The sequence below is a fragment of the Oryx dammah genome, unplaced genomic scaffold (genome assembly GCF_014754425.2).
Source record: "Oryx dammah isolate SB20612 unplaced genomic scaffold, SCBI_Odam_1.1 HiC_scaffold_15, whole genome shotgun sequence".
NCBI lineage: Eukaryota > Metazoa > Chordata > Mammalia > Artiodactyla > Bovidae > Oryx > Oryx dammah.
The window spans coordinates 36,756,204-36,828,292 of NW_024070199.1; the positions used below are offsets into that span (position 1 = coordinate 36,756,204).

Consider the following 72,089-nt stretch of genomic DNA (forward strand, 5'->3'; position numbering starts at 1 on the left):
TTCAAAATTCAGGCAGAAATAAATGCAAAAGAAACAAAAGTGACCATAGCAAAATCAACAAAGCCAAAACTGGTTCTTTGAGAGTATAAATAAAATTGACAGACCATTAGCCAGATTCATCAAGAAACATAGGGACAAAAATCAAATCAATAAAATTAGAAATGAAAATGAAGAGATCACAACAGACAACACAGAAATAACAACAGACAACACAGAAATACAAAGGATCATAAGAGACTACTATCAGCAATTATACGCCAATAAAACGGACAACGTGGAAGAAATGGACAAATTCTTAGAAAAATACAACTTTCCAAAACTGATCCAGGAAGAAATAGAAAATCTTAACAGACCCATCACAAGCATGGAAATTGAAACTATAATCAGAAATCTTCCAGCAAAGAAAAGCTCAGGACCAGATGGCTTCATAGCTGAATTCTACCAAAAATTTAGAGAAGAGCTAACACTTAGTATGCTACTCAAACTCTTCCAGAAAATTTCAGACAAAGGTAAACTTACACACTCATTCTATGAGGTCACCATTACCTTAACACCAACTCCTGACTAAGATGCCACAAGAAAAAGGAAACTACAGGCCACTATCACTGATGAACATAGATAGAATAATCCTTAACAAAATTCTAGCAATCAGAATTCAAAAAGACGTTAAAAAGATCATACATCATGACCAAGTGGGCTTATTCCAGGGATGCAAAGATTCTTCAATATCTGCAAATCAATCAATGTAATACACCACATTAACAAATTGAAAAACAAGAACCATATGATTATCTCGATAGATGCAAAGAAAGCCTTTGACAAAATTCAACTTCCATTTGATAAAAACTCTCCAGAAAGCAGTACTAGAAGGAACATGCCTCAACATAATAAAAGCTACATATGACAAACCCATAGCAAACATTATCCTCAGTGGTGAAAAATTGAAAGCATTTCCCCTAAAGTCATGAATAAGACAAGGGTGCTCACTCTCACCACTACTATTTAACATAGTTTGGGAAGTATTGGCCACAGCAATCAGAACAGAAAAAGAAATAAAAGGAATCCAAATTGGAAAAGAAGAAGTAAAACTCTCACTGTTTGCAGAGGACATGATCCTCTACAGAGAAAACCCTAAAGACTCCACCAGAAAATTATTAGGGCTAAACAATGAATATGGTAAAGTTTCAGGATATAAAATCAACACACAGAAATTTCTTGCATTCTTATACACTAATAATGAGGAAATAAAAAGAGAAATTAAGGAAAAAATTCCTTTCCCCATTGCAACAAAAGATTAAAATACTTAGGACTATATCTACCTAAAGAAACTAAAGACCTGTATATAGAAAATTATAAAACACTGGTGAAAGAAATCAAAGAGGACACTAATAGATGGAGAATATACCGTGTTCATGGATCAGAAAAATAAATATAAAGAAAATGAGTATACTACCCAAAAACAATCTATAGATTCAATGGAAACCTTACCAAGCTACCAATGGTATTTTTCACAGAGCTAGAACTAATAATTTCACAATTTGTATAGAAATACAAAAAACCTCAAATAGCCAAAGCAATCTTGAGAAAGAAGAATGGAACTGGAGGAATCAACCTGCCTGACTTCAGGCTCTACTACAAAGCCACAGTCATCAAGACAGTATGGTACTGGCACAAAGACAGAAATATAGATCAATGGAACAAAATAGAAAGCCCAGAGATAAATCCATGCACCTATGGACAGCTTATCTTTGACAAAAGAGGCAAGAATATACAATGGAGAAAAGACAATCTCTTTAACAAGTGGTGCTGGGAAAACTGGCCAACCACTTGTAAAAGAATGAAACTAGAACACTTTCTAACACCATACACAAAAGTAAACTCAAAATGGATTAAATATCTGAATGTAGAACCAGAAACTATAAAACTGCTAGAGGAAAACATAAGCAAAACACTCTTGGACATAAATCACAGCAGGATCCTCTATGACCCACCTCACAGAATATTGGAAATAAAAGCAAAAAGAAAACAAATGAAACCTAATTAAAATTGAAAGCTCCTCCACAACCAAGGAAACTATAAGCAAGGTGAAAAGACACCCTTCAGAATGGGAGAAAATAATAACAAATGAAGCAAATGACAAATAATTAATCTCAAAAATATAGAAGCAACTCCAGCAGCTCAATCCCAGGGGAAAAAAAAAAAAAGACCCAAAAAAGGGCCAAAAAACTAAACAGACATTTCTCCAAAGAAGACATACAGATGGCTAACAAACACATGAAAAGGTGCTCAACATCACTCATTATCAGAGAAATGCAAATCAAACCACAATAAGGTACCATTTCACGCTATTCAGAATGGCTGCTATCCAAATGTCTACAAGCAATAAATGCTGGAGAGGGTGTGGAAAAAAGGAAAATCTCTTACACTGTTAGTGGGAATGCAAACTAGTACAGCCACTGTGGAGAACAGTGTGAAGATTCCTTTAAAAAGTGGAAATAGAACTGCCTTATGATCCAGCAATCCCACTACTGGGCATAATCACTCAGGAAACCAAATTGAAAGATACAGGTGCACCCCAATGTTCATTGCACCACTGTTTAAAATAGGTAGGAGATGGAAGCAACCTACATGTCCATCAGCAGATGAATGGATTAGAAAGCTGTGGTACATATACACAATGGATTATTACTCAGCCATTAAAAAGAATACCTTTGAATCAGTTCTAATGAGGTGGATGAAACTGGAGCCTATTTTACAGAGTGAAGTAAGCCAGAAAGAAAAACACCAATACAGTATACAACACATATATATGAAAATTAGAAAGATGGTAATGATAACCCTGTATGCGAGACAGCAAAAGAGACACAGAGGTATAGAATAGTCTTTTGGACTCTGTGGGAGAGGGAGAAGGTGGGATGATTTTGAAGAATGGCATTGAAACATGTATATTATCATATGTGAAACAAATCGACAGTCCAGGTTTGATGCATGACAGGATGCTTGGGGCTGGTGCACTGGGATGCCCAGAGGGATGGAATAGGGATGGAGGTGGGAGAGGGGTTCAGGATGAGAAACACGTGTACACCTGTGGTGGATTCATGTCAATGTATGGCAAACCAATACTGTAAAGTAATTAGCCTCCAATTAAAATAAATAAATTTATATTTAAAAATGAGTAATTTACACACTGGTGGGTGAAGACACAATTAGACTTGGTGCAATTTGAGACTCAAGGATTGTTCCCTAAAATTCAGACCAGTACTATCAACTCTCTGCAGAAGACTGGAGGGGTATCACCTGTACCTTAGTACAGTTCTCTGTATGTATCTCTCTCTTGTGAACTCTAACTATATAGAGTCATAAATCTCTCTTCTTGGGGAGACTGTTTGTCTCTGCCTAGGTACAACTTCCATGTATGTGTTGGAAACTATTTCTAGAGTTGGGGCAATTGTAGAACTCTCCTTGCTTGCTCCCCACCTCAGGAATCCATTCTCTGCTGACAGATGTTTAATGTAAACAATGTTCTTTCATTTGTCTTTTCTACTTTGGAGTTATTAGAGACAGGAGGATAAATGTGTCCTTTACTCCTTTATGTCAATTAAAATGGAGGTCCCCCTGCAATCAGAACTCACTGAATGCTTTGTGAATACTAGGCACTGACTTCTGTGCATGGGTGCAAACTTGATAGAGGATATGTCTTGGGACCTTAGGGAGCCCCAGCCTTGCTGGAGAAACATGCCCATTAGAAATAGTATTTGCTATGTGGTATGTTCAGTTCAGTTCAGTTCAGTCTTTCAGTCATGTCTGACTCTTTGCAACACCGTGGACTGCAGCACGCCAGGGCTCACTGTTCTTCACCAACTCCTGGAGATTGGACAAAGTCATGTCCATCGAGTTGGTGATTCCATCCAACCATCTCATCCTCTGTCATCCTCTCTCCTGCCTTGAATCTTTCCCAGTAACAGGGTCTTTTCTAATGAGTCAGTTCTTCACATCAGTTGGCCCAAAGTATTGGAAGTTCAATTTCAGCATTGGTCCTTCCAATGAATATTCAGGATTGGTTTCCTTTAGGATAACCTGGTGTATCTCCTTGCACTCCAAGGGACTCCCAAGTGTCTTGTCCAACACCAGAGTTCAAAACCATCAATTCTTCTTCGCTCACCATTCTTTATGGTGCAACTGTCACATCCATACATGACAACTGGAAAAATCACAGATTTTATTATACTGAACTTTTTCAGCAAAGTAATGTCTCTACTTTTAAAACATTTGTTAGGGTTTGTCATAGTTTTTCTTCAAGGGAGCAAGCATCTTTTAATTTCATGACTGCAGTCATCATCTACAGTGGTTTTGGAGCCCCTGAAAATAAAGTCTGTCACTGTTTCCAAAGTTTCCCCATCTATTTGCCATGAAGTGATGGGACCAAATGCCATGATCTTCATTTTCTGATTGTGAAGTTTAGATGAGATGTTTCACTCTCCTAGTTCACCTTCATCAAGAGGCTCTTTAGTTCCTCTTTAATTTCTGCTCTGAAAGTGGTGTCATCTGCATATCTGAGGCTATTGATATTTCTCCCAGCAATCTTGATTCCAGCTTGTGCTTCATGCAGTTGGGCATTTCACATGATGTACTCTGCATATAAGTTAAATAAGCAAGGTGACAATATACAGCCTTTATGTACTCCATCCCAAATTGGAACCAGTCTGTTGTTCCATGTTTATTTCTAACTGTTGCTTCTTGACCTGCATACAGATTTCTCAGAAGGCAGGTAAGGTGGTCTGGTATTCCCATCTTTGTAAGTTTTCCACAGTTTGTTGTGATCCACATAGTCAAAGGCTTTTGCATGGTGAATAAAGCAGAAGCAAGTGTTTTTCTAGAATCCTCTTGCTTTTTCTATCATCCAAGGAATGTTGGCAATTTGATCTCTGGTTCCTCTGTCTTTTCTAAATCCAGCTTGAACATATGGAATTTCACAGTTCATGTTTTGTTGAAAACTTCCTTGGAGAAATTACTTTGGTAGCATGTGAGAAGAGTGCAACTGTGTGGTAGCTGAACAGTCTTTCACCTCTTATGAGGATTGCAAGGAAAACGGCCTTTCCAGTCCTGTGGAGTTTTCCACATTTGCTGGCATATTCAGTGAAGCACTTGAACAGCATTGTCTTTTAAGATCTGATATAGCTCTACTGCAATGCCATCACACCCACTAGATTTGCTCTTAGTGATGCTTCTGAAGACCCATTTGACTTCGCATTTCAGGATTGTCTAGCTCTAGGTGAGTGATCATACCATGGTGGTTATCTGGGTCATTAATATAATTTTTGTGCAGTTCTTCTATGTATTCTTTCAATCTCTTCTTAATATATTCTCCTTCTGTTTAGTCCATCCCCTGTCTCTCTTTTATTTTGCCCATCTTTGCATGAAATCTTCCCTCCTTATCTCTAATTTTCTTGAAGAGATCTCTAATATTTACCATTCAAATGTTTTCCTCTATCTCTTTGCACTGATCACTTAGGAAGGCTTTTTAAAAATCTCTTATTGCTATTCTTTGGAACTCTGCATTCAGATGGGTATGTCTTTCTTTTCTTCTTTGTCTTTTGCTTCTCTTCTTTTCTAAGTTATTTTTAAGGCCTCCTCAGACAACCATTTTGCCTTTTTGCATTTCTTTTTGTTTGGGATGATCTTGATGCGGTATGTACAGATCAAAAAATGAAGACCATGGCATCCAGTTCCATCACTTCATGGCAAATACCTGGAAAAACAATGAAAACAGTGACAGGCTTTTTTTTCCTGGGCTCCAAAACCACTGTACATAGTGACCACAGTTGTGAAAAAAAAGATGCTAGCTCCTTGAAAGAAAGGCTATGAAAAACCAAACAGCATACTAAAAAGCAGAGACATTAGTTTACCAGTAAAGTTCTGTATAGTCAAGCATATGGTTTTTACCAGAAATCGTGAGTGGATGTGAGAGTTGGACCATAAAGAAAGCCGAGTACCAAAGAATTGATGATTTTAAACTGTGCCGTTGAATAAGACTCTTGAGAGTCCCATGGACTGCAAGGAGATTCAACCAGTCCATGCTAAAGGAAATAAGTCCTGAATATTCACTGAAAGGACCAATACTGAAGCTGAACCTCCAATACTTTGGCCAATTGATGTGAAGAACTGACTCATGAGAAAAGGCCCTGATGCAGGGAAAGAGATTAAAGACAGAAGGCAAAGGGGAAGACAGAAGATGAAATTCTTGGGTGGCATCACTGACCTGATGAACATGAGTCTGAGCAAGCTCTGGGAGTTGATGTTGGACAGGGAAACCTGTCCATCGCCTGCACCCCATGATATAGCAAAGAGTTGGACATGACTGAGAGACTGAACTAAACTAATGTATAGAGGACATCAGGGAGCAGGCAGAAGTCTTTGGGGTCCAGTCAAGCCTGTGGCCCTGGTGGGAATGGTGAAATATTTAGGTGGAAGGGGAGGCTTCCCATCCTCTGGTGCACGTGCTTGAATCGAAGGCAAGGAGCACAAGGTTTTGAAAGTGTTACCAAATATTGTTTTGTAAAAAACAAACAAACAAACAAACAAACAAAAAAAAAACTGCTTTCTGCAGGAGTGAGAACTTTGACTGAGTCTGTTCTCTAGATTTTACTGGTTGATGTGGAAGAAATCTGGAGTGGGCTGAGTCTGCAAAAATTAAGTGACCAGCTGCTGGAGGGCAAGGCTGATGGTAGACATTCTGCACTAGATGGAAAACAAATCCAGAGAAAAAGTGTCCCTTCTGGAGTGTACATGCCAATGTATCATATTATTTAAGCAGATCAGTTCAATGGTATTTTGGGGCAAGCAAGAAATACATGATGGGTGGTTTGCTTTTGTCAATTCCTGTCAGTAGTTAGATGACTAAATGTTTAGTTACTTAATTGCATAGTTGGAATTATGCTTGGGAAACAAAACTACATCAGGTCTACACATATTTCTACATTAAACAGCAAGCATAGGATGGTTACTAAGGCAAATATAGATAATTTAAACATGAGGGGCCAAATGGGGAAATATTCATTTAACAGGCTGAGAGTGGACTGTACAGTTTGCCATAGTTGTTGCTATGAAAAGTAGCCATAACAGTTACTTGTTGCTAAGCTGGAGATGTGGGAAACTGACAAGAGACCAAGAGTCTCCTTGCAGTGTGATTTTAGGGGAGAAGCATTGACAAGGAAAGGCTGAGTGGTAGGGCTGACGAAGGGAGTAATCTGAGACAGTAATCATTAGCTCTTGTGTGAGCCCAGAAAACAGAAACATTGGCTCAGAGTTCTGGGTCAGGGTTCAGAAATAGATATCATTTGACTTGAATCAATGTTTAGACTTGGGATGGCAGCCATAACCTCTAAACAGAAGATTTCCTTCTCCCCAGGTGCAGAATAATTCATATTTGTTCCAGACTCAGGAACCCAGAAAGTCCTCTCAGGGCCAGTTCCTCTTTGCAGGCACACATACAATCTAGAATGTGGAATTATCATCATGGTGCCCATTTTCCAGATGAGAAAACTGAGGTTAAGAGACTTGATCAAGCTCACACAGCTAAGCATGTGAAAAGACGAGCACAAACCCAGGGTAACAGTCCTCAAATTGTGTGTTTTTGCTCCACACCCACTGGGAGTGGTGGGTGGTGATCTGGAAGCAATGCTTAGGCAGAAGCAAACATTGTTCATGTTTAAATTGAAGAAAGTAAGGAAAACCACTAGAACATTCAGCTATGACCTAAATCAAATCCCTTATGATTATATAGTGGAGATGAAAAATAGATTCAAAGAATTAGGTCTGTTAGCCTGAAGAACTATGGATGGAGGCTTGTAACATTGTATAGGAGGTGGTCATCAAAACCATCCTCAAGAAAAACAAACGTGAGAAGGCAAAGTGGTTGCCTAAGGAGGCCTTAAAAATAGCTGAGAAAATAAGAGAAGTGAAAGGCAAAGGAGAAAGGGAAAGATATACCCAATGGAATGCAGACTTCCAGAGAAGAACAAGGAGAGATAAGAAAGTCTTCATAAGTGAACAGTGCAAGAATTAGAGGAAAACAATAGAATTGTTAAGAGTATAGATATCTTCTAGCAAAGTGGAGATACCAGAGGAACACTTCATGCAAAGATGGGCACAATAAAGGACTGAAAATTCAAAGACCTAACAGAAGCAGATGAGATTATAAGAGGTGGCAAGAATGCACAGAAGAACTGTACAAAAACGGTCATAAAGACTGGGATAGGGATCGTGCTTGGGTCTCTCATGTAAAACCAGATATACTGGAGTATGAAGTCAAGTGGGCCTTAGGAAGCATCACTATAAACAATGATAGGAGAGGTGATGGAATTCCAGTTGAGCTATTTAAAAATCCTAAAGAATGAGCCTGTAAAAGTGCTGCATTCAATATGTCAGCAAAATTGGAAAACTCAGCAGTGGCCACAGTGCTGGAAAAGGTCAATTTTCATTCCAATCCAAAAGAAAGGCAATTCCAAAGAATGTTCAACCTATCATGCAATTTTGCTCATCTCATTTGCTAGGAAAGTAATGCTCAAAATCCTTCAAGCTAAGCTTCAACACTACATGAACTGAGGACTTCCAGATGTACAAACTGGTTTGAAGAACCAGAGATCAAATTGACAATATCCATTGGATCATAGAGTAAGCAAGGGAATCCCAGAAAACATTTTCGTCTGCTTCACTGATTATGCTAGAGCCTTTCACATAAAGGACCACAACAAACTGTGGGAAATTCTTAAGGAAATGGGAGTACCAGATCACCTTACCTGTCTCCTGAAAAGTCTGTATGTAGGTCAAAAAGTGGCAGTTAGAATCATACACGGAACAACTGAAAGATTTAAAACTGGGAAAGAAGCGTGACAAGGTGTACATTCTCACTCTGGTTATTTAACTTCTATATAGGATACATAAATCCCAAGCTGGAATAAAGATTGCTGGGAGAAATATCAACATCCACAGATATGAAGATGACACTGCCCTAATGTCAGAAAACAAAGAAGAACTAAAGTGCCTCTTGATGAGGAGAGGAGATGCAAAAACTGGCTTAAAACTCAACATTCAAAAAACTCTTCAGAAAAATATACTCAACATTCATGGCATCCGGTCCCACCACATCATGGCATATAGATGAGGGAAACGTGGAAACAGTGACAAATATTATTTTCTTGGGCTCCAAAACCATATTGGACCTTGACTGCAGCCCAAAATTAAAAGACACTTGCTTCTTGGAAGGAAGAAAGGCTATGAAAAACCTATTAAAATCCTGTACAGTGTATTAAAAAGCAGAGCCTCACTTTGCTACAGAGGTCTGTAGTGTCAAAGCTATGATATTTCCAGTAATCATGTACAGATGACTGATCTGGACCATAAGAAAGGGTGAATGTCAAAGAATTAAGCTTTTGAACTGTGGTGCTTGAGAAGATTCTTGAGAGTCCCTTATACAACAAGGAGATCAAACCAGTCAATCTGAAAAGACATCAACCTGTGACCCCTGCTGACTCAGCTGAGGCATCTACTGAGGGCCTCCAGGTGGAAAGAATGGATTCTTCCACCGCAAAAGAGCCTAACCACGGCAGCTCCAAGCAAATACTTTGTAGCTCCACCCCTGGAGGAAGCTCAGAAAAGCTGAAGGGCTCTATGTACCTTGGGTTCCCTGATACATGCATTGCATTCTCCCCAGCAGCATTGGAGGCCAAGGAAGGGGCATTCTGGGCCCTGGAGGAGGAGGATGGCTCAGGGATCCACTGGGGCCACCACTTACCATGTAGGACTGGAAAGGACAGAGCAGGCATATGTGGCAGAGAGATGGTGACTGGGGTGTGGGAAAAAGAGGGAGCCAGCTTTGCATGAAGCACCTCAGCCAACATCCCCTGGAGGAGAAGCCCAGTGATAAGTTCGTCTGAGATGGGACAAAGGGAGTCTATTTCATTACCCCTTATAATTCCTCCGAATGAGCAGATGGTGGAGTTTGTGTGTCATCACAAACTCTTCCATGGCCTAGACCATCTGCCAGTTGCTATCCTTGGGGCTGCCTCTCCCCAGTTTCAGTCATGTAGTTCTGGAGGAAATTAACAATCATGTGTGCTGCTGAGTCAGGGCCAAAGACCATGTCAAGCCAGTCATAAGACACCTTGTCCCTGCTAGGATGGTTGATCTGGGGCTGTACATGTGAACTGAGGTGGATGATTCAGAGAACACCGTTGAACTCTGATGTCTGCAATCCTTTTTCCTTACTAGGTGATGCCTTCAGGATTTAAAACCCTAGGGCAGGTAGCTTGAACTCCCTCACTAGGTGTAGAAGCCTTAAGTAAAATAGTTGCCAGGCTAAGAGCATCAAAGCAGACAGAAGGGAAATAGCGAGGGTGAAAGAGAATTGATGACTTCTGAATTCTTGGTTCCAGTCACTGAGATCTTTGCATTTGCTCCGATACTTGTATCCTTGATTCGCAGAATCATTTCAATGAGTCTCCCCTTTCCTTGAAGCCAGCTGGAGTAGGGCTTCTCTCAATTTTGATTCAAACTTGGTTCTAGATCCTTCACACCGAGACACAAACAGAGGCGACATTTGTTTCAGCACCATTAAGAGGAAAACACTTTATTCTTTACTGAGAATAGGGTGTACAGAACACCAAATCCTGGGCAGAAGTGCCCAAACTGTGAGTGAGTGTGTGTTAGGAGCATCCTTACTGATTCCTGAACCACTCCAAGAATTTACACTGCCGGTGCCAGGCCAATCCTGTCATTTCCTCGATCAAAGACCGAGAAATACAGCCTCAGGAAGACGTCACCCAGGATCCAGGACTCTGTAGATGTCTTCACTCTTTTCTCTTTAAAGGCGGTATAACAGCGGCCTGTAGAATCCTGGGGGAGTCAGAGACACACACCAGTCAGCATGAGCCCTTACTAGTGACTCCCCCCAAGTATCCAGACACAGCAAAATTATTTGTTTTATTTCCCTTTTTAGTAAGTATCAAGGGGTTTTCTCAGCAGCGGGGGATATGAGAGTTCATCCAAAACCAAAGAGGGCCAAAACATCAGGTTGTCATGAGGAAGGGTGTGGTGAGTGGAGGACTGGGAGGTGGGGAAACAGAGGAATTTAAAACAACAAAGTCCTATTGTAGAGCATCAGGGACTATATTCAATATTCAGTGATAAATCACATGAAAAAGAATAAGAAGAACATATTTTTATATGTATAACTGAGTCACATTTTTGTGTAGCAGAACTTAATGCAACACAGATCAGCCACACTTCACTATAATTATTTAGAAAAGAACAAGTGTGTCCATAGTTCCCCTCACTCCCTGTTTCTTTCCTTCTGACTCCTGATCCTTGTTTTCTCTGCAGAGAATGCTGGTTCTCCTCCTGAATCCCCACAATCTGTACTTTATTTAAAAAAAAAGCTTTATTTTGTATTGGAGTATAGCTGATTAACAATATTCTGAGTTTAAGGTGGACAGTAAAGGGACTGAACTGTATGTATCTGGGTATCCTGGTCCCAAAGACACCTCTCCCATCCAGGTTGTCATATAACTGAGTGGAGTTCCCTGTGCTACAAAGTAACTCAATGTAGGTTAATCATCTTAAATAGAGCAGTGCCTACAACACGTTCTTGAAGACTTAATTCAGGAACTCTGAGAAGCCTCCTTCGGCCCACACTCACCCTCTTTGGCCACCCCAGGCTTGGGTGGGTAACGTAGTCTCATTCCCCATCCCCACTGGTCAGTCCGCAGCCCTCATCAGCCCTAGTAAGTCCCCAGTGCCTTAGTGCAGACCACCTTGAGATGCCATTTGCATAGAATCCAGTACACATTTGCCTAGAACCAAGCAACCCTCCATATGGTTCAATGAGTTTGTCATTTTAGAATTCTTGAAATTCCCTCTCTTCCTCAAAGCCTTCTTTGAGTCCATCAGCCTGCTCTGAACTCTTGTAGGGAGCTGACATGAAGCCTCTCCCCTGTACCAGGGCTGAGCAGTCACTGTGCACCCTTTATACACCTTATTATCCAACCTCCCGACTGAAGGGTTGAGTACCCCAACTGACAAAGGAGGCACCTGTCCAGAGCAAGGGGAAGATGCAGGTGAGGATTAGGCTGACCATGTACTTTATCATTCAAAGCAGAAAAATCTTGAGAAGGTAAGGCAGACTGTTAACTTATGCTGGGACATCACACTGGGACTGTCCCCAGCCATTCTCCTGATAACATGGCCTATTTCAAGGACTGCTAGAGTTGAATTTCATGTTCATGCATCCAAGGGTTCAGAGTGAATTAAAGCTCTTTGAGGACTAAGGACCTTAGTGTTCCCCACTCCTTGACTCCCACCATGCCGTATGGTGTGGTATCTCCACATTTATTTCAGGAAAATCAGTGTCCCACACAGCCCTTTACTCTCAAGTGGTTGGTTTTGTGGGAGGCACTGGTCCAGCCACAGGGCTCAACTGCATCTGCAATGGTGTGGCATGGCCTCTAGAGGGCGTGCTCCTCCCAGCAGCAGCCCAAGGTTTCCTGCAAGCTCCAGTTTGAGAACCAACCCTCAGTATTGTCCCCTCACCTTGAGGATGTAGGCTCGACCTGGCACTGGGTAGTTGATGCCATTGATGGTGAAGATAATAGAGGGCAGAGTATTGACCGCAAAACATGAAACGTAGTGCTGTTAGAGAGAGAGGGTGAGAGGTTGACTATGGAGATCCTTGTCGTGTGTGTAGACTGGGAGTGACCCTGGGCCATGACCCTTCACCTTGAAACCCCATCGCTTGGCACCAATGAGCTTTTGTATGTTATCGACCAGTCTTCCTGGGCCTTGGATATGTGATGACCCGGTGTCCACCATGGCCACACAGCCGTCAGAACAAGCAATAACCTCTCTTTTCATGGTGATGCTGAGAGACAATGGAAGAAAGCAGGCATCAAGGTCACTCTGAGTCTCCCCAGAGTTGTCCCCTTCCCGACTGTCTCCTAAAAAGCCCTTCATCTCTTGCCCTCTTTTCCTTTGCTCTCGACACAGCACCTTTCCTAACATCATCAAATGCAGGACTTGAATACACCAGGATCTTTTGTACCTTGACACAAGCTGATCTTCCTTCCTAGAAGACTCCACTCCCCTTTGACTAGCAAATTTCTTCTCATCTCCCAGATTCCAGCTTAATCATATATTTTTCGGGAAGTCTTTCCCCTGGTGGTTATCAGTCTCCTGTCTTGGTCATTCTCTGTAGACCCTTCTTCATGTCTGCTGCTGCTGTGGCTGCTAATTCACTTCAGTCGTGTCTGACTCTGTGTGACCTCATATAGAGCAGCCCACCAGGCTCTGCCGTCCCTGGGATTTTCCAGCCAAAGTACTTAAATGGGTTGCCATTGCCTTCTCCTCCTCATGTCTAGCATGTACCAAAGTCACAATTCACTATGTGGGCGAGTCACTTTATGTACATCTGCCTTCTTAGAGTGAGGGTGAGTTTTATTCTCATTTCCTCCCTAAAGTGCCTGACACACCATGGATGCCCAATGCTTCTCTGTTCAATGAGTGAATGAAGACTGAGAAAACAATGGGAAACCTCCAGAGAGCTAAATCTGGTGGGGAACAAATAACAGGTTGCACACAGAGTGAAGACGGAGATTATTAGGGGCAGCAGATGCTCATAGTAGGGGGATTGAGGGGCTTCTCTGGGAGAGGGTATCTCCCAGCACTAGTCCTACAACCAGCTCAGACCCTGAGACCCTGGCCAGGAAATACATGACTAGCCCACAAAATCTCCAAAGGATAAGTCAGCTTTTGTCTGAGCGTATTACACAGAACTGTATCAGTTATGCCTCTTGTCCTCAGGTCACTCCTGGATCCCACCTTCCTGATTCTCTGTTATAGGCACTGCCTTACTGTGTGCCCATGAACATGGGATGCCTTTTTTATTAGTTGCTTTCACATCTTAAGACTGCAGCCAACCTCTCTCCACTGCTGGGTAGCTGCTCCCTAAGGAGACCAGTTTCCCCATTTTCTCAGGAGTGTCCCTGTTTTTAAAATGACATTTATCTGTACTGAGAACTTCATATGTCCTAGGTAGCCCTGGACAGTTGGTCATCTTATCATAAATCTGTTCAGGCTGATGAAATTCTCCCTGATCCTCTGTTCACCACATTATAGAGTCCTCTAACTATGCTTCCCACCTCAAAGGGTAGTGGGTGCAGCCCTCTCCCAGCAGCACAGATCTCTCTGGACCCTTTAAGATCCTGGTCAGAGTCTTGCTCAGAAGGCCTGGGGATTATGAACCCATGGGTTGTTTGTGTATCTATGTGCTTGTGTGTTTGTTTGTATGTGTGTTTGTATGTGTCTCTGTGAGTGCTTGTGTCTCTCTGACTAGCTATGCATGTTTTCATATGTCTCTGTGTAGGTTATATTTGTCTACTTGTATGTTTCCAAGTGTCTGTGTGTCTGTGTCGTTGTGGGTGGTATATATGTCTGTGTGACTGTGTGTCTGAGAATGCATTTGTGTGTGTCTGCCTCTGTCCATGTACATTAGCAGGAGCATCATTTGGGATGACCCTCAGAGGGAGAGGCTTACCGGTCTACGTGTAGAGTCCAGTCACCCGCTTGGACCAATGGTACCCAGTTGAGCTCTCCCTTGTAGTAGTGGTGGTCCACCCCACCAAACATCACCACACTGCCCTCCTGCTCGTCTCTGTAGAGAGAAGTGTGGGGGGGTATCCTTGGAGGACAGTAACGACAGCAGTGTCTGAGAGCTGTGCTGGTCCAAACTTCAAGGCCCTAATCAGGTCCCCATGTACAGATGCAGAAATCGAGTCCAAGAGAGATAGAGAGCCAGACTGAGGTATATTACTGTCTCGTGAGTAGCAGAGAGGTGCATAGAAGGTGAATCACTTGTCTGAGCTCCACCCACGAGGTCTTCTGAAGACGCCCTGGACCTTCAGCAACCTGAGTGCTCAGACACCCTCAGAGGACAGGGTGCTGAAGTGTTTTGGCTTTCCCAGTGTCCACCTTGTCATTTTTCAGGAAAATCAAGGCCTGGGAGTTCTAAGGGTGTGGGTTCAGGTCACCCAGAGTTGGCTCCACTGGCCTGTAACCTACAATGTCCAAAGGGCCCCACACTCAGATGGGACCCACCTCTGCTCTCCCTGTCTTGAAATGCCTAATATTTCTTGAACGAGGGGTCCCACACTTTTGTGTCCCACAATTTCATTTCTCACTGACTCCACAAATTGGGTAGCTATTCCTGGGCTCTGTTTTAAATGTTAATGAGGAAGGAAAGATATCCACCATCCTTTTCCTTCCTTCCTTATCAAATTCATAAGCAAGTCGTAATGCTTTTTCCTCCAACTTGTTTCCTGTTGCCTTCCTTTTGCCTCCTTCATGACTCACCCCCTAGACCAAGTTACTTGTCTGGAGCCCAGGAGTAGGGTTGTGTTCCAATAAAATTTTAATTATAAAAGCCAGTGGTGAAGCCAGGTAGGGCCCTCGGGCCATACTTATCCTTGGTTATATTACTCTCTGGGTACTTCTTTATCAAGTATTCTATAATTTTTTGCAACTGAAAGCATCTTACAGCTAATTTGGAGAAAGGAATTGTCCATCTCAGACTTACTTGCTCAAGTAGAAGGCAAAAACAGGCTCAGAAATGGCACGTTCATTCTTCAGCTTGTCAAAGACTGGGATGACTCTAGAGAAGGATTTGTTGGGGTAGTTCAAGCCTAAGACTCCATCAAATCTTCTGTCCTGAAACCTGTATTCTTCCACGCTTAGACCAAATGGCTGGTCAGTACTTACAAGGTCCCCAATCTGTGAGAGAGAAGAGTGTTTCCACTTACAGAAACGTGAAGTGGGGCTAGGACTGGGCTGGGGTGCATTGCCATTAGACCCTTAGAGAAGAATTGAGGCTGGGCTCTGTCTTTGGTTGCCCACAGATGGTTAGAGCAAGGTAGAAGGGGAACTGGGATTTCATTTGAGAGAGGCTATGACTTTTAAAACATCTGCCCCGCTGAAAAACACCACCCAAGTGAGTCAAATTGGCCTCATGGCTTCTGTCCAGGTGGGGCAACCAGGAGTCAGGCCAGGTCACATTGGTGCCATCTTATTGTCAAAAGAATTGAGAGCAAGATAGCCTTCTCTTTGGCATCACTGTGACCTAATGACAGGAATGGACTGAATTCTCTGTAAGGTACTGTGGATTCTACATCTGTCAGGAAGACAAAAGCCAAAAACACAATCTTGCTTACAGGGTTCTATGAAATTACTGCCTTGGGAATTCACTCTTGGGGATATGTGTATATTTCTGTGAGTGTGTATGAGAGAGAAAGAGAGAGAGGGGAAATACCCAAGTATTTTGGGAGAGGCAAGCCATAGGTTTATTAGACTCTCAAGGGTCCTCTTGAGTGAGAACTCATTTATCAGGCCCCTTGACTTCTCAGGCCTCCAGTTTCGCACTCAGGATACCTGAAACCCTTGACTGTCCCCAGGGTCCCCAGAACAGTTTTATCCTCTCCCCAAACACCCCACAGCAACTTAAGTCCTGAAAAACCAGCCTAACTCCACATTTTACCACATGTGTGCCCTCAGCAAGGCCCTTGCTGTCTGGACCTCAGTTTCCTCTTATGTCTCATGAGCTAATCAGAGTAACTGCTTTGTGGGGTTGTTGCAGAATTAAACCAGTTATCACCTGAAAGTGGCTGGAACAGTCTGTTAATAGAAAAGTGGGTGCTTTTGTTCCTTCTCGCTCTGAGCGAAATGAACCTTGAACTGCTCATGGGCAGAGGAGCTGCAAGTCCACACCTCAAGCCACACTCTGGGTTAATCTGTTTGCTCATGTGTCACCATGGGCACTACCACCCCAGAGACGTGATCCTGTGGATAAGTTGGCCAATATCTATGGGAGTTAGGCTAGGAAGGGTCCTGCCAGATGGTCCTGCATCTGTTTTGCAAGCAGTGGTCGCCTTATATCCAGTCCTGACTCAGCATTTGTTACACTGTTACCCGAACTGTGTCATGAGCAACAACTCCTTTCATTCTCCCAGATCCATAGATGATCCTGAACGTCTTATTGGTAGGCACGAAGGTGGAAGACTGACGATATCTGAACTTAACGTGTGTAGCTGCAGACACAAGAGATGAGTGTCATCAGGTGCCAAGGGTGGAAAGAGGGTGGCAGGGCAAGTGAAAGATGGCCCAGGTAGGGGTGTCTGTACTCACAACAGGCTGAGCTATTGCAATCGATGGAGGGCACCCACAAGTCAGATGAGCCTGTGTCAAAGATAACCTGGAATTCCTGAGGGGGTGTTCCAATGGTGATGTTTCCCACATAGAATATCTATATGGAGAAGGAGGAAGTGGGTTAGTGCAGAACTGGCTGCCCTCTATTCCCACACTGATGACTCCCTCTGGTGTCACATATCTTTTGATACTACTTTCTAACCACCGTTCATTTCACAGACTTTCTTCACAGAGGTATCTGCATTTGATATATTTTTCCTGTGATACATTGTATGCAAGATATTGACTCTATAAAGAGGCATTGAAGTGGTACCTCCTCCATGGGAAGAACAGAGGCATAACCACTGGGCCTCCAGTACTGCTGGACACCCAGAGAAGCCCTGGTGCCTTCATTTGGGAAGCTCTGTAGTCTCTTCAAACCAAGCCTTAGCACCACCTTCTCCAGGAGGTCCTTCTTGACCAACCCCAGCCACTGCCTCTAAACTCAGACCACATCCAATCAATACCACACAGGTGACCCTTTCATTTGACATGTATTTACTCTTTGCCTATCACTCAGGCTGGAATGGACATTTTTGAAGACAAAATAAGCCCTTTTCTAATCAAAAAACAGTAAGCACTGTGTTAGATTCTTATGGACATACACGGAATACAGGTTCAGTAACTTTTTCCTGCTGTTGTTCTTGCATCTGTGGAAACTGAATTCCTCTGCCTGGGGATTCACAATTGCTTTGCAGTTGGTTGTGCCTTTTGATCACTGATGCCTCACTCTTCATCTGTAACAGTGGCTCACCTAGTTCCTAAGGAACAATCACCCTCAAACTAATGACATGTTTGACATAGAAATGGATATTTATTTACCTGCCACCTGGTAATGGCCAGGCCCAGTCACAAAGACCAACAGTTGAGGATGAGAGTGCCTTCTCCTCTGGGTGGGGTCCCTGTTTTCCAGTGTCTAAGCCTCCTGCAGGAACTCCAATCCCAACATCCCACCTGGCACCTCCAGATGAGCCCCATGCTAAACTAGAGCATCAGGAGGCTCCTATGGAGCACCATCCTCCCCAAATACTCACATCTCTGATGTTTCTCAGTGGGTGAATAGTTAGATTTGAGCCACGAAAAGAAATCTGGGACAGTCTATAAGGATGCTCCTTCCAGACATTGTTCAGCATGTTTTTACCACTGAGGGTTTTTCTCATGGTCTTCACTCTCCTTAGAGGTATTCTTTCACCAAGCATTTGACAAACAAAACAAAGAAGATGCTACCATTAGCAGTCAGTGTTAATGTATAACTGTCATTGTAATGGCCCTGTGTGTTTTCTAATCATTTTTATGAGGCACATTATTATCAGAATTCTATGCATATACCATGGCAAAGACATAGATTTGAATACAGGTTCTTTTCTGCCATCTTGGTTAAGCCATATGACCATGTGGTGTCTCAGTGTCTCCTGCGGCAAAATGGTGGAATGTAACAATACAAACACTCCAAATAGAATATCTTGGGGATAAGCAAAGTGATGGATATAAGGTACCTGATAAATAGGAGGTCTCAACAATGACAGCCATTAGCATTGCTGTTGCCATCCCACTGTTTCCTTCTCAAAGAACCTCAAAGAAGGAGGTAAAAGGAGGACTCTTATTCTATTTTACAAGAGAGAAAATTGAAATGCAAGAGGTTTCTGAGTTGGCTGTGGTCACACTGCTTGTCAGATATAAGACAGTTTATCTTTCTCCATTCTGAAAGAGAACAGAGAGTTGAAAGAAGAATCCAAGATATAGGGAACAAGGAAGGGAAATTCAGAGACTTGAGAAGGAAAGATGAGTAAAATTAAAAATTAAAAGCAAACAACACAAAGAGAAATACACTCCCAGTGACTTCCAAAGAGATGGAGAGATAAATGACAGTGATACAGAGATGCAGACATAGGCATATACACACTGAAATAGACAGGAAAAAAAGAGGACATGTTGAACAAAATGTAGAAGAGTGCTATTCCATACTACCACATCAAGATCTGCATAGACTGTGCAATGAACAGTTGCAAGGAGTTGCATCTTCAACAGGTCATGACATGACTGGACCCCAAGTGTTGTGCAACCCAAATCTACACCAAGACCCTGGGATCCGCAGTTCCTATATCAAGTTACTTATAAATAAGTCAGAGTTGAACTTTAAGACTCTTACACTAATATTCCTTTCCATTCTAAATTTGATGGTTGGAAGAATAATCAGATGGAAAGAAAAATCTGAGAAAGGAATATTATGTGACATACAGTCCCCATACTTACTTGACTATGCACTCTGTGAAGGCCGCCAGCCCGAGGAGCACAAGCCACTTCATGCTTCGTTTCTGGCTCCAAGTACTCAGGGAAGTTTAGGTTCTTAGTGTGTAGTAGTGACCGGGAGCCCATAGTTATATATGCTCTGACCTACCCTAGTTTTCCCCTTCAGGCCACTAAAAGATCTGATAAAAACACAAAGGTCTCGATAAAAACTTTACCTTCATCAGTGTTCTTGGCAAGTGGACTTTGAAGCTTTTCAGAATACAGAGAATTGAGCTGTAATCTCTTCCTTGAATCTTGGCTGGAAAATCAAGCTGATCTGCATGGACATCTAAGAAGATGGAAAACCTTGCCTACTTGGAGAAAAAACTGTTAACAACATCATGAAAAATGGATATTACGGGCTATGCTTGACAGGTGTGGTTTCATGTCATCTTCCTAGCTACTTTGTGAGATATGCATTGCTGACTGTGAGATATGCATTGCCCTCTTCATGCCGAGGACATTGCTAGGATAATAACTTGTCAAATGGCAAAGTGAAGACTTCAGAGACAGCCCAGGGACATACAACTGGTTTAGGTATGGGGTCTATTGGCAGACATAGGGGCACCTATGATGCCATTCTACATCAAAGATTTAGGGCAGAGCAGTACTTCAGTTGCATGGTTTCTGTATTGGAAGAAATGTCAGATGCATCCACAAGCTATTTTCTATCATCCAACAACTGTACAAGGAAGAACTGTGTGCTAGGTTCTGGGTTAAAGGCTTCAAAGTCAAAGTTGATCAAGACAAAAGTAGTCTTTATCTTAAGAGAGCTAGAAGTCTAGTTCTCACAAAGTCATGGCCCCAGGAGGCAGGAGATATGATACTAGGACTAGGTGGCCATGTTGGAATCTGGGCAGCACAGGCCTTACCTCTGTTAACAGCCTTTCCTCCACTTCACCCATGCTCGAAAAGCATGCCAGTTGGCCATGTTTTCTAAGAAAATCAGAAGTTTGGATATTTATGTACAATCTACTGATTTTAATGTTAGCAACTAATTTTATTTTCCCGAAAAAATAGTGGGAACAATATCTCCACAGCAATGTGCTGGAATCAGCCTTCAGTCTGCAGCGTTTGTTTCTGGCCTAGAATTCGGAGTGCAGTGGGGATAGAGAGGAATTTAATTGATGTTGGTTGATTTTAATGGAAACTGAATGCATACTAAACATGCTGACTCATTGGAAAAGACCCTGATATTAGGAAAAATTGAATCAAGAGATGTCGAAGACAGATGATATGGTTGGATAGCATCACCAAGTCGATGGACATGAGCCTGAGAAAGCTCCGGGAGTTGGTGATGGATAGGGAAGCCTTGCCTGTTGCAGTCTATGGCGTTGCAATGAGACGGACACAACTGAATTCCTGAACTGAACTGAACAAATTGAGAACAAAGACTAATAAATCTAATTGCATCAAGTTGTTGACTAGCTACCTACAACAACACATTACTTAAGTGGCTTTAAAATTCAGACTTATGACTCTACATTCAGAGTGGAATATCTTCTAAGGAAAAACAAAAATCCTGTCCATCAAAACAAAACCAAAGAAAACCAAAAGAAAAAAAGGAAAGAAATCTGACACTATATTCAACAACTTCAGTTCAGTTAAGTTGCTCAGTCATATTCAACTCTTGTGAGCCCATGAACGGCAGCACAAAAGGCCTCCTTGTCCATCACCAACCCGGACTCCACACATATTCATGTCTCTTGAGTCGGTGATGCCATCCAACCATCTCATCCTCTGTCATCCCCTTCTCCTCCTGCCCTCAAACTTTCCCAACATCAGGTCCTTTTCAAATGAGTCAGCTCTTTGCATCAGGTCGCCAAGTATTGGAGTTTCAGCTTCAGCATCAGTCCTTCCAGTGAACATTCAGGACTGATTTCCTTTAGGATGGACTGGTTACATCCTCTTGCAGTCCAAGGGACACTCAAGATTCTTCTCCAACACCACCGTTCAAAGTCAGTTCTAACTGCTGTTTCCTGACCTGCATACAGGTTTCTCAAGAGGCAATTCAGGTGGTCTTGTATTCCCATCTCTTTCAGAATTTTCCACATTTTATTGTGATCCACAGAGTCAAAGGCTTTGGCATAGTCAGTAGAGCAGAAGTGGGTTTTTTTTTCTGGAATTTCTAGCTTTTTTAATAATCCATCAGATGTTGGCAATACGATCTCTGGTTCCTCTGCCTTTTCTACAACCAGCTTGATCATCTGGAAGTTCATGATTCACGTATTGCTGAAGCCTGGCTTGGAGAATTTTTAGCATTACTTTACTAGTGTGTGAGATGAGTGCAATTGTGTGGTAGTTAGAGCAATCATTAGCACTGCCTTTCTTTGGGATTGCAATGAAAACTGACGTTGTCCAGTTCTGTGGCCACTGCTGAGTTTTCCAAATTTGCTAGCTTATTGAGTGCAGCATTTTCACAGCATCATCTTTCAGGATTTGAAATAGTTCAACTGGAATTCCATCATCTCCACTTGCTTTGTTCATAGTGATGCTTCCTAAGGCCCATTGACTTCACATTCTAGGATGTCTGGCTCTAGGTGAGTGATCACACCATCGTGATTGTCTGGGTCATGAAGATCTTTTCTGTACAGTTACTCTGTGTATACTTGCTACCTCTTCTTAATATCTTCTGCTTCTGTTAGGTCCATACCACTTCTGTCCTTTATTGAGCTCATCTTTGAAGGACATATTTCCTTGGTATCTCTACTTTTCTTGAAGTGGTCTCTAGTCTTTCCCATTCTGTTGTTTTCCTCTATTTCTTTGCATTGATCACTGAGGAAATCTTTATTGTATCTCCTTGCTATTCTTCAGAACTCTGCATTCGAATGTGTAAATCTTTGCTTTCCTCCTTTGCTTTTTGCTTCCCTTCTTTTCATAGCTATCTGTAAGGCCTCCTCAGACAGCCATTTGGCTTCTTTTGGCTTCTTTTCCTTGGCGATGGTCTTGATTCCTGTCTCCTGTACAATGTCATGAACCTCTATCCATCATTCATCAGGCACTCTGTCTATTAGATCTAGTCCCTTAAATCTATTTCTCACTTCCACTGTATAGTCCTAAGGGATTTGATTTACGTCATACCTGAATGGTCTAGTGCTTTTCTCCACTTTCTTCAATTTCAGTCTGAATTTGACATAAGGAGTTCATGATCTGAGCCACCATCAACTCCCAGTCTTGTTTTTCCTGACTATATAGAGCTTCTCCATCTTTGGCTGCAAAGAATATAATCAATCTGATTTTGGTCCCAACCATCTGGTGATGTCCATGGGTAGAGTCTTCTCTTGTGTTGTTGGAAGAGGGTGTTTGCTGTGACCAGTGCGTTCTCTTGGCATAATGCCTTTGCACTACTTCATTTTGTACCCCAAGGCCAAATTTGCGTGTTATTCCTGATGTTTCTTGACTCCTACTTTTGCATTCAAGTCCCCTGCAATGAAATTGACGTATTTTTTGGCTGTTAATTCTAGAAGGTCTTGTAGGTCTTCATAGAACTCTTGAGCTTCAGTTTCTTCAGCCTTATTGATGGGGGGATAGACTTGGATTACCATGGTATTCAATGGCTTGCCTTGGAAACGAACAGAGATCATACTCTCATTTTTGAGACTGTATCCAAGTACTGCATTTCAGACTCTTTTGTTGACCATGATGTCTACTCCATTTCTTCTAAGGGATTCCTGCCCACAGTAGTAGATATAATGGCCATCTGAGTTAAATTCACCCATTCCAGTCCATCTAAGTTCGTTGATTCCTAGAATGTCTGTGTTCACTCTTGTCATCTCCTGTTTGATCACTTTCAATTTGCCTTGATTCATGGACTTAACAATCTAGGTTCCTATGCAATATTACTCTCTACAGCATCAAATCTTGCTTCTATCACCAGTCCCACCAACAGCTCTGTGTTGTCTTTTTTTTTTTTTTTTGTTCGTTTGATCCCTTTATTATTTCTGGAGTAATTTCTCCACTGATCTTCAGTAGCGTATTGGGCACCTACTGACCTGGGGAGATCATCTTTTAGTGTTCTATCTTTTTGCTTATCATACTGTTCATGGTGTTCTCAAGGCAAGAGTACTGAAATGGTTTGCCATTCCCTTCCCCAGTGGACCACATTCTGTCAGACCTCTCCACCATGACCCATCCATCTAGGGTGGCCCCACATGGCATGGTTTAGTTTCATTGAGATAGACAAGACTTTGGTCCGTGTGCCAGATTGGCTGGTTGTCTGTGCATGTGATCTCACTCTGTCTGCCCTCTGATGCCCTCTCTCAGTGCCTACCGTCTTACTTGGATTTTTCTTACCTTGGATGTGGGGTATCGCTTCACTGCTCTCCAAAAATCACAGCCGCTGCTCTTTACCTTGGAAGTAGGGTAGCTCCTCTTTGTTGGTGCCCTTGATTTGGACTTGAGGTAGTTCCTCTCTGCCACACTTCTGTGCTGCCGTTGTAGCCGCCATGCATCTGCACTGCCATTGCAGCTGAGGTGAGCAAAAATTCAACCACTTATTGTTCCTCATATTGTTTCTGTTATTGTGATAGAATCGTATGTATGTTAACAGGTAAAAGCAAGATGATAGTTAAAACTAATGTTTTAAAGTAAGCCTTTCAGTGGCTAGGAAAAAAGGTTCACACATAACAAAGAAGTTTAATTCAAAGCCTGCTGTCTTAAATCTTGAACTGAAAGCATAAGTTTGTACCAACTAATTATATTCCTTTTTATTTTAATTTTTAAGGAAAATGGGTACTTCCTCCTCCAACCACTGTAAAGCCTGGAAGTACTAACAAGTTGATGACAGTGCCTATTCTGAAGTCTAACATGTAGCTTCTAAATAGATTTCCCATCAGAAGATCTTAAAAAGATGGCTAATTTCAGGACTGGGTAGAGAAATGCACAAAATAATCTTGGGAATCATGAAGGACCAGAAAACAGAGGGACTTCAAAGACCAGTGGGGGCTGGGCAGAATATTTAGGAATCCAAACAAAAAGGCCAGACATCTACCAGTCTGTTGGGCAGAATGATGCTTCTGCTTCTCAACACACTGTTTATGTTTCTCATAGCTTTTCTGCCAAGAAATTAATGTCTTCTGATTTCATGGCTGCAGGCACCATCCACAGTGGTTTTAGAAGCTAAAATGAAGAAATCTGTCAGTGCTTCCAACTTTTATCCTTCTATTTGCTGTGAAGAATGCGGCTGCATCCCATGATCTTAGTTTTTTAATATTGAATTTCAAGCGGGCCGAATGTGTCCAAATGTTAATAGGAAACATCTAATTTGTCACTGTGATAGACTGCTAGGACACCAACTCACCATTCTGAGCACTGAGAAAGGAAAATAATCATCAATATTTAAGCTATTTTTGTTTCTATTAAGCATAGGTTATGTAACTACAAACAGTTCCAGGAAAACAAGGTGGACTCCCCCTTCTGGGGGTGATGAGAAAGTGATGGGGAGCAGCTATAATAGAGATGAAGCCTCACTCACTGGCCTGCAGCTCACCTCCTTCTGTGGTCGTCTGCTTCCAAGTAGACCAAGGACTGGTACTGGTCCTGACCCACTGTGCTGGTATTGTGGACTCCTGCTCTAAAACCAATAGTGGGACATTCTGTAAGACAAACCACCCTGCTTCCACCCAGCTTCTGAACAAATGAATGACATTAAAATTGGGAGAGAAACAGTTATTTAGTCTTAAATGAGAACAACCAAGTGCAACATGTGACTACATTCTTTCAATGAACTGTGAAAAGACATCAGCTTTTTGAGCATCATGGGAATTTGTACATGGACTGGATATAAAATGTTCATTTTTTGGGGGAAAAAAAGAGCATTTTTTTCATATCCTATCATTCTACCACAGATACTCATTATGTAGATTTGGTGAAATATTCATCTTGTCCCTAAAATACTTCAGGGAAAAGCTGCTATGGATTGTATTGTGTCTACACTTGACTGCCAACGTGATGGTATTAGGAAGTAGGGCATTTGGGAGGTAGAGAGGTTGACATGGAGTTTTGATGGTGGTCCCTCATGATGGGATTATCCTCTCCTTCTTTTTCTCTTATTCTCTCTCTTCTTTCCCTTCTGCAACCACATGTGAGAAGATAGCAATAAGAAAAAGACTGATGCAAGTCAAGAATGTCTTCTCTGGGACCTCAGTTGGCCACCACCTTGATGTTGCATAGTTTCCAGTCTATGACAGCCTGTGGGACTAAGAGGATAGTTTTGTAGTTACTGATGCCAAATGATGAAATATAGGGTTCATGATACTCTTCTTTCTTATATTTGTTATGTTTGAAATTTGTTGCATAAGAGGTTTATGGAAAGTCCATTTTGAAGGTTCTATCTTAGTGATACCCTGAGGAGTTCAAGAATACAGATTTAGGCAGGTCCCCAATGAATGACTGGTTGGAGGACCACATGCTCCTTACTCCAATTCATCTCTTGTCATCTGAAAACTGTTCCCCACAACTGAAAACCTTACCATCCACTTCCCCAATCTGCATCTCCATTCCTCTCCTAAGCTCAGTCATCTAGCTGAAGATGTTGATGACTCAGGACAGGGTCTGGAAGAAGAAGGAATGTGGACATTTTTAGGAAGAATGGACTGGGAAGACCCGTCTTGGTTTTCCTTCCTTTAGTGTGATCTGCAGGTAAGGGATTGGGCCTGGGTATGGAGGGAGCCACAAGTGGGACTGCCTAGATATCTACAAGTGAAGGGCAGAAAAATTCAGAACCCAGTAACCAGGAGGTGGGCAGTGTGCACAGGACCGAGGAGGGAAGGAAGAAACACTGGGAAAAGAATAGCGCCTACCAGAAGGCCAGACTTTCCTGAGTCTTCCGGTTAAACTTGAAAGTCACATCCTTCCTGCTGGAATTCCTGCTCCAGATGTGGAGGGGAGAGAGCTCTACTCACTCCTAATGAGTCAAAGGGAGAGGGACAGTGTTCCCCAGAGGTCCTTTGATTCCACTCTAACTGTGGGTATCATCCCAAGCCATAGACCAAATGGCAGGTCATCCAAAAGATGACCTGCTTTAAAAAATATTTAAAATACTACAAAATTTGTCTAAGAGTGCTGGCATATCTAGTTCCCAGAATTTTTTTCGAGAGATGATTCATCACCCAAATTTGGGTCTCTGCTGAGGAATCTCCATGCTTCCCCATTGGTAACTTCTGAATTATAACTACCTGATCTCATCCCACAGAACCCAAATGATGGTAAGTTCCAGGGGGCAAGGCCTCTAAGGTCCTCAATGTATATGAACAAGTTACATTTTAAATTTGGGTTCAAAAATCCCAATTTCTTCATAAATCCAGCGAAGTTACTTAGGTAGCCAACTAAGAAAATTGGCTATATATTACTCTAGCTTAATAGCTTTATGATACTTTTCACACAAATAATACATAAAAAACAACACAAACAATAAAAGAAACATTTTAAATCTTGTGTACCTGGATAGGGCATGGCAACCCACTCCAATATTCTTGTCTGGAGAATCCCCATGGCAAGATGAGCCTGGCAGACTGCAGTCCATATGTTGAAAATTCAGACACAGCTGAGCAATTAAGCACACCTTTAAAAATAGAATAGTAGTAGCATCTCCATTACGACTGCATTTATGCTTCCTTTCAAACAGTATAGGCTTGAAATAAAAGTCCTGCACTATCGTACTCCCTACTGTTCTGTACAGTAAAGTACACAAATGCACACCAACTTGTCTTGGATGTGCCCACGACAATGGGTGTCAGATCTGTGAATTAACTGATGTGATTGCACATGCAAATGCACTTTTAACATGTTTGAAAGTTTTCAACTTGAACGTTTGTATGTAACAAACTTGCTCCACAGGTTTTCAGTGAATGTATGTAGTGAAGGAACAAGAGAGGAGAGTAAGGAGCTGCCTGTTCTATTCCTTTTCATGTGTATTATGGCCACTCTGAATAGGAATTTCATTGGGTGAGATTGAGGTCTGCTGTATGGGAACATGGCTGCAAGTAACAGAGGACCAGAATCCCAGGAGGTAGGACAAGAGCCATGGTTGGGCGAAAAGAGCCAAGAGTGCGAAATATGGGAAACATGTTTTCACTAGTTTATGTGAAAGACTCGGCAAATATCATCCGGTTTTGTGTGTAGTGATTGAGCTGAGGTTTAAAGGAGCAGTCCCTGTTGCCCAGGATGAGCAAGAGAGGAGACTGAACAGTGAAAATCAAACATGTATGTCTAATATTGTCTATGTATGTCAAGTATGTCTAGTATTGAAGAGATGTAAGTCCTGTCAATTTATCTGCTTCTTCCTGGACAGAATTAGTGTTGTAAAAGTGGGAAGGTCTGCACTATGGTAGCACCTTCTTCTGTCCAGTGAACATTGATTTCTAATGCCATTTTCTTTATAAACAGAAGACATACTTTGTATGATTGAAGTCTTCTAAATTACTGTTCCTTATAAACTTTTGGTGCTGTTCTGTGCCCAGGCATATGGGGCCTTGGAGCCTGGCAGGCTCTGATTCAGCTGCAGAGTTCAGTGTATGGGTATCTCTGTCATCTGGGGCCTGGGGTATATCTTCAGTCTGGGTTCACATTTGAGGGGTTAACTCTAGTTGGTTTAACTCTATTATCTTGCTCTTTATCTTCAGTTTGTCTCATGTTCTTTCTTTTTGTGTCTCTTTTTTATCCCTGACTTTTCTGTGACCTAGTAGGTTTTCAGATTCCCTTTTTTGTCTTCTGTCACTTTATTCAATGTAACTGTTTTTTTAAGTAGTTTAAGATCCATGTTATGCATCTTTAACTTGCCAGTCTATCATTATTAATTATGATAATTATTAAATTATTTATTCATTTATCATTTCTTTGTCTGTACTGGGTCTTAGTGTGGCCTGCAGGATCTTCCTTGTGGTAGGGACTCTCTATTTGAGGAGGGCAAGATCAGTACTTGCAGCGTGTAAACTCTATTTGAGACATGCAGGCTTAGTTGCTCAGTGGCATGTGGGATCTTAGTTCTCTGGCAAAGGAACAAACCTTTGCCATTTGCAAATTCATTGCATTGCAAAGCATATTCATAACAACTGGATCACCAAGGAAGTCCCTATATTTACCTTTTAATACATATTACATGTTTATCATTTTGGGTACAGTTCATTCCTCCTGTAGTTCCCAATTTTCACTTTGTTTTAAATTCCTACTGACTTGAGACCTGTTAAAAAACATTTATTACATTGGTCTGTTGGTGGCGATGCAGTCTTGCACTAGTTGTCTGTCTGAGAAAGTATTCTATTTTGTTTTATATGTATTTTTCTTGGGTATAGAATTCTGAGTCAATTGTGTTTCTCTCAGCAATTAAGATGTGGCACCAGTGTACCCTGGCTAACATTGTTTCATTTGCCTAATCTGCTGTCATCCCCATTTTTTTGTACTACTGTGTCTGTGTTTCCTTCTGGTTATATTTCTTTGGTTGATTGTCTTAATCCATGAATTATGATGTGCCTTTATACGTTGTCATATTTTTTGTCCTCGAGTTAAATGAGCTTCTGTGTTAATGGCCTTAAAGCTTTCATCATATCTGGAAAATTTTCAACCAGTAATTATGAAGTTCTTTCCTTTATTCTCCTGTCTTTAATTCCTGTGTGATTTCATTTACATATATTTTAGCACTCTTAAAGTCACTTCAAAAGTCTCTGATGCACAATTAATTTTTTTCCCATAGGCTTTGCATTTCTATTTTACATGTCTCTATTTAACATACTCAATATTCTTCAGCTTCATGAATATAAGGATTATTGATGTAGTAAGCACTTAATGTCCTTCCCTGATAATTATGTAACATATATATTACTTGTGTTTTTACTAATTGATTGTGCCCTCATTATGGATATTTTCTTGCTTCATTATGCATCTGGATTTTTTTCTTTTTAAATTTATTTATTTATATTAATCAGAGAATAAATAACTTACAATATTGAGATGAAACTAGGACAAACACATTCACAATGTATATGGAAATTTTAAATTGGATTGTGGATGTGGTCACTTTACATTTGGATGCTGGATATTTTTTTAATTTTTATAAATTATTCCTTTCACTGTTTGCAAACACAGTTAATTTCTTGGAAACAATTGCATTTTTTGAAGGCTTGCTATAAAGTTTTTTAAGCTGAGATGAAACCAGCCTGTAGAACAGGTTTATTATTCCCCACTAGCAAGGCAATATTGTCTTCAGGGCCCTATTGATCTCATGGGAATTATGAGTAATTTCGGGGACAGTCCTAAGATGGTGGAGGAATAGGACAGGGAGACCACTTTCTCCCCAAAAGATTCATCAAAAGAACATTTGAACGCTGAGTAAATTCCACAAAACTACTTCTGAATACACACAGAGGATATCAGGCAATGAGAAAATCAGCCCATTTTCTTTGAAAGGAGGTAGGAAAAAATGTAACAGATAAAAAGAGAGGCAAAAGAGGTAGGGATGGAGATCCCTCCCGGGAAGGGAGTCTTAAAAAATAGAGAAGCTTCCAAACACCAGGAAACACTCTAACTGGCAAGTCTGTGGTGAGCCTTGGAACCTCAGAGGGCAATATAAGTGGGAGAAAAAATAAATAAATAATTTAAACCCACAGATTCCATGCCCAATGGTAACTCCCAGCAGAGAAGCAGTGCAGACGCCCGCATCTGCCAATAGCAAGCGGGGACTGGGCAGGGAGGTGCGGGCTGCATTGCTTAGAATAAGGACCGGGCCTGAATGCCCTGAGGGCAATCTGAGGGAACTAACTTGAGATAGCAAACCAGACCCTGAGATAGCTACCCCAGCTAAAAGCCTGAAACTAAGACACTGCCTGGCCTGCTCACTATCAAAGAAGTGAGCAGAGGTAGCCGGCTCTGAACCGGCCCATCCCCTGCCAGGGACAGGTGAGCGAGGGCAGCCAGAGCCAGAAGGGGGCAATCATGGCCCCAGAGAGTCATCATCTACCAAACTGCAAGCAGCAGCTGCTGCTGCTAAGTCGCTTTAGTTGTGTCCGACTCTGTGTGATCCCTTAGATGGCAACCCACCAGGCTTCTCTGTCCCTGGGATTCTCCAGGCAAGAATCTCTTCGTTGCTAACCAAGTCTTCTTGGGATTCTGGATGGTCAATATCCTCCTGAGAAGGTAGGCCTGTTGTACACGCAGAAAACTGAGCAGCAGGGATGGGAGAGGCAATAAGTAGGAGCGACCGTGCTCGCCAAACACCTGGTCACGGTCACCTGAGCGGCTCGGACCTGGGAAGGGCACAAAACGCAGGCCCAACCAAGTCTGTGCTTTTGAGGAGTGCCCAAGTGAATGAACCTGAGCAGCTTAGACCTGGGAAGTGCACGCAACCCAGGGCCCACCTGAGACAGTTCTCAGCAGACTAACCTAGAGACTGAACAGTGTAGATTGGGAAAGCACACATGCCATAAGCAGGAGAAAACCCAGTGTGCCTGAGACACTGGGAGCACTCCCCACACACGCCTGTGATATTTGTTTGCAGTGTCCCTCCCTCCCCACAGCACGAGTAAACAAGTGAGCCTAAAGAATTGTTTACCACCAACCCCTTTGGTCAGGGCAGAAATTAGACACCGAAGAGACCAGCAAACAGAAGAAGGTACAACAGAGGGAACCACCCTGGAAGTGACAGGTGCAATAGATTAAAACCCTGCAGTCAGCACCGACTACATAGGAAGGGGCCTATAGATCTTGAGAAGTATAAGCTGGATCAAAGAACTATCTGAAAGTGAACTGACCCACACTGTCCAAAACAACACCAGAGAAAGTCCTAGATATATTTTTACTATTTTCATTCTTTGAATTTATTTATTTATTTTTTTAATTTTTAAGTCCTCTACTACTTTAAATTTCATTTCTATAACCTACTATTACTTTGAAATAAATAGACCCTATTTCTTAAAGCAAATTTCATATATATATATATAATTTTTGTGAGTTTTCTTCTTTAATATTGTATTTTTGAAAATCCAACCTCTTAAGATTTTTAATCTTTGCTTTTTGGTATTTGTTATCAATTTTCTACCTTTAAGAACCCAATCTTCATTAACCATTTTTACTTGGGGGCGAGAACACTGTCCTGATTGCTCTCTCCCACTTTGGATCTCCTTTTTCTCCACCAGGTTGCCTCTATCTTCTCCCTCACACTTCTCTTCTCTACTCAACACAGTGAATCTCTTTGTGTGTGGCTGAGAACACTTAGGGAACTGATTACTGGCTGGATCTGTCTTTCTCTTTTTGATTCCCCCTTTATTCCCCCCTGGCCACCTCTGTTTCCTTCCTCCCTCTTCTCTTCTTTGTGTAACTCTGTGAACATCTCTGAGGGATCCAGAATGTGGAGAGCACATATGGAAGTCATTACTGGCTAGCTTGCTCTCTCGTCTTTTGATTCCCCTTCTTCTACTCCTGGTCACCTCTACCTCCCTTCCTCCCTCTACTCTTATCCATGTAACTCTGTGAACCTCTCTGGATGTCCTTCACTATGGAGAAACTTTTCATCTTTAACCTATATGTTTTATCATTGGTGCTCTATAGATGGAGAAGTCTTGAGGCTACTGTAAGAATAAGACTGAAACCCAGAGGCAGGAGGCTTAGGTCCAAATCCTGACGACACCAGAGAACTCCTGAATCCAGGGGACACTAATCGATGGGAACTCATCAAATGCCTCCATATCTGCACTGAAACCAAGCACCACTAAAGGGCCAACAAGTTCCAGAGAAAGACATACCATGCAAATTCTCCAGCAACACAGGAACATAGCCCTGAGCTTCAATATACAGGCTGCCCAAACTCACTCCAAACCCATGGACATCTCATAATTCATTACTGGACACTTGATTGCACTACAGAGGTAAGAAATCCAGCTCCACCCACAAGAACGCCGACATAAGTTTGCCTAACCAGGAAACCTTGACAAGCCATCCATCCAAACCCACCCACAGTGAGGAAACTCCACAATAAAAAGAACTCCACAAACTGTCAGAATACAGAAAGGCAACGACAAACACAGCAATATAAACAAGAAGTAGAGGCATAGAAATACCCAGCAGGTAAAGGAAGAGAATAAATAGCCACCAAACCAAACAAAAGAGGAAGACATAAGGAATATACCTGATAAAGAATTCGAAATAATGATAGTGAAAATGATCCAAAATCTTGAAAACAATAAGGAAATACAGATAAATAGCCTGGAGACAGGATTGAGAAAATGCAAGAAAGGTTTAACAAGGACATAGAAGAAATAAAAAAGAGTCAATATATAAGGAATAATGCAATAAATGAGATAAAAAACACTCTGGCGGGACCCAACAGTAGAATAACGGAGGTAGAAGATAGAATGGCAGAAATCAATGAAACAGAGAGGAAAAAGAAACAGAAATATAAAGAAATTAGGGCAATCTCAGAGACCTTTGGGACAATGTTAAACGCCGCAACATAAGAATCACAGGAATCCCAGAAGAAGACAAAAAGAAAGACCTTGAGAAAATACTTGAGATAATAGTTGAAAACTTCCTTAAATTGGGGAAGGAAATAATCATGCAAGTCTAAGACATCCAGAGAGTCCCAAACAGGATAAACGCAAGGCCAAACACCCCAAGACACATATTAATCAAATTAACAAAGATCAAACACAAAGAACAAATATTGAAAGCAGCAAGGGAAAACAACAAATAACACACAAGGGGATTTCCATAAGGAAAACAGTTTATCTTTCAATAGAAACTCTTCAGCCCTGGAGGGAATAGCAGGACATACTTAAAGTGATGAAAGAAAAAACCCTACAGCCCAGATGACTGTACCCAGAAAGGATTTCCTTCAAATATGAAGGAGAAATCAAAAGCTTTACAGACAAGCAAAATCTGAGAGAATTCAGCACCACCAATCCAGCTCTTCAACAAATGCTAAAGGATCTTGTCTAGACAGGAAACAAAGAAAGGAGGTAGAAACTCGAACCCAAAACAATAAAGTAAATGGCAACAGGGTCATACTTATCATAATTACCTTAAATGTAAATGGGTCGAATGCCCCAAACTAAAGGCAAAGACTGGTTGAATGGATACAAAAAGAAAACCCCTATGTATGTTGTCTACAAGAGACCCACTTTGAAAAAAGGTACACAAACAGACTGAAAGTGAAGGGCTGTAAAAAGATATTCCATGCAAATAGAGACCAAAAGAAAGCAGGAGTAGCAATACTCATATCAGATAAACCAGACTTTAAAACAAAGGCTGTGAAAAGAGACAAAGAAGGACACTACATAACGATCAAAACATCAATCCAATAAAAAAAGAAATAAAAGGAATCCAAATTAGAAAAGAAGAAGTAAAACTCACTGTTTGCAGAGGACATGATCCTCTACAGAGAAAACCCTAAAGGCTCCACCAGAAAATTACTAGAGCTAAACAATGAATATGGTAAAGTTGCAGGATATAAAATCAACACACAGAATTCCCTTGCATTTCTATATACTAATAATGAGAAAATAGAAAGAGAAATTAAGGAAACAATTCCATTCACCATTGCAATGTATGATTAAAATACTTAGGACTATATCTACCTAAAGAAACTAAAGACCTATATATAGAAAACTATAAAACATCAGTGAAAGAAATCAAAGAGGACACTAACTGATGGAGAAATATATCATGTTTATGGATTGGAAAAATCAATATAGTGAAAGTGAGTATACTACTCAAAACAATCTATAGATCCAATAGATACCCTAACAATGGTATTTTTCACAGAGCTAGAACAAATAATTTCACAATTTGTATGGAAATACAAAAAACCACGAATAGCCAAAGCAATCTTGAGAAAGAAGAATGGAACTGGAGGAATCAACCTGTATGACTTCAGGCTCTACCACAAAGCCACAGTCATCAAGACAGTATGTTACTGGCAAAAAGACAGAAATATAGGTCAACAGTATGAAATAGATACCCCAGAGATAAATCCACGCACCATTTGACACCTTATCTTTGACAAAGGAGGCAAGAATATCCAATGGAGAAAATACAATCTCTTTAACAAGTGTTGCTGGGAAAACTGGCCAACCACTTGTAAAAGAATGAAATTAGAACACTTTCTAACACCATACACAAAAATAAACTCAAAATGGATTAAAGATCTAAATGTACAACCAGAAACTATAAAACTCCTAGAGTAAAACATAAGTAAAACATTCTCCGACATAAATCACAGCAGGATCCTTTATGACCGACCTCCCAGAATATCGGAAATAAAAGCAAAAAGAAAACAAATGGGACCTAATTACAACTGACAGCTTCTGCATAACAAAGGAAACTATAAGCAAGGTGGAAATACTGCCTTCAAAATGGGAGAAAATATTAACAAATGAAGCAGCTGACAAAGAATTAATCTCAAAAATATACAAGAAACTCCTGCAGCTCAGTTCCAGGAAAAAAAAAAAAGCATTCAAAAAAGGGCCAAAGAACTAAACAGATATTACTCCAAAGAAGACATACAGATGCTAATAAACACATGAAAAGATGCTCAACATCACTCCTTATCAGAGAAATGCAAATCAAAACCACAATGAGGTACCATTTCACGCCAGTCAGAATGGCTGCTATCCAAAAGTCTACAAGCAGTAAATGCTGGAGAAGGTGTGGAGAAAAGGGAACCTTCTTACACTGTTGGTGAGAATGCACACTAGTACAACCACTCTGGAGAACAGTGTGGAAATTCCTTAAAAAACTGGAAATTGAACTGTCATACGACGCAGTAATTCCACTGCTGGGCATACACACCAAGGAAACCAGAATTGAAAGACACACGGGTTCATTAGCCATCTACATGTCCTTTGGAGAAATGTCTGTTTAGTTCTTTGGCCCATTTTTTGATTGGGTCATATTTTATCTGGAATGGAGGTGCAGGAGTTGCTTGTATATTTTCGAGGTTAGTTCTTTTCAGTTGTTTCATTTCCTATTATTTTCTCCCATTCTGAAGGCTGTCTTTTCACCTTGCTTCTAGTTTCTTTTGTTGTGACAAAGCTTTTAATTTTAATTAGGTCACATTTGTTTATTTTTGCTTTTATTTCCAATATTCTGGGTGGTGGGTCATAGAGGATCCTGCTGTGATTTATGTTGTAGAGTTTTTTGCCTATGTTTTCCTCTAGGAGTTTTATAGTTTCTGGTTGTATGTTTAGATCTATATCCATTTTGAGTTTATTTTTGTGTATGGTGTTCAAAAATGTTCTAGTTTCATTCTTTTACAAGTGGTTTTCCAGTTTTCCCAGCATCACTTGTTAAAGAGATCGTCTTTTCTCCATAGTATATTCTTGCCTCCTTTGTCAAAGATAATGTACCAGGGTCCCGCCTCGGTTGGAACCAGGGTATCCAAAGTGTGATGGCATCGGCAACTGAGATTTATTTAGAGATATATAGAAAGGTAAAGAAAGAATATTGCAGTTAAGAAAATAGAGGAGAGAAAGAGGCTAATATTCCTTGGTTTAGGCAGAAAGCCAATAAAGTCCCAGCTCAGGCCTTGTTCTGTTCACGTAGGCCACAGGTGCCCTCCCAAGTAGCGGAGGGTGCCTCACCTTGGGAACCCTCTCGAGTGGGTCTTAGAAGCCCGGGCAGAGAAGTGAACTCAGAGGGCCCCTGCGCTCCAGGGAGTAAGCCTGAAAAGGAAAGAAAGAACGACACGGGGTGACCAATCTTCCATGAGCAAGGCCCACAACTTGTTAAAGAGATTGTTTTTTCTCCATTGTATATTCTTGTCTCCTTTGTCAAAGATAAGGTGACCATTGGTGCGTGGATTTATCTAGGGGCTTTCTATTTTGTTCCATTGATCTATATTTCTGTCTTTGTGCCAGTACCATACTGTCTTGATGACTGTTGGTTTATGGTACAGCCTGAATTTAGGAAGGTTGATTCCTCCAGTTCCATTCTTCTTTCTAAAGATTGCTTTGGCTATTCGAGGGTTTTTTTTTTTTTCCATACAAAGTGTGAATTTATTTGCTCTAGCTCTGTGAAAAATACCATTGGTAGCTTGCTAAGGATTGCATTGAATCTAACAAATACATGAAAATATGTTCAATGTCACTCATTATCAGAGAAATGCAAATCAAAACCACAATGAGATACCTTTTCACACTAGTCAGAATAGCTACTACCCAAAAGTTTACAAGCAATAAATGCTGGAGAGGGTGTGGAGAAAAGGGAAATCCCTTACACCATAAGTGTGAATGCAAACTTGTGCAGCCACTATGGAGAGCAGTGTGGAGGTTCCTTAAAAAACTGGATATAGAACTGTCTTATGAGCCAGCAATCCCATTACTGGGCATACGCACCAAGGAAACCAGAATTGAAAGAGACACGTGTACCCCAATGTTCATCGCAACACTGTTTATAATAGCCAGGACATGGAAGCAACCTAGATGTCCATCAGCAGATGAATGGATAAGAAAGCTGTGGTACATATACACAATGGATATTACCAAGCCATTAAAAAAATACATTTGAATCCGTTCTAATGAGGTGGATAAAACTGGAGCCTGTTATACAGAGTGAAGTAAGCCAGAAAGAAAAACACCAATACAGTATACTAACACGTACATATGTAACTTAGAAGGATGGTAACGATAACCCTGTATGCAAGACAGCAAAAGAGACACAGATGTAAAGAATAGTCTTTTGGATTCTGGAGAAGGCAAAGGTGGGATGATTTGGGAGAATGACATTGAAATACGTATATTATCATATGTGAAACGAATCACCAGTCGAGGTTTGATGCATGATACAGGATGCTTGGGGTGGGTGCACTGGAATGACCCAGAGGGATGGTATAGGGAGGGAGGTGGGAGGGGATTCAGGATAAGAAACACGTGTACACCTGTGTGGATTCATGTCAATGTATGGCAAACCAATACAATATTGTAAAGAAATTAGCTTCCAAATAAAATAAATAAATGTATATTAAAAATGAGTAATTTACACGCTGGTGGGTGGGGACATAATTAGACTTGTGCAATTTGAGACTCAAGGATTGTTCCCTATAATTCAGACCAGTGCTATCAACTCTTTGTAGAAAACTGGAAGGGTATCACCTGTACCTTCCTACAGTTCTCTGTATGTAGTTCTCTCCTGTGAACTCTAGTAACATAGAGTCATAAATCTCTCTTCTTGGGGAGACTGTTTTTCTCTGCCTAGGTTCAACTTCCATGTATGTGTTGGAAACTATTTCTAGAGTTGGGGCAATTGTAGAACTCTCCTTGCTTGCTCCTCACCTCAGGAATCCATTCTCTGCTGACAGATGTTTGATGTAAGACAATGCTCTTACATTTGTGCTTCCTACTTTGGAGTTATTAGACATAGAAATATAAATGTGTCTTTTAATCCTTTATGTCGACTGAAATGGAGGTCCCCTGCAATCAGAACTCACTGAATTCCTTGTGAATGTTAGGCACTGACTTCTGTGCATGGGTGCAAACTTGATTGGGGATATATGTTGGGGCCATAGGGAGCCCCAGTCTTGCTGGAGAAACATGCCCATTACAAATAGTATTTGCTATGTGGTATGTTCAGTTCAGTTCAGTGTCTCAGTCATGTCTGACTCTTTGCAACCCTCTGCACTGCAGCATGCCAGGGCTTGCTGTTTTTCACCAAATCCTGGAGCTTGGGGAAACTCATGTCCATCGAGTTGGTGATTCCATCCAACCATCTCATCCTCTGTCATCCTCTCTCCTCCAGACTTCAATCTTGCCCAGTAACAGGGTCTTTTCTAATGAGTCAGTTCTTCACATCAGTTGGCCCAAAGTATTGGAGTTTCAATTTCAGCATCGGTCCTTCCAATGAATATTCAGGATTGATTTCCTTTAGGATGACTGGGTGGATCTCCTTGCAGTCCAAGGCACTCTCAAGAGTCTTGTAAAACGCCACAGTTCAAAACCATCAATTCTTCTTCGCTCACCATTCTTTATGGTGCAACTGTCACATCCATACATGACAACTGGAAAAATCATAGCTTTGATTATACTGAACTTTTTCAGCAAGATAATGTCTCTGCTTTTATAAAATTTGTATAGTTGTGTCATAGTTTTTCTTCAACTGAGCAAGCATCTTTTAATTTCATGACTGCAGTCATCATCTGGAGTGATCTTGGAGCCCCTGAAAATAAGTCTCTCACTGTTTCCATTGTTTCCCCATCTATTTGCCATGAAATGATGTGACCAAATGCCATGATCTTCATTTTCTGAATGTGAATTTTAAACCAGATGTTTCACTCTCCTATTTCACTTTCATCAACAGGCTCTTTAGTTCCCCTTCAGTTACTGTCATGAGGGTGGTGTCTTCTGCAAATCTGAAGTTCCTGATATTTCTCCCAGCAATCTTGATTCCAGCCTGTGCTTCATCCAGTTGGGCATTTCACATGATGTACTCTGCATGTAAGTTACATAAGCAAGGTGACAATATACAGGCTTTACGTACTCCTTTCCCGAATTGGAACCAGTTTGTTGTTCCATGTTCAGTTCTAACGGTTGTTTCTTGACCTACATACAGATTTCTCAGAAGGCAGGTCTGTTATTCCCTTCTCTGTAAGTTTTCCACAGTTTTTTTGTGATCCACATAGTCGAAGGCTTTTGCATGGTCAATAAAGCAGAAGTAGGTGTTTTTCTAGAATCCTCTTGCTTTTTCTATCATCCAAGGAATGTTGGCAGTTTCATCTCTGGTTCCTCTGACTTTTCTAAATCCAACTTGAACATATGGAATTTCATAGTTCATGTATTGTTGAAGACTTGCCTTGAAAAATTACTTTGGTAGCATGTGAGATGAGTGCAAGTGTGTGGTAGTTGAACATTCTTTAAAATCACCTCTTATGAGGATTGCAAGGAAAACGGCCTTTCCAGTTCTGTGGTCACTGCTGAGTGTTCCACATTTGCTGGCATATTGAGTGCAGCACTTTAACAGCATCATCTTTTAAGATCTGATATAGCTCTACTGCAATGCCATCACACCCACTAGATTTGCTCTTAGTGATGCTTCTGAAGACCCATTTGACTTCGCATTTCAGGATTGTCTAGCTCTAGGTGAGTGATCACACCATCGTGGTTATTGTGGTCATTTATATCTTTTTGTGCAGTTCTTCTATGTATTCTTTCAACTTCTTCTTAGTATATTCTGCTTCTGTTTGGTCCATTCCCTGTCTCTCTTTTATTGTGCCCATTTTTGCGTGAAACATTCCCTCCTTATCTCATATTATCTTGAAGAGATCTCTGTTTTTTATCATTTAATGTTTTCCTCTATTTCTTTCACTGATCACTTAGGAAGGCTTTTTAAAAATCTCTTCTTGCTCTTATTTGGAACTCTGCATTCACATGGGTACATCTTTCTTTTCCCCTTTGCTTTTTGCATCTGTTCTTTTCTAAGTTATTTGTAAAGCCTCCTCACGTAAGAATTTTGCCTTTTTTCATTTATTTTTCTTTGGGATGGTCTTGATATGGTATGTACAGATCAAAAAATGAAGATCATTGCAACCATTTCCATCACTTCGTGACAAATACCTGGAAAAACAATGAAAACCGTGACAGGCTTTATTTTCCTGGGCTCCAAAATCACTGTAGATAGTGACCACAGTTGTGAAAAAAAAAAAAGACGCTAGCTCCTTGGAAGAAAAGCTATGAAAAACCATACAGCACACTAAAAAGCAGAGATATTACTTTACCAGCAAATGTCTGTATAGTCAAAGCTATGGTTTTACCAGAAATCGTGAGTGGATGTGAGAGTTGGACCATTAAGAAAGCTGAGTACCAAAGAATTGATGCTTTTAAAATGTGGTGTTGGATAAGACTCTTGAGAGTCCTGTGGACTGCAAGGAGATTCAACCAGTCCATGCTAAAGGAAATAAGTCCTGAATATTCACTGGAAGGACTGATGCTGAAGCTGAACCTCCAGTACTTTTTGGCCAATTAATGCGAAGAACTGACTCATTAGAAAAGACCCTGATGCAGGGAAAAATGAAAGACAGAAGGCAAAGGGGAAGAAAGAAGATGAAATTGTTGGGTGGCATCACCGACCTGATGAACATGAGCCTGAGCAAGCTCTGGGAGTTGGTGATGGACAGGGAAACCTGGCATACTGCACCCTATGATATAGAAAAGAGTTGGAAATGACTGAGAGAATGAACTGAAGTAATGTACAGAAAACATCAGGGAGCAGGCAGAATTCTTTGGGGTCCAGTCAAGCTTGTGGCCCTGGTGGGACTGGTGAAATATTTAGGTGGAAGGGGAGGCTTCCCATCCTCTGGTGCAGGTCCTTGAATCCAAGGCAAGGAGCACAAGATTTTCAATGTATTACCAAATATTGTTTTCTAAAAATAAAACAAAACAAACAAACAAACAAAAAAACAGCTATCTGCAGGAGTGAGAACTTTGACTGAGTCTGTTCTCTAGATTTTACTGGTTGATGTGGAAGGAATGTGGAGTGGGCTGAGTCTGAAAAAATTAGGTGAATAGCTGCTGGAAGGCCAGGCTTATGCTAAACATTCTGCACTAGGTGGAAAACAAATCCAGAGAAAAAGTGTCCCTTCTGGAGTGAAGATGCCAATGTATCACATTGTTTCAGTAGATCAGTTCAATAGTGTTTTGGGGCAAGCAAGAAATGCATGGTGGGTGGTTTGCTTTTGTCAATTCCTGTGGGTGGTTAGATGACTAAATGTTTGGTTACTTAATTGCATAGTTGGAATTATGCTTGGGAAAGAAAACTACATCAGGTCCACAGATATTTTGACATTAAAGAACAAGCATAGGATGATAAATAAGGCAACTATAGGTAATTTAAACATGAGGGGCCAAAAGGGGAAAGATTCTTTACCAGGCTCAGATTGGACTGTAGAGGTTGCCATAGTTGTTACTATGAAAAGTAGCCATAACAGCTACTTGTTGCTAAGCTGGAGATGTGGGAAACTGATAAGAGATCAAGAGCTTTTATAACTTTCCTTGCAGTGTGATTTCAGGGGAGAAGCAGTTGACAAGGAAAGGCTGACTGGTAAGGCTAAGGAAGGGAGTAATCTGAGACAGTAATCATTGGCTCTCATGTGAGCCCAGAAAACAGAAGCATAGGCTCAGTCAGAGTTCTGGGTCAGGGTTCAGAAATAGATGTCATTTCGCTTGAATCAATATTTGGCCTTGGGGATGGCAGCCATAACTTCTAAACAGAAAATTTCCTTCTCCCCAGGTGGCGGAATAATTCATATTTCTTCCAGATTCAGGATCCCTGAAAGGCCTCTCAGGGCCACTTGCTCTTTGCAGGCACACATGCAACCTAGAAGGTGGAATTATCATCATGGTGCCCATTTTCCAGATGAGAAAACTGAGGTTAAAAGACTTGATCAAACTCACACAGCTAAGTATGTGAAAAGCCAAGCACAAACCCAGGGTAACAGTACTCAAATTGTGTGTTTTGCTCCACACCCACTGGGAGTGGTGGGTGGTGATCTGGAAGCAATTTTTAGGCAGAAGCAAACATTGTTCACATTTAAATTGAAGAAAGTAAGGAAAACCACTGGAACATTCAGCTATGACCTAAATCAAATCCCTTATGATTATATAGTGGGGATGAGAAATAGATTCAAGGGATTAGGTCTGTTAGCCTGAAGAACTATGGATGGAGGTTTGTAACATTGTATGGGAGGTGGTCATCAAAACCATCCTCAAGAAAAACAAATGTGAGAAGGCAAAGTGGTTGCCTGAGGAGGCCTTAAAAATAGCTGAGAAAATAAGAGAAGTGAAAGGCAAAGGAGAAAGGGAAAGATATACCCAATGGAATGCAGACTTCCAGAGAAGAGCAAGTAGAGATAAGAAAGTCTTCATAAGTGAATAGTGCAAGAATTAGAGGAAAACAATAGAATTGTAAAGAGTATAGATCTCTTCAAGAAAAGTGGAGCTACCAGAGGAATACTTCATGCAAGGATGGGCACAATAAAGGACAGAAAATTCAAAGACCTAACAGAAGGAGATGAGATTAAGAAGAGGTGGCAAGAATGCACAGAAGAACTATACAAAAATGGTCATTATTACCAGGATAGGAATGTTGCTGGCTCACTCACCTAAAGCCAGATACTGGATTATGACATCAAGTGGGCTTTAGGAAGCATCACTACAAGAAATGTTAAGGAAGGTGATGAAATTCCAGCTGAGCTGTTTAAAATTCCTAAAGAATGAGGCTGTAAATGTGCTGTATTCAATATGTCAGCAAATTTGGAAAGCTCATCAGCGACCACAGTGCTGGTAAAGGTGAGTTTTCATTCCAATCCAAAAGAAAGGCAATTCCAAAGAATGTTCAACCTATCATGCCATTGTGTTCTTCTCACTTGCTAGCAAGGAAATGTTCAATATCCTTCAAGCTAAGTTTCAACAGTACATGAACTGAGAACTTCTAGATATGCAAACTGGTTTGAGCAACCAGAGATCAAATTGCCAACATTGATTGGATCATAGAGAAGGCAAGGGAATCCCAGAAAAAATATTTCCATGTGCTTCACTGACTATGCTAAAGCCTTTCACTGTGTGGACCACAACAAGCTGTGGAACAATCTTAAGGAAATGGGAGTACCAGATCACCTTACCTTTCTCCTGACAAGTCTGTATGTAGGTCAAAAAGCAGCAGTTAGAATCAGATATGGAACCACTGATATTTTTAAAACTGGGACAGGAGCATGACAAAGTATACACTGCCACTCTGGTTATTTAACCTATATGTAAGATACATCATTCAGTATGCTGTTCTGGATAAATTCGAAGCTGGAATCAAGATTGTTGGGAGAAGTATCAACATCCACAGATATGAAGATGACAGTACCCTAATAGCAGAAAGCAAAGAAAAACTAAAGAGTCTCTCGATGAGGAGAGGAGTTGAAAAAACTAGCTTAAACTCAACATTCAAAAAACTATTCACAAAAAGATACTCAAAATTCATGGCATCCAGTCCCACCACTTCATGGCATATAGATGATGGAAAAGTGGAACAGTGGCAGTTTTATTTTCTTGGGCTCCAAAATCACTATGGATATTGACTGCAGCCGCAAAATTAAAACACACTTGCTCCTTGGAAGGAAGAAAGGCTATGAAAAACCTGCACAGTGTATTAAAAACCAGAGACTCACTTTGCTACAGATATCTGTAGAGTGAAAGCTATGGTTTTTCCAGTAATCAGGGACAGATGTGTGATCTGGTCCAAGAAATGGTGAATGCCAAAGAATTGAGCTTTTGAACTGTGGTGCTTGAGAAGATATTTGACAGTCCCTTATACAACAAGGAGATCAAACCAGTCAATCTGAAAGGAAATCAGCTTCTGACCCCTTCTGTCTCAGCTGAGGCAACTACTGAGGGCCTCCAGGTGGAAAGAATGGATTCTTCCACTGTGAAAGTGCCTAACCATGGCAACTCCAAGCAAACAGTTTGCAGCCCCACCAATGGAGAAGCTCAGAAAGGCTGAACGCTCTGTGTTCCCTGGGTCTCCCTATACAAGTGTTGCATTCTCCCCAGCAACACTGGAGGCCAAGGAAGGGGGATTTTTGGCCCTGGAGCTGGGGGATGGCTCAGGGATCCACTGGGGCCATCACTTACCAAATAGGACTGAAAGGACAGAGCAGGCATATGTGGCAGAGAGATGGTGACTGGGTATGGGACAAAAGGGAACCACCTCTCCATGAAGTACCTCACTCAAACTCCTCTGGAGGTGAAGCCCAGTGACAAGTTCATTTGAGATGGGATGAAGAGAGTCTATTTCATTACCCCTTATAGTTCCTTTGAATGAGGAGGTGGTGGAGTTGGTGGGTCATCACAAACTATTCCATGGCCTAGACTATCTCCCAGTCGCTATCTTTGGGGCTGCCTTCCCCCACTTCAGTCATGTAGTTCTGGGGGAAATTGACAATCATGTGTGCTGCTGGGTCAGACCCCAAGAGCATGTAAAGCCAGTCATAGGACCCCATGGCCCTGCCAAGATTGCTGATCTAGGATTCCACATGTGATCTGAGGTGGGTCATTCAGAGAACACCCTTGTACTCTGATGTCTTCCATCTTTTCTTTCCTTATTGGAAATGCCTTCAGGATATAAAACCCTAGGGCAGGTAGCTTGGACTCCCTCACTAGGTGTAGAATCATTAGGAAGAAAGTTGTCAGGCTCAGACCATCAAAGAAGAGGGAATGAAAGAGTGAGAGTCTGAAATAGAGAACTGATAACTTCTGATTTCTTGAGTCCAGTCACTGATATCTTTGTATTTGCTCTGAGTCTTGTGTCCTGGATTCCCAGAATCATTTTAGAGAGTCTTCCCTTTCCTTGAAGCTAGTTGGAGGTGGGATCCTCTCAACTGTGATTCAGACTTTGTTCTAGATCCTTCCTAATCATCGTACCCCTCCCAGACACAAATGGAGGCACCTGTTTGTTTCAGCACCATTATGAGTGAAACCCTTTATTCTTTACTGAGAATAGGGTGTGCAGACCAACAAACACAGTTCACCAGCATCCTAGGCAGGAGTACCCCAAGTGTGATTTAATGTTTGCTTGGAGTGCCCTTACTGATTCCTGAGCCACACCAAGCATTTATACTGCCTGTGCCAGGTCAATCCTGTCATTTCCTCCATCAAAGACTGAGAAATACAGCCTCAGGAAGACGTCACCCAGGATCAAGGTCTCTCTAGATGTCCTCACTGGGTTCTCTTTAAATGTGTTATAGCAGTGGCCTCTAGAATCTTGGGGGAGTCAGAGACACACACCAGTCAGCCTGAGCCCTTATATTTGACTCACACAAATATCTAGACCTAGCACAATTCTTGGTTTTATTTCCCGCTTTTGGTAAGTATCAAGGAAATTTCTCCTTAGCAGGGGATATGAGAGTTCATCCACAACCAAAAAGGGCCAAGACATGAGGTTGCCATGAGGAAGGGTGTGGGGGAGGGAAGGACTGGGAGTTGGGGATACAGAGGAATGATAAACAACAAAGTCCTACTGAAGAGCATAAGGAAATATAGTAACTATCCAGTCATAAACCACATGAAAAAGAATAAGAAAAAGAATATGTATTTCCGTATGTGTTGAACTGAATGACATTGTTGTGCAGCAGAACTTAATGCAACACTGAAGATTAGCCACACTTCAATAACATTTTTAGAAAAGAAAAAGAGTGTCCATAGTTTTCCTCTTTCCCTGTTTCTTTCCTTCTGTCTCCTGCTGCTTGTTTTCTCTTCAGAGAATGCTGGTTCTCCTCCTGCATCCCCAAATCCATACTTTATTAAAAAAAATTTATTTTGTATTGGAGTATACCTGATTAACAATATTCTGAGTTTCAGATGGACTGTAAACGGGCTCAGCCATATGTACCCATGTATCCTGGTCCCCAAAATACCCCTCCCATCCAGGTTGTCATATAATTAAGTGGAGTTCCCTGTGCTACACAGTAACTCGTTTTTAGTTATCCATCTTATACAGAGCAGTGCCCACAACATGTTCTTGAAGACTTAACTTAGGAACTCTGGGAATCCTCCTTCGGCCCGCACTCACCCTCCTTGGACACTCCAGGCTTGGGTGGGTAAAGTATTCTGGTTCCCCATCCCCACCGGTCAGTCTATAGCCCTCATCACCCCAAGTAAGTCCCCAGTGGCCCAATGCATAGCATCTTGGGATGCCATTTGCATGGAATCCAGTGCAGTTTTGCCAAAACCAAGCAACTCTCCATATGGCTCCATGAGTTTACAGTTTTAGAATTCCTGAAATTCCCTCCCTTCCTCAAAGTCTTCTTTGAGCCCATCAGCCTGCTCTGAACTCCCCTAGGGAGCTGACATGAAGCCTCCACCCTGTGTCAGGGCTGAGCAGTCACTGTGAACCCTTTATTCACATTAGCATCCATCCTCCCCACAGAGGAGTCGGGTAGCCTGACAAAGGGGGCACCCGGCCAGGGCTATGGGAAGATATATCCGAGAACTAGAGTGACATTGTAATTTATCATCCAAACCAGGAAAACTGTGGGCAGGGAAAAGAGACTGTTAATCCCTATGGTGGGACAGCACACTGGGACTGTTCCCAGCCATTCTTCTTGTCACATGACTTATTCAGGGACTGCTAGAGCTGACTTTCCATGTTCATACATCTGAGGGTTCAGATTGAACTGAAGCTCTTTAACACTAAGGACCTGAGTGTTCCCCTCTCCTTGTGACTCCCACCATGCCAGCATGGTGTGGCGTCTTCACATTTATTTCAGGATGATCAGTGTCCCAGACGGCCCTTTACTCTCAAGTGGTTCATGTTGTGGGAGGCTCTGGAGAGCCCCAGGGCTCATCAGCATCTGCAATAGTGCCAGATGGCCTGCAGAGGGCGCCTGTCTCCCAGCAGCATGCCAGGGGTTCCTGCAAGATCCTATTTGAGAATCACCCCTCAGGCCTCTCCCCTCACCTTGTGGATGTAGGCTTGAGCTGGGACTGGGTAGTTGATACCATTGATGGTGAGGATAATAGACGACAGGGTATTGACTGCAAAACATGAAACGTAGTGCTATTAGAGAGAGAGGGAGAGAGGTTGCCCCTGGGGATCCTTTTTGTGCGTGGAGACTGGGAGTGACCCTGCGGCATGATCCTTCACGACAGAACCCCCGTGGCATGGCACTGATGAATTTCTGGATGTTTCTGACCAGTCTTCTTGGGCCAAGGATCAGTGATGTTGCAGTATCCACAAGGGCTTCACAGCCGCCAGAACAGCAAGGGCTTCACAGCCACCAGATCAATCAGTAACCTTTCTTTTCATGGAGATGCTGAGAGACAATGTGACAAAGCAGGGATAAAGGTCACTCTGAGTCTCCCCAGAGCTTCCCCCCTTCCTGTCTCCTAAACAGTCCTTTGTCTCTTGCCCTTTTTTCCTTTGCTTCTGACATGGCACCTTCCTTGACATTCTTGAATGCAGTACTTGAATACACCAAGCTCTTCTGCATCTTGACACAAGCTGGTCTTCCTTCCTAGAGGAGCCTCCTGCCCTTTGACTAGCAAATTTCTTCTCATCTTCCAGATTCCAGCTTAATTGTCATGGTATCAGGGAAGTCTTTCCCCCGGAGTTGATCAGTCTCCTCTTCCTCATGTCTAGCATGTACCAAAGTCACAATTAATTCTGTGTGTGTCTCATTTCCTGTGCATCTGCCTTCTTAGAAGTGAGGGCGAGTTTCATTCTCATTGCCTCCCTAAAGTGCCTGGCACACAGTGGATGCCCAAGGCTTGTCTGTTTGGTGAGTGAATGAAGACTGTGAGAATAACGAATGAGAAATACCCAGAGAGCTGTATCTGGTGGGGAACAAATAACGGGTCCATCGTAGAGTGAAGATGGAGATTTGTGAGGGCAGTAGACTCTCATAGTGGTGGGAAAGACGGGCTCCTCTAGGTGAGTATGTCTGCCAGCACTGCTCCTACAACCAGCTCAGACCCTCAGTCCCTGGCCTGGAAATATATGGTATGCCTACAGAGACTCCAAAGAATGGGTCAGCTTTTGTCTGAGGGTATCACACAGAATCCTATCAATTATGCCTCTTGTCCTCGGGTCAGTCCTGGATCCCACCTTCCTGATTCTCTGTTATAGCCCCAGCCCCACTATGTGCCCATGAATGTGGGGTGTGTTTTTTATCAGTTGCTTTCATGTCTTAAGACTTCAGCAAATCTCTCTACCCTGCTCAGTAGTTGCTCTCTTAGGAAGCCACTCTCTCCATTTGCTCAGGACTTTCCCTGTTTTTAAAATGACTTTTATCTGTACTGAGAACTTCCTATGTCCCAGGTAGCCCTGGACAGTTGGTCATCTTATACCTCTGTTCACCACACTGAAGAGTCCTCTTACCTTGCTCCAGGCCTCACAGGGCAGTGGGTACAATCCTCTCTCATCTGCACAAACTTCTCTGGACCCTTTTAGTAGCCTGGTCAGAGCCCTGGTCAGAAGACCTGGGGATTATAAACTCATTGGTTGTTTGCATATCTATCTGCTTGTATGTGTGTTTGTATGTGTGTTTGTTTTTGTCTCTGTGAGTGCTTGTGTGTCTCTGACTAGCTATGCATGTTTATATGTGTCTCTGTGCATGTTTATATGTGTCTCTGTGCATGTTTATATGTGTCTGCTTGTATGTTTGCATGTGTCTGTGTGTCTGTCTGTGTCATTGTGGGTGGTGTATATGTCTGTGTGACTGTGTGTATGAGAATGTATTTGTGTGTGTCTGCCTGTGTCCATGTACAGTAGCAGGAGCATCACTTGTGCTGACCCTCAGAGGGAGAGGCTTACCGGTCCATGTATACACTCCAGTCGCCTGTGTGGATCAATGGTACCCAGTTGAGCATTCCCTGGTAGTGGGATTTATCCACCCCACCAAACATCACCACACTGCCTTTCACCCTGCATGTGTAGAGAGAAGAGATGGGTGGATCCTTGGAGGAGAGTAACAGCGGCACTGTCTGAGAGCTGTACTAGTCCACTGATCAAGGCCTAATAAAGTCTCATTATACAGATGCAGAAATCGAGTCTAGGAGCAATTGAGATACAGACCAAGTTCGGTTACTCACTAATGAGTGGCACAGAGGAGGTTAGAAGCTGAGTCACCTGGCTGGGTTCCACCCACTCTATCTTCTGAAGATGCCCTACCTCCTGCGACCTGAGTGCTCAGACACACTCAGAGGATACGGTGCTGAAGCATATTGGCTTTCTCCTTGTCCACCTTGTCATTTTTCAGGAAAATAAAGCCTGCGAGTTCTAAGGGTATGGGTTCAGGTCACCCATAACTGGCTCCACTAGTCTGTGACCTCTACTGTGACCCCACACTCAGAATGAACCCCACCTCTGGTTTCCCTGTCTTGAAATGCCTAATATTTATTGAACAAGGGGTCCCACACTTTTGTGTCCCACACTTTCATGTTTCACTGGCTCCTACAAATTGGGTAGCTGGACCTGGGTTCCAAGTGAAATGATAATGAGGAAGGAAAGATATCCACCATCCTTTTCCTTCCTTCCTGATCAAATTCATAAGCAAATCCTAATGCCTTGTCCTTCAACTTGTTTTCTGTTGCCTTCCATTAGCCTTCCTCCTCACTCACTCACCTAGACCAAGTTACTGGTCTTGAGCCCAGGATCTGGGTTGTGTTCCAATAAAATTTTATTTATAAAAGCCAGGGTGTGATGTCAGGTAGGGCCCTTGGACCACAGTTTTGGTGGGTTAGATTATCTCTCAGGATACTTCTTTGTCAAGTTTTCTATAATTTTCTTGCAACTGAAAGCATCTTACAGCTAATTTGGAGAAAGAAATTGTCCATCTCAGACTTATTTGCTCAAGTAGAAGGCAAAAACAGGCTCAGAAATGGCACCTTGATTCTTCAGCTTGTCAAAGATGGAGATGACTCCAGTGAAGGATATGTTGGGGTAGTTCAAGCCCAAGATGCCATCAAAAGGTGTCTCAAACCAGGATTCCATGAAGATTAGATGGAACAGGTGGTCAGTACCTACAGGGGGAGGTGTGGGAGAGAAGAGTTTCCCACTTATAGATACATGAAGTGGGGCTAGGACTGGGATGGGGTCCACTGTGTTAAGATCCTCAAAGAATTGAGGCTGGGCTTTGTTTTCAGTGGCCCACAGATGGTTAGATCAACCTGAGAGGGGAATTTGGGTTCCATTTGAGAGAGGCTGTGAATTTTAAAACATCTGCCCCTCTGAAAAAATTCTCCTATTTGCCATGAAGGATAGGGCTGGATCCCATTATCTTAGTTTTTTAATATGTTATTTTAAACTGGCTGAATATGTCCAATTGCTAATAGGTAACATCTAATTTGTCACTGTGATAGATTACTAGGGCACGAACTCACCCTTCTGAGCACTGAGTAAGGAAAATAATCATCAATATTTATGCTATTTTTATTTCTATTATGCATAGGTTATGTAATTACAAACAGTTTCAGGACAACAAGCTAGACTGTCCCTTCTGGGGATGAGGAGAGAGTGATGGGGAGCTATAGTACAGCTATAGTACAGATGAAGGCTCACTAACTGGCCTGCAGCTCACCTCCTGCTGTGAAGGTCTGGTTCCTAATAGACCCAGGACTGGTACTGGTCCTGACCCACTGTGCTGGTATTGTGGAGTCATGCTCTAAACCCAAGAGAGCGACATTCTGTAAGACAAAACACCCTGCTTCCGCCCAGTTTCTGTATAAGTAAATGGCATTAAAATTGGAAGAGGAACAGTCATTTAGTCTTAAAGGAGAACCACTGAGTGCAACATATGACTACATTCCCTCAATAAACTGTGAAAAGACATCTGCTTTTTGAGAATCAGGGAAATTTGTACATGGACTGGATATTAGATGTTAATTTTATTGGGAACAAAAGAGCATTTTTTTCACATCCTATCATTTTACCCCCATACTCATTATGTATATTTTGCGAAATGTTCATCCCCTCCCTAAAATATTTCAGGAAAAATGAATAAGGAGTAAAAGAGAGAATGAAATGAGGGTCAGTCTTTATTTAAAAGCAGATCTGCATAGCTGGTATGGATTGAATTGTCTCCACCCTTGACTCCCAATGTGATGGTATTAAGAAGTAGGGCCTTTGGGAAGTGTGCAAGTTGACATGGGGTTTTGATGATGGTCCCTCATGATGGGATTATCCTCTTCCTCTTTTTCTCTCTTATTCTCCCTCTTCCTACTTTTCTTCCCCCACCACAAATAGGAACATAGCAGAAGAAAAAGACCTGATGCAAGTCAAGAATGTCTTCAACAGGAACTCAATTGTCCACCACCTTGATGTTGCATAGTCCACAGTCTATGACAACCTGTGGGACTAAGAGTTTAGTTTTGTACTTATTGATGGTAAATGATGAAATATAGGGTTCATGACCCTCTTCTTTTTTATATTTGTTATGTTTGAAATGGTTTTGCACTAAGAAGTTTATAGAATGAAGTTTCTGTCTTAGTGATACCCTGAGGGGGCCAAGATAGCAGATTCAGAGAGGTCCCCAATAAGTGAGTTGTTGGAGGACCACATGCTCCTTCCTCCAAATCTTCTGTTGTCATCTGAAAACCATCCCCCCCATACCTGACAACCTTACCTCCAATACTATCTGCATCTCCACTTCCTGCTAAGCTACTGAGTCATCTAGTTGGAGATCTTAATGATTCAGGACAGGGTCTGAAGGGAGAAAGAATGCATACATTTTTAGAAAGAATGATCTGGGCAGACCCCTCTTGGTTTTCCCTTCTTTATTGCCATCTGCAGGTGAGAGATAGGGCCTGGCTAGAGAGGAAGCCACAAGTGAGACTGCATGGATATTTGAAGAGAAGGGAGCAGGAATTCAGAACCCAGCAACCAGGAGGTGGGCAGCTTGCACAGGATGCCAGAGAGAAGAAAGAAGCACTGGGAAAAGAATAGTGCCTACCTGAGTGCCAGACTTACCTGAGTCTTCTGGTTAAACTTGGAGGTCACGTCCTTCCTGCTTCAATTTCTGCTCCAGATATGGAGGGGATAGAGCTGTACTCACTGTTAATGAGTCATGGGGAGAGGGACAGCCTCCCCCAGGAGCCCTTGGATTCCACTCTAACTGTGAGTATCATCCCATGGCAGAGAGCAAATGGCAGGTCATTCAAAAGATGACCTACTTTAAATAGTATTTAAAATACTACAAAATTTGTCTAAGAGTCCTGGCATATCTTCTTCCCAGAGTTTCTACAAGTTTCTACAAGCTTCTCCATTGGTATCTTTTGACTTAAAACTACCTGATCTCATCCCACAGAACCCAAATGATGGTAAGTTCCAGGGGGCAAGGCCTCTAAGGTCCTAGGTGTCACAGCAGCTGTGTGCCAAGTGGTCTACCACTCATAGTCCTAAGCCCAGGACCCATGAATATCATCAGACAGTTAAAGCCCCCTGCCCACCAGAGGCAGTCTCAGCATCCTCAGCAACACCCACCTCTGAGTCACTTGTCTACTGATTGGCACTGAGCTTCAGTCTGGAACAAGTGCTCTGGAGCAAGTCCAGTCTCCCTCATCCAAGAGATGGGAAACTGAACCCTGGGGTGTATGACTCACCTTAAGGCTTCAAGTAACTTAGTGAAGACTTGAAACCCAGGAACTCTGGTTCCTAGGCTAGGAGACTTCCAGGAAGGGAAAGATGAGATAAAACTCAACTGCATCCACTGCTGGGTGGCTCTCAGATGTCTGCAAGCACCAGAGTGGAAGTTCCTTTCCCTTTGCCCCTCCTGTCCCGTTCCAATTTTATCAGCATACCTGCCTCCATGTAGCAGCAGGAAAGCAATATTCAGGGCTGTTTCTTCTGGGTTGGCAGTGGAAGGGTAGCCATTTATTTAACTTGGTTACCTTGGTCCTTAGCTTTGTAGTAGAGGCTGAAATCAGGCATGATGTTTCCTCCAGTTCGATTCTTCTTCCTCAAGATTGCTTTGGCTATTCAAGGTTTTTTGTATTTCCATACAAATTGTGAAATTATTTGTTCTAGTTCTGTGAAAAATACCATTGGTAGCTTGATAGGGATTGCATTGAATGTATAGTTTGCTTTGGATACTATACTCATTTCCACTATGTTGATTCTTCTGATCCATGAACACAGTATATTTCTCCATCTATTAGTGTCCTCTTTGATTTCTTTCACCAGTGTATTATAGTTTTCTGTATATAAGTCTTTTGTTTCTTTCAGTTCAGTTCAGTTCAGCCGGTCAGTTGTTTCCAAGTCTTTGCAACCCCATGAATCACAGCACGCCAGGCCTCCCTTTCCATCACCAACTCCCAGAGTTCACTCAGATTCACATCCACCGAGTCTGTGATGCCATCCAGCCATCTCATTCTCCTTCGTCCTTTCTCCTCCTGCCCCCAATCCCTCCCGGCATCAGAGTCCTTTCCAAAGAGTCAACTCTTCGCATGAGGTGGCCACAGTACTGGAGCTTCAGCTTTAGCATCATTCCTTCCAAAGTAATCCCAGGGCTGATCTCCTTCAGAATGGACTGCTTGGATCTCCTTGCAGTCCAAGGGACTCTCAAGAGGCTTCTCCAACACCACACTTCAAACGCATCAATTCTTCGGCCCTTAGCCTTCCTCACAGTTCAACTCTTAAATCCATACATGACCACAGGAAAAACCATAGCCTTGACTAGACGGACCTTAGTCGGCAAAGTAATGTCTCTGCTTTTGAATATACTATCTAGGTTGGTCATAACTTTCCTTCCAAGGAGTAAGCATCTTTTAATTTCATGGCTGCAGTCACCATCTGCAGTGATTTTGCGGCCCAGAAAAATTAAGTCTGACACTGTTTCTACTGTTTCCCCACCTATTTGCCATGAAGTGATGGGACTGGATGCCATGATCTTCGTTTTCTGAATGTTGAGCTTTAAGCCAACTTTTTTGCTCTCCTCTTTCACTTTCATCAAGAGGCTTTTTAGCTCCTCTTCACTTTCTGCCATAAGGGTGATGTCATCTGCATATTTGAAGTTATTGCTATTTTTCCCTGCAGTCTTGATTCCAGCATGTGTTTCTTCCATTCCAGGGTTTCTCATGATGTAGTCTGCATATAAATTAAATAAGCAGGGTGACAATGTACAGCCTTGACATACTCCTTTTCCTATTTGAAACCTGTCTGTTGTTCCATGTCCAGTTCTAACTGTTGCTTCCTGACCTGCATACAGATTTCTCAAGAGGCAGGTTAGGTGGTCTGGTATTCCCATCTCTTTCAGAATTTTCCACAGTTTATTGTGATCCACACAGTCAAAGGCTTTGGCATAGTCAGTAAATCAGAAATAGATGCTTTTCTGGAACTCTCTTGCTTTTTCCATGATCCAGCAGATGTTGGCAATTTGATCTGGTTCTTTTGCCTTTTCTAAAACCAGCTTGAACATCAGGAAGTTCACGGTTCATGTATTGCTTAAGTCTGGCTTGGAGAATTTTGAGCATTACTTTACTAGCATATGAGATGAGTGCAATTGTGCGCTAGTCTGAGCATTCTTTGGCATTGCCTTTCTTTGGAATTGGAATGAAAATTGACCTTTTCCAGTCCGGTTGCCACTGCTGAATTTTCCAAACTTGCTGGCATATTAGTGCAGCACTTTCACAGCATCATCTTTCAGGATTTGAAACAGCTCAACTGGAATTTCATCACCTCCACTAGCTTTGTTCGTAGTGATGCTTTCTAAGGCCCACTTGACTTCCCATTCCAAGATGTCTGGCTCTAGATTTGTGATCACATAATCATGATTATCTGGGTCGTGAAGATCTTTTTTGTATAGTTCTTCCATATATTCTTGACACGTCTTCTTAATATCTTCTGCTTCTGTTAGGTCCAGAACATTTCTGTCCTTTATCGAGCCCATCTTTGCATGAAATGTTCCCTTGGTATCTCTAATTTTCTTGAAGAAATCTCTAGTTTCCCATTCTGTTGTTTTCCTCTATTTTTCATTGATTGCTGAAGAAGGCTTTCTTATCTCTTCTTGCTATTCTTTGGAACTCTGCATTCAGATGCTTGTATCTTTTCTTTTCTCCTTTGCTTTTTGCCTCTCTTCTTTTCACAGCTATTTGTAAGGGCTCCCAGACAGCCAATTTCCTTTTTTGCATTTCTCTTCCATGGGGATGGTCTTGATCCCTGTCTCTTGTACAATGTCACGAACCTCATTCCATAGTTCATCAGGCACTCTATCTTTCAGATCTAGGCCCTTAAATCCATTTCTCACTTCCACTGTATAATCATAAGGGATTTGATTTATGTCATACCTGAATGGTCCAGCGGTTTTCCCTACTTTCTTCAATTTGTGTCTGAATTTGACAATAATGAGTTCATGATCTGAGCCACAGTCAGCTCCTGGTCTTGTTTTTGTTGACTGTATAGAGCTTCTCCATCTGTAGCTGCCAAGAATATAATCAATCTGATTTCGTTGTTGACCATCTGATTATATCCATATGTAGAATCTTCTCTAGTGTTGTTGGAAGAGGGTGTTTGCTATGACCAGTGCATTTTCTTGGCAAAAGTCTATTAGTCTTTGCCCTGCTTCATTCCACATTCCAAGGCAAAATTTGCCTGTTACTCCAGGTGTTTCTTGACTTTCTCCTTTTGCATTCCAGTCCCCTATAATGAAAAAGACATCTTTTTTTGGGTGTTAGTTCTAAAAGGTCTTGCAGGTCTTCATAGAACCGTTCAACTTCAGCTTCTTCAGCCTTACTGGTTGGGTCATAGACTTGGATTACTGTGATATTGAATGGTTTGCCTTGGAAATGAACAGAGATCATTCTGTCATTTTTGAGATTGCATCCAAGTACTGCATTTCAGACTCTTGTTGACCATGATGGCTACTCCATTTCTTCTGAGGGATTCCTGCCCACAGTAGTAGATATAATGGTCATCTGAGTTAAATTCACCCATTCCCTTCCATTTTAGTTTGCTGATTCCTAGAATGTCGATGTTCACTCTTGCCATCCCTTGTTTGACCACTTCCAATTTGCCTTGATTCATGGACCTGACATTCCAGGTTCCTATGCAATATTGCTCTTTATAGCATCGGATCTTGCTTCTATCACCAGTCACATCCACGGCTGGGTATTGTTTTTGCTTTGGCGCCATCCCTTCATTCTTTCTGGAGTTATTTCTCCACTGATCTCCAGTAGCATATTGGGTACCTGGGTAGTTCCTCTTTTGGTATCCTATCATTTTGCCTTTTCATACTGTTCATGGGGTTCTCAATGCAAGAATACTGAAGTGGCTTGCCATTCCCTTCTCCAGTGGACCACATTCTGTCAGGCCTCTCCACCATTACCCGTGTGTCTTGGTTTGCCCCACAGGCATTGCTTGGTTTCATTGAGTTAGATAATGCTGTGGTCCTAGTGTGATTAGATTGACTAGTTTTCGGTGAGTATGGTTTCAGTGTGTCTGCCCTCTGATGCCCTCTTGCAACACTTACTGTCTTACTTGGGTTTCTTTTACCTTGGTGTGGGGTATCTCTTCACGGCTTCATTTTTTTTTTTTTTTATAATCTCCTTTATTTCTTTTGAACTTATTTATGCCCTAATTTTTAAGTTTTCTTTCCTTCTACTAACCCTGGGGTTCTTCATTTCTTCCTTTTCTTGTTGTGTTAGGTGTAAAGTTAGGTTATTTATTTGACTTTTTCCTTGTTTCTTGAGGTAAGCCTGTATTTCTATGAACCTTCCCCTTAACACTGCTTTTACAGGGTCCCATAGTTTTAGGGTGGTTGTGTTTTCATTTTTATTCGTTTCTGGTGGTCTTTGGAAGGAAGGATGCTAAAGCTGAAACTCCAGTACTTTGGTCACCTCATGCGAAGAGTTGACTCTGATGCTGGGAGGGATTGGGGGCAGGAGGAAAAGGGAATGACAGAGGATGAGATGGCTGGATGGCATCACCAACTCGATGAACATGAATTTGATTGAACTCCAGGAGATAGTGATGGACAGGGCGGCATGCTGTGATTCATGAGGTCACAAAGAGTCAGACATGACTGAGCAACTGAACTGAACTGAACTAAGGCATATTTTGATTTCATTTTTATTTCTTCTGTGAATTGTTGGTTATTGAGCAGCATGTTGTTCACCCTCCATATGTTGGGATTTTAATAGTTTTTCTCCCGTAATTAACATCTACTCTTACTGCATTGTGACCAGAAAAGATGCTTGGAATTATTTCAATTATTTTGAATTTGCCAAGGCTAGATTTATGCCCCAGGATGTGCTCTATCTAGAAGAAGGTTCTATGTGCACCTCCAAAAAAGGTGAAATTCATTGTTTTGGGGTGAAATGTACTATAGATATCAATTAGGTCTAACCGGTCTAAGTTATCATTTAAAGTATGAGTTTCCTTGTTATTTCCCTGTCTAGTTGATCTATCCATAGGTGTGAGTGGGATATTAAAGTCTCCCACAATTCTAGTGTTATTGTTAAATTCCCCATTTTTTTTGGAAAAAAAATTTGACTGAACTAGGTCTTCATTTCTGCTCAGGACTTCTCTTTTTGCAGCGAGCTGGGGCTACTCTGTAATTGCAGTACACTGGCTTTTCAAGCCTGTGTTTCTCTTGATGCAGATTACAGGCTCTAAGGCACTCAGTCTCAGTAGTTGTGGTCCGCTGGTTTAGTTGCCCTGGGGCATTTGAAATCTTCCCAAGCCAGGTCTCAAACGCATATCTTAAGCAGTGGATCAAAAAGGAAAATCCTCTGGAAGGGACTTGAAATACATAACTTTTACATGAAACTTGGCACCATGGCCTATTTTTAAGGAAACCAATAGAGGATTGTCTGCTACTTCAAGCAACCTCGTGAGACCAGGACTGATTTAGGTTCCCCTCCCAAGTGTTCCTACAGCATCTTCAAGCTGTTCCTGCCATGTCACTTTGTTCTTGCTTGAGTTTCTGAAACCCACACTAGACCACAGCTTCCAGAGGGCAGGGCTGTCACTTAACTCACTTGTAAACATACGTCAGTAAATCTTGTCTCATTATACCAGACTCTAATGTCAAGAAAAGGTTAACACAATGATCAGTTATTCCATGAGTTTTAGGTTACAGGTTCAAGTACTGTAATCGAACCTTAAATAACATTGCCTTAAATACAATACAATTTCAATTCTCTTTCATATAATAATAGTGCAGGTCTCTGCACAGAAATGGGATGCACTTTTATTCTTTTACATCTTCCACCTGTGCTACTTACCTCTGGTCTAAGATGGCTATTCCATCTCCTGTCATTACATCTTCATTCCAGCTAGTGGGACAAAAAATAATACTTCCATTTGGAAGTGACATATCATCTGTACTCAAATTCCACGGGCTGAAGTATCTTCATGGTCATGGCAAACCTGGGTGTAGTGGGTCCACACAAGGGCAGGGGAATGTGATGCTACTACAGAACATTCATGATGAGTAACAAGGGCTACCACTCTTCATTCTTGTCCCTGTAATTAATTCTTCTTCGGTTCTCCCCACACAACTTTCAGCCTGTTTTTGCTTGCAGATATGGATACAGATGAGGCTGTAAGAGAGGAAATGGCCCTGGCTGTACAAATATGGAGAAAACAAGAAAGGAAAGAAAATAAGAAAGTATAAAAATGCAAAATCTATAGGAAAGTATGCTTATAATCATAATTATGCAGTTATTCAATTTAGGTATACCTGTGGTTGGTGAATCAATTTATTAAATAAAATATAAGAGAAATGTAAAATATAAATGTATTTACTAAACCCAATAAAATAATAAGGCTATATCATATAAACACATGGTATTATCATGATTAGTTTGGATGCACATTGCAAAATACTAAAACAACCATAACTTTAGCAAGATGAACTTGATTTTTTCTCTCACTGAAACAAAGATTGAGGTGGGCCAGTGAGAGCTCTGGTGGTATCCATCTCCAATGTTACATTACTATCCAATGCAACTTCAGGAGTTTCAGCCATCACAACTAAAATCCAGAAAACAGTTAAGAAGAAAGTAGGGAAGGGAAGAGTCCCATGTTTCAGCTAAATCAGCTCCTTGAATGCAGTCTTCCAAGAAATCCCTCTTACAGATCTTCTTGCATCTCTAAGTCACCAGTCATGACTAAGAGCACGGGTGTATAGGAAGGGCAGTCCTGTAGCTACTGGGCTCATGGCTTTATAACAAACTATTTTCAGTTTTAAAAGAGAAGCATAAAATTGATAATTTTGGAGGTAGCCTGCTGCACTTGCCTTAAAGAACAACAACAACAACAACAACAACAAAATGAATGGAATAGGCTGAATGGCTGCCCACACTGTTGGAGCCAGGAGAAAGGAGCAGCAATGAGAACAGCTAGATGAATCTGAACTGTGCTCCAGAAAATAGAGGCAGACTAGTCAGTAGAAATCTCCTAAGGGATGAAGTGAGGATTATACATACCACATGACCCAATTTGTTTTGAAAACTGCTTTTCCAACTCAGGTCCTAAATCTCTCTCAATTCTTCAGCTTCTAAATATCTTGTCTTTGGTACCTCACATTCTGACCTACGTGTCTCACCTTCCTTACTTCTGTTCACATCACTTCATCACCCAGTCACCAGCATTACAAGATCCAGTACTGAGGAGTTAGCAACACTTTCTAGATGTGTGTAGAAACACAATGACTATATCTACCTTAGTATTAGTTTCTCATGATCAATGTCTATTGAAGGACTGATATGCCTAGAATTATGAAGATCTCATGTTTCCTCTAATATCCCAACCAATAATGTGACTTCTTTGGACGTGAAGGGGATGTGCTTACTTTTGGATTCACAGGTCTTAGCAGGACAGTAAGTCCCCTGTGCATGAACAAGTTACATTTCAAAAGGGTGTTCAAAAATCCCAATTTATTCATAAGTCCAGCAAAGTTACTTAGACAGCCAACTAAGACAGATGGCTATATGTTACTGCAGTTTAATAGCTTTGTGATACTTTTAACGCAAATAATACATAAAAACCCAACACAAACAATAAAAGAAACATTTTTAATCTTCCAGTACCTGGATAGGGTATGGCAACCCACTCCAGTATTCTTGTCTGGAGAATCCTCATGGCAAAAGGAGCCTGGCTGACTATAGTCCATATGTTGCCAAAGTTGAACACAGCTGAGCAACTAAGCACACTTTTAAAAATAGAATAGTAGTACCATCTATATTACCACTGTATTTACGCTTCCTTTCATACATCGTAGGCTTGAAATAAAAATACTGCACTATTGTACTCCGTAAGCTTCCCTTGTAGCTCAATCAGTAAAGAATCTGCCTGCAGGGCAGGAGACTCATGTTCAATCCCTTGGTTGCAAAGATCCCCTGGAGAAGGAAATGGCAACACACTCCATTATCCTTGCTGGAAAAATCTCATGGACAGTGGAGCCTGGTGGGCTGTCGTCTATTGGGTCGCAAAGAGTCAGGCCAGACTGAGCGACTAACACTTATTGTACTCCATACAGTTTTGTACAGTAAAGTACACAAAAAGCACACCCACTTGTCTGGGATGTGCCCACGACCATGTGTGTCAGATCTGTGAACTAACTGACGTGATTGCGCATTAAAATACACTTTTACATGTTTGAAAGTTTTCAACTTGAAGGTTTGTTTGTAACAGACTTGCTACACAGGAGTTCAGTGAATGTAAGTAGTGAGTGAACAAGAGAGGAGAGTAAGGAGCTGCCTGTTCTTTCCACTTTTGCATGTATTATGGCCACTCTGAATAGGAATTGCATGGAGCATAATTGAGGCCCGGTGTATGGGAACATCACTGCAAGTGACAGAGGACCAGGATTCCAGGACGTGGCAAAAGAGCCACAGTTGGTTGGAAAGAGACAGGAGTGCAAATTAGGAGGAAACAAGTGTTTACTGGTTTATGTGAAACACTCTGCAAATATCATCTGGATTTGTTTGTAGTGATTGAACTTTGGTTTAGAGGAGCAGTCTCTGTTGCTCTATATGAGCAAAGAGAGGAGAATGAACCATGATAACATGTGTCCCAGGTCAAGTATATCTAGTATTGAAGAGATGTAAGTCCTGTCAATTTATCTGCACCTTCCTGGAAAGAATTAGAGTAGTAAACCAGAGAAGGTCTGCATTATGCTAGCACCTTATTCTTCTTCTGTCCAGTGAACTTTGATTTCTAATGCCATTTCTTTATAAACAGAGGTAGTACTTCATATGATTGGAGGCTTCTAATTTACTGTTCCATATAAATTTTTGGCGCTGTTTTGTGCCCAGGCACATGGGGCCCTGGAGCACGGCAAGCTCTGTTTCGGCTTCAGAGTATGGTGTATGGGGATCTGCTGTCATCTGGGGCCTGGGGTATATTTTCAGTCTGTGTGCACATCTGAGGGGTTAACTCTTGTTGGGTTTAATTCTATCATCTTGCTCTTTATCTTCAGTTTGTCCCATGTTCTTTCTTCCCATGTTTCTTTTTATCCCTGACTTCTTTGCAACTGAGTAGTTTTTATGATTTCCTTTTATAGACTTTGTCATTTTATTAACTGTAACTTTTTTAAAGTAGTTTTAAGATCCATGGTATGCATAATTAACTTTCCAGTCTATCATTATTAATTATGATAATTATTAATAATTATTATGTTATCTATTTATTTATCATTTCTTTGGCTGTGTTGGGTCTTAGTGTGGTATGCAGGGTCTTCCTTGTGGTAGGGACTCTTTATTCGAGGAGGGCAAGCTCAGTACTTGCAGTTTGTAAACTCTATTTGATACATACCGGCCTAGTTGCTCAGTGGCATGTAGGATTTTACTCCTCTGGCAAAGAAACAAACCAGCATCCCCTGCATTGCAAAAGAGATCCTTAACTACTGGACCACTGGAAACTCATTAGAATTACCTTTTACTATATATTGCATGTTGATCATTTGGCTACTGTTCCTTCATTCTGTATATCCAGATTCCCCCTTCCTTTTAAATTCCTTCTGAATTGAGACCTTTTATAAAACATTTATTACATTGGTCTGTTGGTGGTGATGCAGTCTTATAATTGTTGTATGTCTGAGAAAGTATTTTATCTTGTTTTTGATATGTATTTTTCTTGAGTGTGGAATTGTGAGTCAATTCTATTTTTCTCAGCACTCTAAGATGTGGTGCCAGTGTCCCCTGGCTAACATTGTTTCCTATGCCTAATCTGCTGTCATTCCCATTTTTTGTTCTGCTGTGTCTGTTTTTCCTTCTGGTTACATTTCTTTGGTTGATTGTTTTAAGCAATGAATTATGATGTGCTTTTGTATAGTTGTCATACGTCTTGTCCTAAAGCTATCATCATATCTGGAGATTTTTCAGCCAGTAATTATGAAGTTTTTTTCTTTATTCTCCTATCTCTAACTTCCTGTTGGATTCCATCTACATATATTGTAGCATTCTTAAAGTTGTTTCAAAGTTCTGCGATGAAAAATTAATTTCCCCCCACATTCTTTCCATTACTATTTTCCATGTCTCTATTTAACATACTCAATATTCTTCAGCTTCATGAATATAAGGATTATTGCTGTAGTAAGCATTTTAATGTCCTTCCTTGCTAATTATGTAATGTACACTTTTAACTGTGCTTTTGCTAATTGATTTTTCCATCCTTATGGATATTTTCTTGCTTCTTTGGACATCTGGATTTTTTAAAAAATATATTTATCTTAATTTGTGGATAATTACTTTACAATATACTGAGGGAACTAGGACATCACTGCAAGTGACAGAGGACCAAGATTCTAGGATGTGGCACAAGAGCCATGGTTGGTTGAAACGAGCCAGAAGTGTAAAAGAGGAGGAAACAATTTTTCACTGGTGTATGTGAAAGACTTGGCAAATATCATCCGGATTTGTCTGCAGTGATTGAGCATGTTTTTACCAATTGATTTTCCCTTCATTTTGGATATTTTCTTGCTTCTTTGGACATCTGGAACTTTTTTCTTTTTAAATTTATATATCTTTTTTAGAGGATAATTATTTTACAATATTGTGAAGGAACTAGGACAAATACTTTCACAATTTATATGGAAATTTTAAATTGGATGTTGAATGTGGTCATTTTTACCCTTTATATGCTGGATGTTTTTTTAATTATTATAAATTATTCTTGGCCCTGTTTGCAAACATTGTTAACTTCTTGGAAACAGTTGTACATTTTGAAGGCTTGCTGTTCAGTTTTTTAAGCTGAGACCAGACTTTAGACCAGTTTTATTATTTCCCACTAGCATGGCAACCCACTCCAGTATTCTTGCCTGGAGAATCCCAGGGATGGCGGAGCCTGGTGGGCTGCTGTCTATGGGGTCGCACAGAGTCAGACATGACTGAAGTGAGTTAACAGCAGCAGCAGCAGAAGCAGCAAGGCAATATTGTCTTCAAGGACCTACATATGTCACGGGAATTATGAATAATTTCCACTCTGGTGGGTGAGGACACAATTAGACTTGGCTCAATTTGAGGCTCAAGGGTTGTTTCCTATAATTCTTACCATTACTATCAACTCTCCACTGAAAACTGGAGGGGTATCATCTGTACCTTCCCACAGTTCTATCTATGTAGCTTTCTCCTGTGAATTCTTAATTATCTAGAGTCTCAAATCTCTATTCTTGGGGAGACTGTTTGTCTCTGCCTAGATACTCCTTCCATGTATATGTTGGAAACTATTTCTAGAGTTGGGGCAATTGTAGAACTCACCTTGCTGGCTACCCCACCCCACCCCAGGAATCCATTTTTGCTGCCAGATGTTTGATGTAAAAAACTACTCTTTCATTTATCTTTCTATTTTGGAGTTGTTTGAGACAAGAGGATAAACGTGTCCTTTGTTCCTCTATGTCTACCAAAATGGAGGTCCCCCTTCAATCAGAACTCACTGAATGCCTTGTGAATGCTAGGCACTGACTTCTGTGCATGGGTGCAGACTTGATTGGGGATAATTGCTGGGGCCTTGGGAGCCCCAGTCTTGCTGGAGAAACATGTCAATTACAAATAGTTTTTGCTATGGGGTATTTTCAATTCAGTTCAGTCACTCAGTCCTGTCCGACTCTTTGTAACCCCATGGACTGCAGCATGCCAGGCCTCCCTGTCCTTCACCAACTCCAGAAGCTTGATCAAACTCATGTCCATCAAGTCAGTGATGCCATCCAACCATCTCATCCTCTGTAGCCTCTTCTGCTGCTGCCTTCAATCTTTCCCAGCAACAGGGTCTTTCCTAATAGTCTTTTCTTTACAACAGTTGGCCAAAGTATTGGAACTTCAGGTTCATATTCAGGATTCCATTGGATATTCAGGATTGATTTCCTGTAACATTGACTGGTTGGATCTCCTTGCAGTCCAAGGGTCTCTCAAGAGTCTTGTCCAACACCACAGTTCAAAAGCTATCAATTCTTCATTGCTCACCAATCCTTATGGAGCAGCTGTCACATCCATACATGACAACAGGAAAAATCAGAGCTTTGATTATACTGAACTCTTTTAGCAGAGTAATGTCTCTGCTTTTAAAAATGCTGCCTAGGTTTGTCATAGCTTTTCTTCAAACAAGCAAGCATCTTTTAATTTCATGATTGCAGTCATCTTCTGAGGTGATTTTGAAGCCCTCCAAAATAAAGTATCTCACTGTTTCCATTGTTTCCCCATCTATTTGCCATGAAGTGATGGGACCAAATGCCATGATATTCATTTTCTGAATGGGGAGTTTGAGCCAGATGTTTCACTCTCCTCTTTCACTTTCATCAAGAGGCTCTTTAGTTCCTTTTCACTTTTTGCCATGAGGGTGGTGTCATCTGAATATGTGCGGTTATTGATATTTCTCCCAGAAACCTTCATTCCAGTTTTTGCTTCATCCAGTTGGGCATTTCTCATGATTTCCTCTGCATATAAGTTAAGTAATCAGGGTGACAATATACAGCTTTGACATACTCCTTTCCTGATTTGGAACCAGTCTGTTGTTCCATGTTCAGTTCTCACTGTTGCTTCTCAACCTGCATACAGATTTGTCAGAAGGCAGATAAGATGGTCTAGAATTCCAATCTCTGTAAGTTTTCCACAGTTTGCCATAATCCACACAGTCAAAGGTTGCAAATTTGATGAAGCAGAGGTAGGTGTTTTTCTGCAATTCTCTTGCTTTTTCTATGAACCAGCGGATGTTGGCAATTTGATCCCTGGTTCCTCTGCCTTTTCTCAGTTCAGCTTGAACATATGCAATTTCACAGTACCTGTACTGTTGAAGACTTGCTTGGAGAAATTACCTTGGTAGCATGTGAGATGAGTGCAACTGTGTGGGAGACGTACATTCTCTGAAATCGCCTTTCCTTTGGATTGGAATGAATACAACCTTCCAAATTTGCTAGTATACTGAGTACAGCAGTTTAACAACATCATCTTTAAAACCTGAAATAGCTCAACTGCAATTCCATCACCTCCACTTGCTTTCTCCTAGTGATACTTCTGAAGGCCCACTTGATGTGCATTTCAGGATGTCTAGCTCCAGGTGAGTGATCACACAATTGGGGTTATCTGGGTCATTAATGTCTCTTTTGTACAGTTCTATGTATTCTTTCAACCTCTTCTTAATATCTTTTGATTATGTTAGGTCCATATCATTTCTGTCCTTTATTACACCCACCTTTGCATGAAATGTTTCCTCCCTATCTCTAATTTTCTTGAAGAGATATCTGGTCTTTGCCACTCTGTTTTTTTTCCCTCTATTTCTTTGCACTGATAACTTAGGAAGGGTTTTTAAAAATCTCTCCTTGCCATTCTTTGGCATTCTGCATTCAGATGGTTATGTTTTTCTTTTTCCCTTTCCGCCCTGCTTCTGTTCTTCTGTAAGTTATTTATAAGGCATTCTCAGACAACCTTTTGCATTTTTTCTTCTTAGGGATGGTCTTGATATGGTATGTAAAGATCACAAAATCGAAGATTATGGCATCCCATCCCATTACTTCATGGCAAATACATGGAGAAACAATGAAAACAGTGGCAAGCTTTATTTTCCTGGGCTCCAAAATCACTGGAGATAGTGACTGCAGCTGTAAAAAAAGAGACACTGATCCTTGGAATATAAATCTATGAAAAACCTAGACAGCATACTAAAAAGCAGAGACATTGTTTAAAAGCAAAGGTCTGTATAGTCAAAACTATGATTTTGCCAGAAGTTGTCATGAATGTGAGAGTTGGACCATAAAGAAAGCTGAGCGCCAAAGCATTAATGCTTTTAAGCTGTGGTATTGGACAAGGCTCTTGAGAGTCCCTTGGACTGCAAGGAGATCCAACCAGTCCACCCTAAAGGAAATAAGTCCTGAATATTCATTTGAAGGACCAATGCTGAAGCCCAACCTCCAATACTTTGGCCACCTGATGGGAAGAACCAACTTATTAGAAAAGACCCTGATGCTGGGAAAGATTAAAGGCAGGAAGTAAAGGGGAAGACAGAAGATGAAATTGTTGGGTGGCATCACCAACTTGATGAACATGAGTTTGATCAAGCTCTGGAAGTTGGTGATGGACAGGGAAGCCTGGTGTGCTGCACCCCATGACATAGCAAAGAGTTAGCATGATATAGCAATTCTTCTGAACTGAAGTACAGAGGACAATCAGGGAGCAGGCAGAAGTCTTTGGGGAAGGAGGAAGGAACAGTTCTTGGATAGCTGACAATGATAGGTTGGTAGGCCTTTTCAAGGAAGAGAAGTGGTAGGGAAGCAATTCTATGCCAGGTTCAGAGAATGGTAAGAGAAAGGCAGGGCAGCAGTGCTGGGATTTCCCAGGGGACAATATCCCTGTTCTACTAAACCTTATCAATGCTCAATATGTTAGGTGATTGGAAACATGAGTTTTGTTTTGGAAGTGGTAGAGCAATATTTAATGCAAAGACTGATGCTGAAGATAAAGCTCCAACATTTAGGCCACCTGATGAGAAGAGCCAGCTCATTGGAAGAGACTCTGATGCTGGGAAAGATTGTTGGCAGAAGGAGAGGTATCAACAGGATGAGATGATGAGACAGCGTCACCAACTCAATGGACATGAGTTTGAGGAAACTCCGCAAAATAGTGAAAGACAAGGAAGCCTGTTTTGCTGCCGTACATGTAATCACAAAGTTTCAGACATGAGTTAGCAACTGAACAATACCAGTGAGGACATAGGGTCCAGTGAAGACTCTGGCCCTGGTGGAAGTAGAGAAGTATTTAGGTGGAAGGGGAAGCTTCCCATCCTCTGGTACAAGTCCTTCAATCCAAGGCAAGGAACACAAGATTTTGAATGTGTTACCAAATATTGTATTCTAAAAAAACAAAGCTGTCTCCTGCAGAAGTGGGAGCTTTGACTGAGTTTGTTCTCTAGATTTTACTGACGGATATGGAATGGATCTGGAGTGGGCTAAGTCTGCAAAAACCAGGTGACCAGCTCCTGCAAGGCCAGGCTCATGGTAAACATTCTGCGCTAGCTGGAAAACGAATCTAGAGGAAAAGTGTCCCGTCTAGAGTGTACATGTCAATGTGTCAGATTGTTGCTGCAGATCAGTTCAATATTGTTTTGAGGTAGCGAGAAATGAACGATGGGTGGTTTGCTTTTGTCAATTGCTCTGGATAGTTAGATGACTAAATGTCTGGTTCTTTCAATGCATGGTTGGAATCATCCTTGGGAAAGCAGACTAGATCATGACACACATATTTTCTGATCAACAGCAGGCATAGGCAGGTTTCTAAGGCCACTGTAAGTATTTTTACCATGAGGGGCCATGTGGGGATAGTTTAATTTAACAGGCTGAGATTGGACTGTGCAGGTTGCCATAGTTGTTGCTATGATGAGTAGCCATAACAGCTACTTGTTTGCCTTGCTGGAGATGTGGGAAACTGAAAAGAGACGAAAAGCCTTACAACTCTCCTTGCAGTTGATTTCAGGCTAGAAGTAATTGGCAAGGAAAGGCTAACTGGTAAGGCTAAGAAAGGGAGTAATCTGAGACAATAATCATTAGCTCTTGTGGGACCCCAGAAAACAGAAGCATCTGCTCAGTCAGAGTTCTGTGTTATGGTTCAGAAATAGATGTCATTTGGCTTGAATCAGTATTTAACTCTGGGGATGGCAGGCATAACCTCTAAACAGAAGATTTCCTTCTACCCAGGTGGCAGTATAATTCGTATTTGTTTCAGACTCAGGAGACCAGAAAGCCCTCTCAGGGCCACCTGCTCTTTGCAGGCATGTATGCAATCTAAAGGGTTAAAGTATCATCATGTTGCCCATTTTCCAGATGAGAAATCTGAGGTTAAGGGACTTGATCAAAGTCACACAGCTAAGTATGTGAAATGCCAGAACAAACCTAGGGTCAGTTCAGTTCAGTTGCTCAGTCGTGTCCGACTCTTTGAGACCCCATGAATCACAACATGCCAGGCCTTGTGGTCCATCACCAACTCCCAGAGTTCACTCAGACTCATGTCCATTGAGTCGGTGATGCCATCCAGCCTTCTCATCCTCTGTCATCCCGTTCTCCTGCCCCCAATTCCTCCCAGCATCAGGGTCTTTTCCAATGAGTCAACTCTTTGCATGAGGTGGCCAAAGTATTGGAGTTTCAGCTTTAGCATTAGTCCTTCCAATGAACACCCAGGACTGATCTTGTTTAGGATGGCCTGGTTGGATATCCTTGCAGTCCCAGGAACTCATAAGAGTCTTCTCCAACACCACAGTTCAAAATCACCAATTGTTTGGCGCTCAGATTTCTTCACAGTCCAACTCTCACATCCATACATGACCACTGGAAAAACCATAGCCTTGATTAGACAGACCTTTGTTGGCAAAGTGATATCTCTGCTTTTCAATATGCTATCTAGGTTGGTCATAACTTTTCTTCCAAGCAGTAAGTGTCTTTTAATTTCATGGCTGCAATCACCATCTGAAGTGATCTTGGAGCCCCCCAAAATAAAGTCTGACACTGTTTCCGCTGTTTCCCCATCTATTTCCCATGAAGTGATGGGACCGGATGCCATGATCTTGCGTTTTCTGAATGTTGAGCTTTAAACCAACTTTTTCACTCTTCTCTTTCACTTTCATCAAGAGGTTTTTTAGTTCCTCTTCACTTTCTGCCATACGGGTGGTGTCATCTGCATATCTAAGGTTTGTTGATATTTCTCCCAGCAATCTTGATTCCAGCTTGTGTTTCTTCCAGTCCAGCGTTTCTCATGATATACTCTGCATATAAGTTAAATAAGCAGGGTGACAATATACAGCCTTGACGGACTCCTTTTCCTATTTGGAATCAGTCTGTTGTTCCATGTCCAGTTTTAACTGTTGCTTCCTGACCTGCATACAGATTTCTCAAAGGGCAGGTTAGGTGGTCTGGTATTCCCATCTCTTTCAGAATTTTCCACAGTTTATTGTGATCCACACAGTCAAATGCTTTGGCATAGTCAATAAAGCAGAAATCAATGTTTTTCTGCAACTCTCTTGCTTTTTCCATGATCCAGCGGATGTTGGCAATTTGATCTCTGGTTCCTCTGCCTTTTCTAAAACCAGCTTGAACCTCAGGGAGTTCACGGTTCACATATTGCTGACATTGGTCCTTAGCAGAGGCTATTTCCCACATCTAGAATGTTTTTCTCCCAGCTTTTTGAATGGCCAGGTCCTTCTCAACATTTAGCATCATCTCAAATGAGTCTGTCTCAGGCTTGCTTTCCCTGGCCACTGCACTCTCACAAGCACAGACCCTGAACCAAAAAGTGCCTAGACACTTCCCTCCATCAAAACAAGAATTATAGTTACCAATGTGGAAAAGTGGGAGAGGGATAAATGGAAAGTTTGAGATTAATATATGTATACTACTTTATTTAATAGATAATGAACAAAGACTTACTGTATTGCACAGGAATTCTGCTTAATAGTCTGTAATATCCTGTATGGGAAAAGAATCTAGGAAACAATGGATACATGTCTGTATAAGGTAATTAATTTCTCATAGAACAAATATTAATATGATGCTGTAAATCAAATATACTAGTATATAGATTAAAAGCTGATTAATTTCTAAAACAACTAATATTAGTACGATGCTGTAAATCAGCTATACTATTATATAGATTAAAAGCTGATTTTTTTTTTTTAATGCTTACATGTAGAGACCCATGGATTTATTTAGACTTGCAGGATTCCAGATATGATGCTGGAGATGGCAGAACGGGTGCAGAAATCAGGACATTTTCTGCGGTTGCATTTTCCTGAGCTTTGGGGTCTTTTATTTCTAGTGTCACCTTTGATTTGTCTCTGGAGGATCTAACACAAGCACTTGGAGACATCAGCTGGGTGTTAGTTGAAGGATGAGAAGGTGGCGCTAGTGGGAGAGTGTAATCCCAGCTCACTAAGATTGGGGAACATTTGAGGCACAACTTACATCCCAAGTTCCCTGTGAAAACAGGCTCTTGCTTCCTTCTCTATGATTTGCATGACATCAGACCCAGACTGGTTTCATCCTTTTTCATGCCCTGCTTCCCCTGAAACCTCACTGGTTTCTCTGCTAGATTTTTTTTTTTTTAACTTTGGCTGCACTATGTCTTCATTGCTGCTCAGGACTTCTCTATTTGCAGCGAGCAGGGGCTCCTCTGTAATTGCAGTGCACTGGCTTTTCAATCCTGTGCTTCTCCTGATGTAGATCAGTCTCTAGGGCACTCAGGCTCAGTAGTTTTGGCCCACCGGGTTAGTTGCCCTGGGGCATTTGCCATCTTCCCAAACAAGGTCTCAAACGCATATGTTAAGTACTGGCTCATAAGGGAAAACCCTCTGGAAGGAATTTGAAATAAATCACTTTTACTTGAAACTTGGCACCATGGCCTATTTATGAGGAGACTGATAGAGGATTGTTCCTGCTTCAAGCCACCTCCTGAGTTCAGGACTGATTGAAGTTCCCCTCCCAAGGGATCCTACAGGATCTTGAAGCTGTCCTGCCATATGGTTTGTTCTTTCTTCAGTTTCTGAATCCCACACTACAACACAGCTTCCAGAGGGCAAGGCTGTTACTTGACTCACTTTTAAGTATACATCAGTAGATACTGTCTCATTCAGACCCTAATGTCAAGACAAGGCTAACACAAAGATCAGTTATTCTATTATGAATGTTATGTTACAAGTTCAATGACTGTAATCAAACCCTAAATAACATTATCTTAAATACAATACCATTTCAACTCTCTTTCATATAATGTTAGTGCAGGTCTCTCCACAGAGATGAGGGTCCACTTCTTTCTTGTCATGTCTTCCATCTGTGCTACTTACTTCTGGTCTAAGATGGCTGCTTCAGGTGCTGTCATTACATCTGCATTCCAGCTAGTGGGACAGAAAAAAATACTTCAATTTGGAAGTGACATATCACCTCCACTCAAATTCTACTGGCCAAAGTATCTTCCATGTTCATGGAAAACTTGGGGGTTGTGGGCACTCAGAAGGGTAGGGGAATGTGATCCTACTCCAGAACAGTCATGAGGAGTAACAAGGGCCACCACCCTTCATTCATGTCCTTGTATTCATTCTTGTTTGGTTCTCCCCACGGAACTCTTGGTCTGTTTTGGCCTGCAGATATGGATATGGATGAGGTTAACAGAGAGCACATGATCCAGGCTGTACCAATATGGAGAAAAGAAGAAAGGAAAGAAGATAAGAAAGTATAAAAATTCAAAATCTAAAAGAAAGCATGCTTATAATCATAATTTTGCATTTATACAATTTAGGCATAATGGTTGATGAATCAATTTATAAAACAAAAAAATAGAGAAATGTAAAACATTAATTTATTCACTAAGCCCAACAAAATATTAAGGCTATATCATATTAAACACATAGTAGTATCGGGATTAAGTTTGGATGCACATTGCAGAAAACTAAAAGAACTATAACTTTAGCAAGATAAACCTGATTTTTCTCTCCCACTGAAACAAAGCTGGAGGTGAGCCAGCCAGAGCTTGGGTGGTTTCAATCTCCTAGGTTACATGATTGTCCAATACAATTGCAGGAGGTCCAGCCATCACAACTAAAATCCAGACAACAGTTAGGAAAAAAGTAGGGAAAGGAAGAGTCCCATCTCTCAGCTA

General features: G+C 41.5%; 1 protein-coding gene and 1 pseudogene across 1 annotated transcript; both read right to left on the bottom strand.

The window, feature by feature from the left end:
* Window positions 1–10,673: 10,673 nt before the first annotated feature.
* LOC120874498 (pregnancy-associated glycoprotein 4-like) lies at window positions 10,674–19,632 on the bottom strand. The gene is made up of 9 exons (XM_040255926.1): window positions 19,537–19,632; window positions 18,318–18,468; window positions 17,224–17,341; window positions 17,008–17,126; window positions 15,623–15,816; window positions 14,585–14,701; window positions 12,772–12,913; window positions 12,586–12,684; window positions 10,674–10,893 (listed from the first exon to the last, which is right to left on the bottom strand). The coding sequence occupies exons 1-9, from the start codon at window positions 19,587–19,589 to the stop codon at window positions 10,744–10,746; spliced, it is 1,143 nt and encodes a 380-aa protein (XP_040111860.1). The 5' UTR covers window positions 19,590–19,632; the 3' UTR covers window positions 10,674–10,743.
* A 25,509-nt stretch (window positions 19,633–45,141) lies between these two features.
* Window positions 45,142–52,953, bottom strand: LOC120874074 (annotated as a pseudogene).
* Window positions 52,954–72,089: the final 19,136 nt, after the last annotated feature.

Excerpts from the sequence above, each read along its gene's own strand:
- LOC120874498 (XM_040255926.1), bottom strand. The coding sequence starts at position 19,589 with ATGAAGTGGCTTGTGCTCCTCGGGCTGGCGGCCTTCACAGAGTGCATA. Across the intron at positions 14,702-15,622 it reads TTTGCCTTCTACTTGAGCAA|AGACGAGCAGGAGGGCAGTG; the intron begins GTAAGTCTGAGA and ends TTCTCTCTACAG. Across the intron at positions 12,914-14,584 it reads TGGACTCTACACGTAGACCG|CATCACCATGAAAAGAGAGG; the intron begins GTAAGCCTCTCC and ends ATTGTCTCTCAG.